The following is a 72,089-nucleotide window of genomic DNA, read 5'->3' on the forward strand; positions in this document are numbered from 1 at the left end:
AGGCCACACTGAGACAGGGGGCAGTGCTGGGACTAGAACAGATTTGGGACTCTGATGGAACCTTCAGCATGAGGATGAGGTGCATCCATCCGTACAACCTACGGTAACTCCCAGTGAGTCCAAACATTTTTTTTCCTAAGTGGAATCTTATTTTTGATGAAATAAAGATTTCCATTTAAAAACCCATGTTTTTGATATACATATTTGTAGACCTTGAGGAATAACTAATGGTTTAATGGTTCTGGCACATTATGACTTTGAGTACAAAAGATTTTGTGTGGAAGTAGAGGTTTTTTTGGTGCTCCTTTATTGTTTTGGTGGGTTAAGGACTAGGCAGCTTCTGGAGTTTATGAAAGTTAGGTAAATGAAATCTATTTAGAAAGTGTATGAGTGTGGATCTGCCTCATCCTGAAGACTCTGTGCCCATAGTTCTTTCTCTGTAGCTGCCTGCCTGACAATGTAGAATTAGGATCTGTTTCAAGGGGATGAACCATAAAGGAGACCAGCTTAAACAGAGCTCCTTTTCCTTTTTAGAATTCATCTCAGAAGTCCATGAGAACCCTCTTCCTTTCCCTTCCACATTTCTAGATCACGGACCTCCACATTTTTTCTGTGGTTACCTCTATAAATAAACACTTACAATGTGCTATAAATGTCCAAGAACACTTACAATGTGCTATAAATGTCACCTGCCACTGGAGGCAGTAGGCCTGTTGTAAACCCTGGGCTAAGGAAAAGCTGCAAACAGGCACCTGCTCTGTATAGTCCTGTGGTGACCTTGCTTTGATTAGTTCTGAGCTCCTGGCTATGTAAATTGGGTAATAAAGCTCTTCCATCTGCCCTTCCCACCAGCATGGCTGCCCTTCCTCTGGTGTAGTTTCTACTTTTTATGTTCATAGCATTCTGCTCATTCTGTCTGATCCTTGTTTTCTTTCTTTCTTTCTTTTTTTTTTTTTTTTGATTGTAGTATAGTCAGTTTACAATGTGTTAATTTCTGGTGTACAACATCATGTTTCAGTCATACATGTACATACACATATTCGTTCTCATATTCTTTTTCATTATAGGTTACTACAAGATGTTGAATATAGTTCCCTGTGCTCTACAGAAGAAACTTGTTATTTATCTGTTTTATATATAGTAGTTAGTATCTGCAAATCTTGAACTCACAATTTATCCCTTCTCATCCCCTTTTCCCCTGGTACTGGTCCTTGTCTTCTTGGCTGACTCCCACACATTTGATATTCAGGTCTGGTTTATAGTTTACTTACGTGAGCTCAGTGCCTGGCATGTAACAGATGTCCCCAGATGATTAAAACCACTTGAGCACTTGGGAACTCATTCCATTTTCATAAATTACATCTCCACGTTCTTTGTTTCACTTCAGATATCCACATATGATAGGCATCATTTTCCTTCCCAAGTGGTTCAGTGGATACCATGACCTCTGTTTTTGATTTCAGGTTTTTGCTTTAGCCAAGTGCTTTGAGCATCCGAGCCTCTGAGAGACAGTGGAGGAAAAATCAGGACATGCTTGAGAAAGAGGTAGCATTTGAGCTGGCCTTTTGTGGAGGAGTGAGACATGAATGGCTGGTGGCGAGAAAGGTAAAGCGCCCCAGGGGAGCTCTCAGTCCAGTGATGCCACAGTGGCAGGCAGGGAAGAACCCTCATGCCAGGATGCAGAGTTAAAACACCTTCTGGGATGTCCTCAGACCCAGGTTTGCTGACCCATAATGTTAAAGCCTTGTCTCTTGTGATAGCTGCTTCCACAAGTAACTTCATTTTGTTCGCTTGCTGTTACGTTTGAGGTTCTGCACACAATGGCTGAGTTTTGATGCTTGCCTTCTGAGGAAGTGCCTTAGTTACTGTTAGATTCACCCAGGCAAAACAGACATGTATTCATAGGTATGTGGCCATTGAGTCAAAGGTACCCTAACTAGTTCTTTTTCTAAAAAATGCAATCTTTGTGCAGTGGGAAATGATAAGCAATATATTAATTTTGAATAGAACGGAAGAAGTAACACTTGAAAAAAGAACAAAGAAGAAATAAATGTTAGTCACAGGTTAGGCTTGCCTGTCTTCTATTTAACCCATTTTTCCACTGGATTACTCAGTCTTACCAAGACTTCATTTCCTATGTGAATTAACTTTCCTGAATCAGAAGCTGAGCTGGTCATTAAGACTGTTAAGAACCTGGTGTTATAAGAACCCATGTGACTCATTCTTGGTGAGGCTTTGCCTTCTTGTTTAAGCTGAACTGCCTCCTCTTCAGAGTGATTCAGAATTCAGCTTTCTGGGGAATTAGCTCTTCCAGAGACAATGGTTAAGGTCAAGAACTGACCCACTCACTGAGTTCTAGAACAAGCCCGGCAACTTAAGAAGCTCAGTGTTTTGGACCAAATCTCTGGGCTCAATTTTCTTCTCCTTAGGCCAGGAACATTTATAATAGCTCTATCAAAAGGCTGTCATGAGGATTAAATAGATAATTTGTATAAAGTGCTTATCACAGCCCTTGACACATTGTAAACATTCAATAAACACCAGCCACATTATTTTTACTTAGACCTATTTCCTCTGCAGGGCAAGGAGGAATCTTTTTCAAGTTTCTGCAATTCCCAGGGGCACACTGACAAGTGTGTGGAGGGGCTGACGCATCTGTCCCCATGGTGATGACTGACCCTCCCAGTCAGCAGAGAGCAGCCAAGTTCTTAGGGAGAAGTAAGGTTGTCTTTATTATTCTCATTGCAGACACAAGGAAACTAAAGGTCAAAGATTTTACTGCCAATCATTTGTGCCTAGTATATTATATTCCACTCCACCAAGTCTTAGCAGGGGTAGGTACCGTATAGTTAGATCTACCAGATTTAGTGAACTCACATTCTCTGTAGTCTGTCCTGCAGCTCAGCTACAATAACATGACTTTCTTATGCGATGAGCATCCACGTTGCTGCTTTGGGTGGTTCTCTCCCTGGCTGGTGTGGAAGGCATGCTCTTGTCATCCTCATCACTCTTCTCTTTCATCAGAGCTCTCTGTCTTTCGTTATCCAAGAGCTTCGCCTCTATCCTGTAGTCTGTTTGATCTCTCTTCTAATGTATCATTAGCAGTTACTCTAGGTTTCTTTGAGATATAATTTATGATTTGGCCATTTTTACACCTTTGAAAGCTTTAAAACATATTTTAAAAAAAGCTAATAAATGCATACAATTATTTAATCAAATAAGAAAATGCTTAGAAACATATCATCCATGAAAAGTGCATGAGCTGTCATATCAAGGTCAAAATAAGTGACAGATATTTAATGTTACATGTTGTAGAAATTCTAATTTTTACTTCATAAATTTTAAGTAAACACTTGGAAAAGTACATAATGTTTATAAACAGTCACTACTGATCTGCATTATTGACTGGAGAGAGTGCATTAAATTCTTGCCTTAGGAAACCTGTTTAATTGTGTTTGTGTGTGTGTGTGTGTCTGGGTGTATATGAGAATGGGTATTATGTTTGTCACATGGCTAATAAGTGGTGGAACTTGGATTTTAATGCCCGTCTGGCTGACTGAATTCCACAGTCTTTCAAGCAACTAAATTCCTTCTCTCCTTCAACCCCTTCATAGACTTGCTCTTGACGTCCAAGGCTGGCTTTTAACAGGAAATTTCTTTTCAGGGACAGCTTCTTGGAGCAAGCTACAATTGACTGGTTTATTGCCTCAAATATGACATTAAGCAGTTCACTTATAGTATCTGAAGGCAAGTAAAAATAACCAAATACAACTCCCTGTAAACATTCTCAATTTCCTTGGGATCCTGAATTCTCGATTTTCCTCTATTCAATGAGAAAAATGTATTGTCCCCTTAGACCTTGCCATCTACTGAGTGTTTGTGCTGTCAGAGAATCTCTACAGACCAAAATAATTCTGTAGAATGATTTTGTCTTAGTCCACCTAAATGTATTATGCTGGAAATCACAGAAGTTTAAAAATGAGTTATTTAAGTCATTTTCCCTTTTCTCAAGGAGCTTACTTGTTTAGTTAGGGAAACCAGATGTATACATGTTATACTCAGTTATTGAGCACATACTATGTGACCAGCACTCTTGTAACTGGTACAGATAAGAGTGCCTCTAACTTCAGAAGGATCTTATAAAGTACCTGCTAGTATTATAATCTCAGTTTTACGTACTAGGAATCTGAGGTACAGAGATGTTAAGTCACTTGCCCAAGGTCGCATGGGTGGTAGAACTTAAACCTGAGAAGACTGATTATCAGAGCCCACACTCTTAACTCTGTGTGTTGTTTTGCTGCTTCCCCTTAAGCAAGGCCACTCTGTCTTCCAAAGTGAGTGCATACTAATTACTGTCTAATTAATGGTGCTGAAAATCTGATTTAGATGAGTTCAGAAGGTGGAAAGCTAAAATAATAAAATTCTCACTTGCAGAGGTTGATATGATGTAAGGGATTTCTACTCGTTATCTTCTTTAATTAATCTATTCCCAGATGAGAGCTATTCAAGTGAGAATCCCACAAGGACACTTAGAACATCCCATGTGGCTTTCTGAGAAAATAGGGAGTGATTCAGTGGTCTATCACTTGGAGAACCAGGAGGCTAGGCAACTTTAATTGAGTTTGGAACACATTAAATTGCCTGGGTGTGTGACTTCACTGTGCCCTGGATTCCTTCTTGGTAAAATGGACACCATTCCAGGATATAGAGAGAGTAGTTGAATCAATGAAAGAAGAAACATTAAAATTCTCTAATGGAAAATCTTAGAGATATATAAAGTGTATTATCAATACCCAAGCTTTCAATAGTTTGCCCTCTTTGAATCTGGTGTATTAATAGTCCTAAAAGCCTATTTGATTTCTGTGCTCAATTTGTGAATTTTCTGTTACAAATTCTACTTCCGTAATATATCTACTATCTTGACCCACCCTCCCCTCAACAGCGAGACCTTGTTATGCTAGAAAACTGAGATACAGCTGTATTATGTTCTCTTTATTCTTAACAGAAGCTTCTTTCAAGCCAGCTTAAACAGACAGAACAAAATTCATCTTCTCTGAGTCCCCATGTACATCAAATGCATCATTCTTCATATGAAAGTTTTCAATGAATTTAATTACAGACTCTATGGCACATAAGACCCGGTACTTTATGGTCTTTTCCACAGGAACTCTCCTTCAGCTGTATTGAACTTTCTCGTCACCTGAAACAGATCCCATGCATTTCTTTTTTTTTTTTTTTTTTTAACATTTTTTATTGATTTATAATCATTTTACAATGTTGTGTCAAATTCCAGTGCAGAGCACAATTTTTCAGTTATACATGAACATACATATATTCATTGTCACATTTTTTTCTCTGTGAGCTACCACAAGATCTTGTGTATATTTCCCTGTGCTTTAAAGTATAATCTTGTTTATTCTACAATTTAAAAATCCCATCTATCCCTTCCCACCCTCCAACCCCTTGGCAACCACAGTTTGTATTCTATGTCTACGAGTCTGTTTCTGTTTTGTATTTATGCTTTGTTTTTTTTGTTTTTGTTTTTTAGATTTCACATATGAGCGATCTCATACGGTATTTTTCTTTCTCTTTCTGGCCTACTTCACTTAGAATGACATTCTCTAGGAGCATCCATGTTGCTGCAAATGGTGTTATGTTGTCGGTTTTTATGGCTGAGTAGTACTCCATTGTATAAATATACCACATCTTCTTTATCCAGTCATCCGTTGATGGACATTTAGGCTGTTTCCATGTCTAGATTCCATGCATTTCATTCCATTTCCAGTCCCTGAAATTATATTACTCCATCTAGGCCCATTTAAAATGGAACTTTCTCCAGAAGATTTTTATCACTCCTCCAAATGAGCATGATCTTTCCTTCCTTTAAGCATGCATGACACAATTTATGTTTTACTGTTATGCTGCTTTTTATTTTCCTTCTGTTAGAGTAATTTGTAATCACCTTGTCCTCTCTTCTAGATACTGAACTCCTAATATCTTCCTCTCTCCTCTTTCCCATGGTACCTATCATGAACAGGCTCTCACCAAATGGCTGGTGAGATGCTCTTATTTTTCTTTTCTGATCAGTATGCTGAATTCTGTTTCTGGGACAGTTTTAAGGTTTAAGTTATTTGTTAGTATTTGCATCAAACAAAAATTTATGTATGAAACACAAATTCCTCATTTACTGTTTTAACCCAACAGAAAAAAGTTACATCTATAAAACTAATAAGGCTCCCTGGGACTTGAAGGATAAGAAAGAAATTGCAAAGAGGCTTGGAGTAATCAAAAAAGTGAGGACTTAAAGCTTAGAAATTGAAGGATAAGTTCCTAACACTATTGGGTGACTGTGAGCATCTCTTCTGAGAAAAGAATACCTGTTTTACCTGCAGTTGGTGAGAAGATTGAAAAGCGAAATCTTTGTGAATGGTTAATGCAACAGAAAGGTGTATTATTAATATAATAATGTACCCCTAAATTCTATTAAGTAAACTCAGTGCTTTCCTTATGCAGCAAAATTTACTCTTCTTTCAGTTTTGTCTTATTTAAAAAAATCAGCCACTTGAAGGCTGTATTATTTTAATGTTTTTGCTCAAGAAGAGAACTTTACAATAGCCTTCTTAGGTTCATTTCATGGCAGCTGTCCAATTTCTTAGTCCATTTTTGGATTAAGCTGTAGATCACGTAGAAGTATTTTCTGAAAACTAGGTTGGGGGCAGCAATAAACTGCATCTCATGGTGCAGGCTGATAAATGTGATTATTTTCTGTGCTGATCTGAATTGCTTTTGTCTTCCCAATTCTGTGGCACAGTTCAGAATCAGAACACAAAAGAATGCTTGAAATGCAGTTATTACTTGGGAAATAGAGTCGAACCTGACAAAGATTCTAGAAACAGGTAAATAAAAATATGACCAATATATGATCTCGTAAAATGTTTGTTATCTCATGGAGTCTTACTTTTTACATTTTTAAGTTGGAGATAATAATACAAATACCCACAACATAGCATGCTTGTGGGGCTAAATGAGATAGGATATAAAAATTAGGATGGAGATTGGACCATGGAATATATTTATATACTGTTTTAACTGCAGTATTAAATGGATTATGATAAATTCATATGATGGCATACCATATAGCATTTAAATAATACTGTAGAATAATGACATAAAAAATGTTTTAGTGAAAAAGCAGGTTAAAACATTAATCCAAAATTGATCATTTATGCTTGTGTGATTGGGTCCATGTTAACTCTGTATTGAAAATCTTCCTGAATCCTGCCCACAGCTTCAAGTGTATGGGTAGATTTAAAAAGAAGAATTTCAAGAAGCATCAACTTTGCATCCACAAACTAGAGACAGAGGAACTTGAAGATATATTCTGAACTTATCTGACTCCAGATCACCTTCCCACAGCCCCAGATCCACTGACAAGTGTTTGCATTTGGTGCTATTCCCTGCAACGTACACGACTGTGGTTAAGATGGAAAGTTGTCCACCACAAACTTGTTCCCCTTCCTCCACATTGTAGAATTACTATTCGGAGGTGTCTACCAATTTGGGGACACAGCTCTGCAAACCTACTCCCACCTCCATGTGCAGACAAGTGCAAATATGAGCAAAAGTAATGTGTCAACTTCCAGAGATGACCCATAAACACCTGTGCTTCTTTATGATTTTTTTCTCTTTTGGCTGTCCACAATGGACAGAGTGACCTTGGAAACCACATGTTCAAGATAGCAGAACTTCTGACAGCCTAGGCTGTCGAATGATTGCTTGGAGAGGAACCATTTCACTGACTTTTCCAGTAGCTTCGGACCAGCGCAAAGGTCTGCTGTGTTTGAGCTGGTATTTACCTTAGGGTTTAGTTGTTATAGCAGTCTGCCTACCGTAGCTAATACACTGGAATTTGATAATTTACCTTTCTGATATTTTCTAAGTCCTGAACACAGTCTCGTATTTTATTTCCTGTTATGAAAGAAGGGAAAAAATAATATTCCAATCTCATGCTGAGCATTACTGAGACAGTTTTCTAGCTATATTTGGTTATCCCTGACTTTTACTGGCTGCTCCCACAGAGGTTACTCAGGCAATTCTCTGGACTTGTTTTCATTTTATAAGCTCTTCTGATTGAAGTTCTTAAACATATATTTAAAGTGGTTTCATGATAGATACAAATATAAATCTTTTCTAAGTAATTTTCCATCTTTCTCATTAAAAAAATTATATTGGGATGTGGAAGAATAGAAATTAATCAAAAGGATAAAGTAAGAAATGACCTTGAGTACAGAGTTTATGTCTTTCATCAACCTTCCCTGTTAGCTTTAGTGAGATATTTAATTTTACAAGGAGCTGTACAGTGCACTAAAGTGGAATGCATAATTTAAGTTCCCTAAGAAATTCTTCTAGCATTTTTGTTTTGTTTTGTTTTAGTACCTGGCAGACAGCCAAGACTTGAAATAAGAATCATAGATTCTGAACAATATTAAGGAGGAAATTTAGGAATGTGCTATATTCTTACATTTTAAATTCAGTTTTTTAAATAAAGCAGGGAAATAAGAATACCTCACCTTTTTCACTGAAAGGAAATGGGCACTGTGATCCTTTGACGGTGAGCCATGAATCATTTATGGGGTCCTTGGAGATACTGGGTTATTTGCCAAGCTATTTCTCTGGGCTTAATACTCCACTGCAACTTTCACTCTTATAACCTTTTGGGTTATTTGACATCTTCCTAATTTCTTTATCTTCCCCCCAAATGTTTATCCACCCCCCACCTTTCCCTGCTGAAATGAATTTGTTGTCTTGTTTGGTTGATTTTGCCAAATGACTCCTCCTCATACAACCTGATGACTTTTCTTCGATCCTTTCTCTTCTTGACCACTCGGAAACATTCAGCACTTAAAAAAAAAATTCTTTTCTTTCCTTGTATTTTCTGACATTTCCTGCATTTTGTTCTTTCATCTTGATTCTAGGCATTCAGGAGCCCCTCTCTACTCTAGAGCTTAAAATAAGCCAAGTGCTATGAGTGAATGTGAGTCCTGGGGACAAATAAAGAAAGGAAATTTCTTCCAGTCCCTTCATCACTGACTAACAGAAACTAAGCATTATTGAACGATTAGTTTCTCATGAAAGAATCCATTTATATGGGGGCACCTTAGTACAGTTTAATATTGATTTTATTTAAAACTCCATTTATACTATATATGTCTGCTACAGGAGTGAAAAACTCTCCTGTTTTCCTGCCAAGGGAAAATTTGTTTTCTCAAAAACGCCTCAAAAAAATTTCTCAAAAATTCCCTTCTCAAAGAGGTACTATTTTTGGAACCCTACTCCACTGCAGACACTGGGCTCAGTGTTGCCGTCGGTGGTGGGCAGAGGAATGGGAGGAGACAGAGGTAGTGATATTAATGAACTTTGTTCCATGTTTTCAGAAAGCATACCATCTATTAAGAAGGATAGTATGATTATTCCAATACCCAAACACAACACAGAATTTCGACAAGTGACCTAACAGAGCATCTAAGTGTTATTTCTCAGGGGAGGGAAAGTTCATGTTTAATTGTGATAGAAGTTTTCGGAAAATAGTAGCATCTGACAGTGGCCTACTTGGATGTATAAGCAAAGCAGTATGATGGCATTTGATTCTGAATTGAATATATGAGAAAAAAATTCAGGGATATCTGTGATTAACGATGGGCCAAAATTGGAAGTAAAGTAAAGGAGAGGGATCAAATCAATGAAGTAGGTCCTAGGGAGTTCTACACAGCAATGTTTTCAACATCCAGCTTAGACATCATTACCTCTGGGGAGCCCTCCTTGATATTCTTTTCCCATCTTCCTAATCATCGTTACTCTGTGTCACTTCTATACCTTATATACATGTCTGCTGATACATTTGCCACACTAAGTGATAATTTATTTGCTGATATGTCTCTCAAGTAGATGGAGAGTTTGTTGAGACAGAAGCAATATCTCCTCTCTATTTCTGGAAGCAGAGTGAGTGCCTACAGCACAGGAAGGAGGAAGTCAGTAAATACACATGGAATTCAATTAAACTTAATCAACAAATCTTTTGTCTAAACTAAGTCTTTTCCTAGCGTGCTGTCTAGTTAAATGTGATCACATGCCTGGTGAAGTTATTGAAAAGCCCCAATTAGAACTTTAAAATATATCTTTGGTTTTAGTGTAAACTTTAACTGTAGGCTTGATGCATAAATAAATCAACTGTATTGAATTAAAAAAAAGTTTAATAATGGGCTGTAATTTTACCAAGGACATAAGTGGGTAGCTGGAAACCAGTTCATAACAGATAACCAGAAATATGGAATCTTCCCAAAGACTAAAAGTTGCAGAATGACTCACCTAGAAACTATATAATTATTTCAGCTATTAAAATTTTTTATCTAAAGCAATTTCTATTTAAAGAGCAATGTATGAAAGAGAGACATTTGTGTGCCTGGATGAAATGGATGCATAGTTCCTCTAATTTACATCATTTTAGATCATATGATTTAGATCTGTTTAGCTCAGAACAGAAAGGGTTGTGTGATTAAAAAAAACTAAAGGTTATAAGAATTAATCACTTTTAAAAACCTCAATTTCATGTTTGATGACTCAAAGCTTCTTAAAGTAAATTTTAGGATAAATAATTAAGAAATTGAATTTGCAGTTAGACCATGGTGTCCCTCCCTGTCTTGGCCCTTGCTAGCTGTTTGGCCCTGTACAAATTACTGAACCACTCTGAAGGTCAGTTAACACATCTGTAAAACTGTTGCAATATATATACTGCAGGATTGCCTTTGGAATTAAATAGGATTATATGTGTGAAACACCTAGTCTCTAGTCCATGTGTTATCCTATACTCAGAAAATGGTATGGTAATCCAAAAGATGCTTAGGAATCAATGATGCTGGACAAGATACGACAAGAAACAGGTTATATTTTTATCCAACATTAAGAAGGAAAAACTGAGGGTAATGTGAGAGACATGTAGGATCATTCTAGTAATTGAATGGTGGCAATCCAATGTATGTCACTGTATTAAGTTTTAATTTATGCCTTGAAGACTTCTCTATTCTTCTCCATGACTTGTGAAGGGGTTATTCTAACTGAATACCAAATCCAGAGGCAGGTGCTGTGACCCATAAGCACAGCTTTTAAAGGCAATGACATTTTATTGATGACAGCTCTGAAAACTACAACAAGAGTGAACAAATGGTTTTATTTTTATAAAGTTGCAGGCTAACAAAATATCCTGGTTTGGCCAAGACTGAGGGTATTCCTGGGCTATTATAAAGCACCCAAAACTTTGAGGTGGTGGGAGTGGGAGGGTGGGCATGCATGGAAAGGGAAATCTGGCTCCAAGGCTGTATACATAGTTTCCTACTTTTTGGTAATCAGCATCTTTAACAGTGTGTGTGTATTTCCTTTGGCTGTAACAGCAATACACCTTATTGATTTATTGTTGTCTGCTCTATTATGTGTTTTACTTCTTAAAGTTTTTTTACTGTTTGTCTTCCCAAATAGCTTCATGAGATAAGGTAGAGATGTTTATCTGTTTTGTGTGCTACACAAAGACTACAGAGATGTGTACTAAGGAGAAGATTAAAATCGTTCACCCAAAACCCATTACTTGCAACTCACCAACAAACCAGAACAATTACCAATGCTATTATTTCATATTTTTTTCTGGCTATTTTTCTAAGTGTATTTGTTAATTTTTGTAAATGTATATATGTGAGTATATATTTTTTGTTGTGTATTTTAATAATATATACAATTTTAAATTCCATAATTATTATTATTTTACATAGTCCATATTCATTTATATCTACCTGATTGTTTATCTGTTTTATTTCTCCTTATTTCAACCTGTAATAATGTGTTAGGTTCTGAGATCCTTTTCCTTCTGTTTGAGTATTTCTCTTTAGCAGATTTATTTTAGTGCAGGTTGGTGGAAAATTTTCTCTCCATCTAAAGACATGACTACCTCATCTTCATTTTTAAATGACATTTTCACTGAGTATAGAATTTTGTCTATTTCTTTCTCTTTCAGAATTTTAAATATATATATCTTTTTTTGTTTCTATTATTTCCACCAAGATGTCACCAGTTTTATATTCTCCTTCGTTGTTAATGCATCCTTATTTCTCTAGCTAGTTTTAAATGTTTCTCTTTCCTGTGTTTTTCACCAGTTTATTATCATGTGCTCAAGTGCAGTTTTCTTTGCATATACTTTTGTCTAAAATCTTGCAGAGATACTTGAATCTGCGGGTTAGTATCTTTCATCAATGTTGGAGAAAAATTTTGGTCACTCTCTCTTCTTCCCCGTTCCTTCTCTCCTGTCTTTCTGGGCCTCTAGTTTACAATATTCATCTAGCCTAATTTCAGATTTAGAAATTGTCAATGGGAGGACTTCCATTTACTTTTTCCCTATAGATTACAATTCTCTAGTAAATTCTCCACAATTGTATCTATTTTGTCCTATTTTAAAATCCTTATGAAGTTATTAAATTATCTTCATCATGTGTATGTCTGTTTCTATTGGTTTTTTGTCTCCATGGATTCCAGTTGTATAGTCTTTTCTTTTGGCATATCTATTAATTTTTGACTGAATGACAAAGGTTGTATAATGAAATTATTTAGAGGTTATTTTTCCTCTAGAATGGGCTCATTCTTCTTTTAACTTAAGTAGATAGTGATAGATTATTACTGTAATTCAACCAGGGACTGTCCTAATTTGGCCTTTCAGAGTTTTTAACTGAGAGCCTGGAGTAGTCTGTGTAGAGAGTTTGAGGGATTTGGGGCTGATCAAATTGAAAGGTACGACCATGAAAGTTAGTAACACACAACAGCCTTTATTCAGTGGTACCTGGACAGGATGGCAGGAGATGGGAAGTCCCTCACTCTATGAGACCATCCAGAGACTTAGAGCATGGAGGCCGCCATCCAGAAAGGGAGGAGGTTAAGGGAACTTCTAGGGGACAGAAGAATCAGAAAGGAGGCTTAGCAGCAGGGTGGGGAGTATCTGGGTCAGGGAGCTCCAAAGGATAGCAATGGTTTGGAATCTTATGACTAGTAACAGTCCTGGGAGGTTTTAATGGGGTATGCAAGCAGGCAGGCTCTAAATGGCTAAAAATCTGCATATTTGAGCTATTTTCAAAATAATTGGATCTGGAAAAATGTGAGTTTGGAGCAGTTAGGCTTTTGATCTAATGGATCTCAGGCTGTAGTGAAGAAATCAACAACCCAGAGGCCAATGCACAGAGGCCAGCTCTGGCTCATTAATATAATAGTCTGCAAGTTCCTTTCCTGGTTGGTATATCTTGTACTTTCATTTTTGTCTTTCAAGAGCACTGCATAAAGGTCACTTTTCAGAGTTTCTTCTCTCTTGGGAGTCATAGTTTCTCTAGCTACTGTTGCCTCAAGCAGCTGACTTCTGTTTTTTCAATCTGGCTTTAAAAATTGATCTAGGAGGGAGAAGTGGTCTGCTATCTACCAGTTCATCCTTCCTAAAGCTGTCTTTCATTTAACTGGTGGGTTTAGTATGTATGTATTTATTGTGATTCCTGATATGTTTACATATATTTGTAAAATTTTTTTTTCATTTTCTTCTATATTAGTAATGAGTGGTGATAAGGCTTCTGTATTTTTGATTGTTTTCTTTTGCAGGTAAACATTTCTTACTCTTTAACAGCTTTAAAACTTTTCTATTTATTCTTGAGACTTGATATTTCACTAAATATACACAAAAGTATATTTGTATGATTTATACTGTTTTGTATTGTGCCTTTTAAATCTGAAGACTTACATTTTCCTTCAATTAGAATCATTATTTCTTCAAATTATATTGCCTTTCCCATTTCCTCTACTCGTTTTCTGGAACTCATTTTAAAGTTATGTTAGAAATTACACCTGTTCTTCATGTATGTGACTTCTTTCTCACATATTCTCCCTCTTTAAGGTTCAGTATTATGTTTTTATTATTTTTCCAAGAATGCCTTCCAAATTCATTATTCCTTCCCTGAATTGTTACATCCTCCTTATTACCTTGAACATTTCACATATACTTATTGCAAAGTTCTGTTATCTCTATTTCCACAGTGTGAATCCATCCATTTGTTAACCCCATAGGCTGTTTCTTGGTGTTTTGCTTTTTCTGACTAACATTGAAGATATCTCATACAATTTCCATATATGCTTGGTCATTAGAAGCCTCCCTATTGAAAGATCTCACAGATGACTCCGCCCAAGTTCCATGGGGTTCCCCACTGTTAACCAAATCTTAGGCTAGGTTCTTGACTCCCGAGTTTTGTAAATATTCAGTTAATATCAACTTAGGACAAAGCTAGGTTTATAATTTATGGTGGCTGATTCTTTTTCTAGTCATAGCCTGAAATAAGTGACTTGCTTCTTTTCTGTGATCCTGAGAAATGGGCAGGTATTTTCCAGTTCAGTTCATGTACATTGCTGGATCCCTATGACATGTGGGGTCTCTAGCCCCAGGTCTAGCTTCCATGTGGAAATCAAAGCTCTGGTCCCTAATGTGTGTTTCAGAGTCCAGTTTACCATGAGCTCCATAGCTTCAAGTAGGGGTCACTACTACATCTAAGTGTTTCTTCTTTATTCCTGGGAGTTAGAAAATTCATCCTTTTTGATGTGAGCAATAGAAAATTCTAGTTTTGATGGTTTGAAATTGGAAGGGAAGCTCTTACATCTATTTATGCTGCAATTTTGTCCATACCTTTCTTTTAAAGGACATTAAAACATTGTCATCAACTCCATTGCTAAAATTTAAGATTTAACTTCTTTTAAGAAGTTAGTTTGACAAGTGCACAAAATTCTTGAGGATGTTCATTGCAATAAAGGAAAACCATGAAGACCCTAAATCCTCTATAAGAGGATATCTCTAAATAAACAGTGTACAAAAATATAATGGAGTATTAGAGAGCCAGTAGATATATTGTTAATTAATATTTATTTTCATATGAAATTATGATTAAGATGAAACGATAATATCAAATACTTGTATAGAGTTTGCTTTGTGCCAGATCCCATGCTAAGTGATTCATATGTATATATGTATGTGTGTGTATATATATATATATGTATCTATATGTGTGTGTATGTATGTGTGTGAGTGAATTCATTTAATCCTCAAGACAGCCCTATGATACCTGTAGTATTATTTTTCTCCCATTTTATGGATGAAGAGACTGCTGCAGAAACTTAAATAACTTGCCTAAGATAACAAAGAGTTAATAATGACATATTGGTGTAAAATATGGAAATGGACACACATGTTTACAAAATATCCTGCTTGATTGAAGAACACACGGGGAAACATATTCTTGGTCACTTCCGTGGAGGTAACTGGTGGCTGGGGAACAGTAGTGGGAGGGAGACTGCAAAGGTTTGGTCCATGTGAATAGAATACCTATTTTAAAATTAAATAAATGGAGAAGTTACCTGGGCCTGGGCCTGGTATTTATATGAGTACAGAGGCATAGTGAGGATTTCAGACAGAGGAAACACATGGAGGCAAATGGTCTGGGGCATAGGTGGAGAAGAGTGAGACTTGTGGCTGACCAGAATGTAGAAGACGTGAAGTGGACCACCATTTATTTATTTTTTAGACCACCGTTGCTCATTGTTTATATGTAACAGATTTGTCATGTGGACACAATACCATTGTGGTAACAGGTTTTTTTTTCACAAGTTCTGATTTACTTATTTTCCTAATTTTATGTCCTCCTTTCATTCCCTTTCTCTGAAGTTTATTTACACATTTCAGAGGAAACCAGATGCTACAATTAAATAAAATTATTCTGGTGAAAAATATTTCCCTTCTATTACTTGTGTCTTTAAAGAATAGCAAGGCATTATTCTTTTCCTTCCAAATTCTTTGTAGATTATTTTTGTTTTCTTGTTAAAATTCTCACTCTTAATTGGTTCCCAAGATACTTCCAGAAGTTCATTTTGTCTCATTAAATCTCCTGTCCTGGATGAGGAACTTGGACATACTTTGTCTCAAAGTGAAGCTTCTCTGCTATGCAAGTTTACACAGGGAGCAGAGCCAATAATCACCATAGGGAATACGTGAGAACTTGGGATAACCTTGAGGACACCAAGAGATTATTTCCCAGGGATAGAAAGTAAGCATTCTAGCAATTTTAATGTATTGTGTAGAGGCAGTTAGAAAAGAGAAAGAGAAGAAAAGTAAAAACAACAACAACAAAAAAACCCCTCTATCTATTTAAGAATCAAAATCTGAATGCTGAAACTGGCTGAGTCCTTGATTAGCCGTGTGATGATATGGTACTTCCCCTTCTGCAGTATGTACTCTTCCAGGATGGGTGCATCTTTTGCATCAAAATAAGAGGTTTTAGACTGTATTGAATTATGTTATATTAGAACAATTCTATTCTAATTTGAAGGGTGCCTTTGAGAGTGTGAAGTAGAGTCAGCTACCGTATTCTAAGAGCATTGCTGGGTCACCAGACAAGCCTTTGTTAAGAACATTCTGGTTCTCTCTGGGCATCTAATTCTGGAAATCTGACTTCAGAGCTGTGTTCTAACTACCATGATATACAGCCAGATTTCTGGTGGTGGATGAGAGAGTACTGAGACAGGGAAAGGGGTGTGGAAGGTGTGATTTTCAGCTCTCATGCTTCAAGAATAGCAGTGGACTATTTGTTCATCTTCACATCAACACGAGTATTAATTACTGTAGTTTTAAAACAAATTTTAATATCCATCGGAGTGTGTTCTCATACTTGTTCTTCAAACTGTCTTGGCGATTCTCGACTGTTTAAATTTTCATATTCACCTAAAAAATCAGCCTGTCAATTTCTATAAAGAAACTTTTCTTTGTTTTCAATCCTAATTCTTGTAATTTAACTTTCACTATGGAAATGCAGGCACTACTTCTTAATATAGGAACATGGACAACACCTCTTAAAGGAGATGGGAAGATTTCATTCTCCCTAACAGACTGGTAGAGCAATGAAAGGAATAATATTAGGTAAACACAAGCCTTTGAGGTTTTGAACTTGCATTTAATTCATTATTTTCATGTGTATTAGCATAATCTTTTATGTTAGCTTTGTAGCAGCTGGTTTTATGTCAAAGTCCAATTTTTAAATTGTTATTTATCAGCTCACTCATGTGAGCCCAGCTCTTTGTATCAGGGACTTTTAAAACTCAAACCGAAAATTCAAGCAAAACTATGCCTGAAGGTCCATATTTTTATAACAAGGCATCTATTCTAATTTCTGTTTTAAAATGACTGAATTAAGGTAAAGGAAGATCAAATAACTCGTCCAAGATCACATAGCTGATGAATAAGTTGGAGCTAAAATGGAAATTTAGACTATCCAACTCTGCAGTCTGATGATTTTTACCATCACATTTTGCTTCTTCCAAGCTTTTCAGACTGTTTCCTTGACCTTGTCATTCCTTCCAACGTGAATAGACTCTCCCCTGTTTTTACCTGGTGAGATTCTGTCTACTCGTAAACTTGCAGCACTAAGACTATCTCACCCCAGAAATTGCTACTGACAACCCAGGTCAGGTAGTCTCTCCTCACTGCATTCTCAGAACTCTTTGTATCTCTCTCACATATGTACTTCATTCTGCTATGTATTTATACAAGTGACTTTTTCCCAACAAGACTGAACATTTTGGTGGCAGGAACTGGTTATTATAAATTCAGTATTCATGATACCATGTCCTGCGTAAGAGAACTGCTTACTGCATGTTAAATCAATGAATGAATTAATGAATTCTGTGAGTAGAGAAAATATCTTAATATATCCATGCATTTATGATTATGGGGGAGATTGACAGAGAATGTTAACTAGAAAAAAATTCCAGATAGTTGCTCCTCTTAAATGAGAAGAAAATTAGTATAATTAACAAGAAAATTCTGTGACACTTATTGCCAATACATTTGTGATTTCCATTAGTGACAATTGTCCCTCCCAGGGTGCTCTGCTGGGGCCAGGATAACTATCTCCATGCTCTGGGGACACTGTGTTCTTTATGGCCTTACAAACAGAAACATGGGCTATGTTGTAAGTCTTATCAGAGTTTGAATCAATGCTTTTACCTTCTCCTTAAGATAAGCCAGAAGTTTCATTCTTTGAAGGAAAATGAGAATGTGGCTTGTTTATTGGGAGAACATAGGTCATCTGAAAAGGTAAATAGTTTTCAAATTAAAGATGCTATCTTGTGTATTGGAGAAAACAGGAACGCGAAGGCTGCCCAGAGTTGCAGGAAGAGCGTGCCTCTCTCTGGCTGGGGGCTACTGCTGCCTCATCTTGGGAACTATGGCAGATCACTTAATCTTTTAGGGCCTCAGTCTTTCAGCATCCAAATGGGGAAGATAATTTTTTGTGTGTCATGGTAAGGATTATAAATGAGATAATGTATATGGATGTGCTCTGTGAGCTCTACAGCATCGCACAATTGTGAGGCAATCTTCATATTGGAAACAGCCACTGATGTGGTTGACAAATGACTGAACTAGGTATTTAAAGATCTGAAGCTGAGATCTACAAAATTAAAAGCTGACTTTCTCTGGCCCAAGCAGTGGAGGATGGGGAGGGGGCCTGTGGCTCCTCTTGCTTGGCCTCTCCCCATCCCTGAGTCTCCATAGAATCAAGTTTTTAAGTCACCGTCTTATCTCATTTGATCCTCACTGCTTACTTATGTTTATTGTTAATCCTGGTTTAGAGCTCACAAACCTGAAACTTGTATGTCTTGCCCGAGGTCACGCATTCAATAAGCAGTTGAGTTAAAACCTCTGCACAGGTCATCTGATTCCAAATTATATGTTTCTAGGAGAGAATGATGACTCTGTTCACTCTGTGACAACAACAGCCAGGGAATAATAAACGTATGCATTTACAAAAACTGACTCGAGGCTTTTAAAAAGGAGAATTCATGTGATTATGAAAGTGTAAATCCTCTTATGTTTGTAAACTTGTAAACACTGAGGAGGATGAATTATTTAAGAGACAGAGACAACTTGTCATCGATCATTGCAGAGTCAGGAAGACAGTGTTTGCTGGTAGGATTTATGACTTTGTTGTCTCCTTTTACATTATCCCTTTGGAACATCCAGGTATGCTGAATTTATATGACCTATATCCACGCAGTTTCATGAATGTAAACAAAACATGTTCTAGAGGAAAAATTCCGTATTACAGATACCTATAAGCAAATCTCCGAGTATTCTTAGATTTCTCATTGAAACTTCAGACTGGAGGAAACCTTAAAAACCTTTTAATTCAATACCTGTCTGACACTTCAACCCTCTCTTTGAAAACATTGGGTTGTGTTCACTCTACCTCTGTTTGCGTCCCTCCATAGTCAAGGGGCTATAAATCTGTGGCAGAGGCACGGAGCTGTAAAGCCCTGGGGACTGGAATCAGAGACAGGAGCTAAAATTCCACTTCTGTCCCTTATGTTGCCATTGAGCTGGCAAAAATTGTACTGATGTGCAATCCTATTAATGTAGGTTTGCAAAGGTTATTAATAGAGTAGATAATGTGGTAGCAGGGTTTACGTAGCTCCCTTAGACACAGAAGCCCCTTTAGATCCTTGGCTTGTCGCTTAATAACTGTGTTCATGCTTTCATTTATTCATTCATTGTTCACCCACAGGTACTGACCGAGTGCCTGCTGTGTGTCAGGCAGTGTGCTGGGAGCTGTGGACTCTATGTTACATGAGTCATGGCACTTGCCTGCACAGAGATTGAGGGCAAAATAGTGATGATATGATAAGATAATGGACATGAAGTTGCTTTTAAGATGGAAAAGTCTGCTAGGAGTTTAGGTATTATGTCTCAGAGTAGGACATTAGTTGTGATACCATTAAAATATGGTTTCATGGCAAATGAAATTTTGGTTTAAATAACTGATGGGAATCGGTCTGGGGAAAACAGACAGCTCTGTGGGACTGTGGGAGACAGAGACACGGTAGGACCATTGATCTGCCTTCTCAGGGAAGCATTGTGGGAGGTGGAGAGAGTCCTGAGTTGCAACACACTTTTGGAAGGCTGTGGAGTATGAGGAGTGAAGACGGTGTAAACCGAAGACTGTACACTGTGAGATGTGATCCAATCTCTCAATCATCCAGATTTTCCCGAATGTTACCAAACTCATGAAGTACTGAGTATGATTAGACTTCTTACAGAGGACTATGAAAGGACTGTGCTTTGAGTCTAGGTTTTATACGTGACAGAATTAGCACTCTCTGAAGTGAAGGCAGAGAGGAGTATGTAAGAGGAAGTAAGACATGGAAACTTGGGGAGGACTTTGAATTGACACAGGTCTGGAACTGGTATTTGGACTTTATTTAACCAGATCTTTGTATCAGTCCACTTTTGCTGAATAATTTGTGCAAGCAATCTAGCCTATATTTCACGTTATGTGTGGGTCCACTTCAGCTCTGTACCACAGAGTTTCATTTGTCATCCAAGTGAAGGAGCAGCCCATGTCTGGGATATGCTGTTCTCATGGCAAAAGAAAAACAATAGCATCAGAATTATATCATGGCTCTTATAGCTGCTGCAAGGAAATATTACTTCTACTTTCATTGGTCAAATGAATCACATAGCCAGGCCCGACGTCAGTGTAGCAGAAAGACTGATCTTTTTAACAGAAAGGGGAAATGAATACTTTAGAACTATAATGAAGATTCCAAAATATCTAGGGGCAGGGAGACACCAGCCAACATCAAGATTACATGAATGCATGAACAAGGTAGTTCATGGAAAGCTGTGATTTATTCAGCCCTCAAACTGGAAAAGATGGTGGAGTGGTGAGGTGATAGAAAATGGAGTAGCAATAAAAGATGCAGATGGAAAAACAAAGGTTGGAACCAAGTTTTTAATAAGTTTTGAGTACCACGGGGAGAAATGTGCACTTTATTTTTAGGCAAGTAGTTATTTATTTTTATGCAGATCACTAATAATTGTAGCACTGTATTCTGGTGGCAGCGTGAAGGATGAATGACAGAGACGAGATATGTAGGTAGAAAAATCAGTTGTATATGGATAGAGAAGTTCAAGAGAGTGACAACAGTGATAGGGCAATGTAAGCGGGAAAGAAAGGAATAAGCAGAAGTTTCAGGGATATATTTGGCAGGACATAGCCTCAGGTTTGTTGTCATTGAGCGGGGAAAAATTTTCCTATTGCAAAATCCTATTAACATAAGATTTACAAAGGATACTAATAAAGTAAATGATATGGTAGCTGGGTTTACGTAGCTTCCTTAGAAGCAAAAGCCTCCTTAAAAGCATATTAATGGTCTCATTCAGTAATGGCGATCTTGACGAGCAAGGTAGACTTATAGGAAGGGTAGAGACTCTTCCCCAGAACATAGGGTTATGCTGTTTTATTGTCTTATACAGACCTCATGGGAGAACATATAGACTCACCCATATCTGAACATTCTGCATTGACCAGTGGCCCCCTCATTTCTCAATTAGGAGAGGAAAAGCTTCCATCCTTACTGTCAGCGTGACTCATATCAATCTTCATGTGTCTTGGTTGTGGTCAAATATTCTTTCTCACTTCCCCTGCTCTAGAACAAGCATTGCTCGTATTCCTTCATACTAACTCTCCTTCACATTCATTGGGCTAGGACCTGACTTTCTATTTGCCAAGAATCCATAGATTTTACAATTATCATAAATACTGCTTGTTTAAACATTGTTTATATCTAAGCACCTAAGTTAAAAAATGTTTCTCTGATATCCCTACAGCTAGAGGAACTCCTAGGAGTTTCTTGTTGAGATCAGGGAGATTCCTCTGTCCTTACTGAGTTCTCTTCTGCACACAGAGTCCCCTCACCTCATCCGTTTCTATTTTACACACTGAATTACAGTCTTGTTGCAGTAATTATAATACAAATAGTATTTTAATCACACAGCACTTTTATTCATCAATTAAATCAGATCCCTTAAGGCTTTTTATTACCCAATAGTTCATTTTTCTAATTTCAGTTGAGTTGTGTTATCTCCTCCTGGAATATCTTTGCAGGCATCTTGTTCTCTGTCTGTTTCTTGTATGTTGGTATTTCTCAAGATACTTAGTACCCTCCCCATCCATTGTTTGCTCTAGTTCATCACCTACTTATATTTGTTGAGAAAAACTGGAATTTTCTCTCCAATTCTCATCAGAATACAAATAGACTTGCTCTTTCATTTTATTTGATGAACAAAGAAACTAGTTTTGGTTTCTAGCACCTAGGGAAATGGGAAGATTTTTGTGAGGTAAAGAAGCAACTGCGTCTTGTCATGTACTATCATAGTCCTGTCTTCTGCTTGATGTATCATTTCTTCTCCCTGCTTTTTCCAAGCTTAGTTGGAAATTCTTATGCTCATTTATGACATAGTCCCTGAGGGCTAAAATCTGTGCATGTATGTGTGTGTTGCCTGTCTCTTTGTTTTTTGGTGCTGCCTGTGGCTCACCCAGCAGAAATATCACTACCTACACTCCACTGACTGGTATTTGGATGAGTGACTCCAGTTCCAGAGCTTGACAGCCCCCCCAATTCAGCAGATACAAAAAACTGAATTTTGCAGAATATTTGACTTTCCAAGTTCGAAAACTCAGACTTACATGCTTCTTGGCTAACAGAGAGCCAAGGTTGATTTTTTTAGGGACTTTATTCCAGAAATGTTGCCTGAGATAGCTAAAAATGAGTCCAAGGAGCCATTTACAGCTGAACTAACAGTTAGATATAATTTGGGAACATCTTTCCTGAAACAATATTTGATTATTATTATATGTACTGAACATTGTTATATGTGTACATATTGTTATATGTTTAACAAACGTGTTCGTACATATAACACATCGTTCTTTTTAAACAAGGTTAGGATTTGGTGCAGTCACAAGGGATTGTTAACTCATATAATCTGAAAGGAAAGCAAAATAATACTACTTGAGAGCTAATCTTCATTCCCAGCAATGGTGACTTCTTCGTCTCCAGCATTTATATGCCTATCGGACTCCATATATATTATCAGACCACTGCTGAACTTTTTCTTTGAATTCTCATAGAACATTCAGACTCAACACATCTAAGTTAATTCATCATATTTTCTCCCAGTTCTCATTCTATGTTACACATCTGAGTGAACGCTACCACCATTCACTGTCTCTTAAGTCAGGAACATGGGTGTAATCATTAATGCCTTCTTCTTTCTCACTTCTTCACATTTTCCAAGCTCAATCCATATTTTCTCCAAACTTTTGAATTCATATTCTTTTCACCTACTGGTGGAACCTCAGGGAAGTTCATCTGAATTTGCCCCTATTAATTTAATACTTGACAGTCTGTTTTTAATTTACAATTATGTTCAATTTTGCAATATTTTATATTGAATATGCTGGTCCTTTCTCCCCAAATAGATAAAACATTTTTTCAAAAGTAATATTATATTCCATACCTTCTGGTATCCCCTCTAGTTAATTTTGGTGCTAGGGCTATAAATAAATAGACTAGGAGTTGAAGTTCCTTTTAAGGGGTTTGTGGCATTTTTCTTCTTCATACATCACCCCGTGTCCTGACTCTCTAGGCTGAAATTAGCCCTTTGGTTAATTGCACTTGTGTAACGCTAAAGCAGTCTACTGTAGTACTGCCATGCTTTAAGGGCCGGAAAAAACTTCAAGTAAGATCAGAAGCAGCCAAGCTTAACTTCCACTGAGGCTGCTGCCACTCCTATGAGTATAATGTCTCTCTATTCATCAAAAGACATTTTTTTATCCCTACTTAATGTACTTACCATATAGTTTTATTAGAATGAATAGCTCTCTCCTTGTAAATGGTTTGGTTGGAAATTCAATTTCTTTCAGGGCCAGTGGGAGAGGTTGAAGGGCTATAAATATTCCTCCTCTAAACTGTTTATAAGTAAAATGGCATTGCTGCAAAGGCTCGACAAATGTCCTGCTGTAGCCTAAATTATGTTCAAATTCATGCAATTTTCTTTCTTTCTTTGATGAAAATAGATTGCATCGTGTCTCTCAGCCATGAGTTATGTGCCTTCATGGTAGCAACGTCTATAAGAAAGGATAGGTCACCAGGGAATCGACTCTCTTAGTCTTTCTCCTAAAGTTGGGAAACAGAACTTTCTGCTTCCTTCATTGTTTTTTCTAGTGCTGGAATGAGGGGAAATGTGCCTCTGATTTGTGTGACTTCCGGTAAGGCTCGTCACCACCATGTTAGTCTTATTTTTCTTGTGTTAAAGGAAAACATTCTCTTCCATGCATTCTTCACATGATTGATGTAGATGCAGATTTCACCCTATTTTCAAAATTAACACTTAATCTATTCCATTAGATAACAGTTTCATGGAATTTTTCTAGATGGCATACATGCAGAGAACACAAAGAGGTTATATAATGCTCTTGCATATGCATTATCTTGTGTGATTTTTCTTCTCAGAATGACTGGAGAAAAATAGGCAAATTCTTGTTTTCTTCATTTGAAACGTGAGGTGCAGTAAGGAAGAGATGAAAACTGCAAGGTACTGAGTATTTACCATAAACCAGCCATTATGAGGTGCTAATTGCATACACTGGATAGTCACAAGCTAATTCCATCACATCCACTCTTGGCTGGGTTTAATTCTACTCAAGGGAGGCTTTCTCCTTATATTTCTATCATCCCCAGAAGTGTCCAAGATTTGGACACTTAATTTGATCGGGTGTCATCAGGAGGTAGATTGACCTTACATAAGAGCTGATTAATGTGGGTGGCAGCAACTCTGAAAAGCACATTTTCATCCCAAATACCCATAAGTAATAGTCTGACTCAGGGAGAGATTAGTGGTGTTCTTTTGCTGGCAGCAAGAGGGAGAACTAGGTGTTACATCAATATAAAATAGGATGGTAAAGTGGGACTCTTATTTCATTTTGGGCTATAAGTGTCCCACAGACTGAGAGTAATCAAAGCAAAGATGATAGATCCCTTGGCCCATGAAATGCCTCACATCTGAGTCTTCAATTTTGAGATCTTAATATCTACTGAAAGGTAAATTCAAGTATTAAAATCTACCTCTTAAGCCTGGAAAAGTTGAAAAGGGAGACTTTTTTTGATGAGAAGGCTTTTTTGGGGGGAGAAAGTTGTTGATACACAGTGTATGTCTGTCACCCACTGCCTTACCCATACAGGAGGGAAGAGCATGAGAAACACTCAGAATAAGTGACCTATGTCCTTAGAGTTTTAAGGTGAAGTTACCAAGGCAAAGCTTGTGCCCCAAAATTTGTCTCTAGAGGAAAGTTTGGCAGAAGCAACTACATCAAAGGATGAAATGCAGAGAGCTAAGTGGAATGAACTGTGTATTTTCCCAGGAGGGAGCTGGTCTGGGCCATCTTAGGTCCTTCCAGGAGAACTGCCCCATGGAGCAAATAATTCCTAAAGAGAGAGAGGACCAGCAGCTGTCCAGAGACTAAGGGAGGAATTAGAACTAAGCAGTGAGCCTGGAGACAGTGTATGCATGAAGGGAGCTGCAGTTGGAAGTTTCCTGTAGGTGCAACTATGAGAAACTCATAAATGTTCTTCACGTTTCCTTAAGAGAGAGAACTAGCTTCAAACATCCAACACATCACTGCTGCCCAGGGAGGCTGTGCCCACCCCCCTTGTAATATTATTTATTTATCTAATATCTAATATTATTTCTCTTGTTCTCTACTCTGGAGAGTTTGAAATTACTGCCAGCCAGGATGGGGAGGTGCCGGAGAGCTGGAAGCAAGCACATTCAGGCCCTTTTCCCTCTACTGCAGGGGTGGGAAGAAGCTTTATGTTGGGTAAGAGGAGGGAGGCAGATAATTCTGACACTGGAATGAGTATTTCACTTTCTAAGTCAAGACTCTTGTGTGGAAAATGCCTGGAGGAATGTTAATTATCTGATAGTGATCTGACAAAAAATATGGGACTTCCTCAAAATGTCACCAGCACATTTGCACAGGCTGGGTTTGAGCAAACAAATGAGGAAAAAAAGGAGAGCTATTTTCTGCCAGCTCTCCTTTTCCCAAAGGATCTATTTGAGCCTCTGTATCCTCTTTAGTTCCTGTGGTTCTTCTCTTTCTACTCCTGTCTGCAGACTAGAATAATTTACCAGACTCGGAAACTAAATATTTGCATTGCAAGTACCATATATGAAAAAATATAAGGTGATCTTCTATCCATTTTTTTCTCCTGAGATGATTAAAACTCTTAATATGGTTTTCTCATTTTTATGTCCAAAAAGAGGTACTAGGGTTCAGGAACTTCTCCTAGTGATGAAAGCGATGACTAACTTAGTTTACCCGTGTGGACATTTTACAACCCAAGATCAATGGCAATTTAGCCCACTGTGAAGACAAAGGCATTGCTTTTCAGAAGTAAATTCAAAGATCCTCTGTGTTAGAGAGGAATTTGGAGGTCTCTGATGCTTTCAATTTTTTAAATCAACTTTATCGAAAAATATTTTTCCAGTTTTATTGAGATATAATTACATATTTTATAGTAGTTTTAGGTTCACAAAATAATGATTTGATTTATGTATATACTGTGAAATGACTACTGCAGTAAGTTTAGTCAATATTCATCACTTCACATAGTTACAAATATCTTTTCTTGTGTTGAGAACTTTTCTTTAATTGAAGTATATTTGATTTACAATGTTGTGTTAGTTTCTGGTGTACAGGAAAGTGATTCAATTATGTGTATATATATATATTCTTTTTCATACTCTTTTTTGGGGTTGAGAACTTTTAAGTTCTACTCTCTGAGCAGCTTTCTAATATAGGATACAATATTGTTCAGGTTAGCTACTAGGCTGTATGTTACATCCTTAGAACTTATTTACCTTAAAACTTGAAGTTTGTACCTTTGGACCACCTTCACCCATTTTACCAAACCCCTACTCTTCACCTCTGGCAAGTCTGTTCTCTGTATCTATGAGTATAGGTTAAAAAAAAAAAAAGATTTGACACAGTATTTGTCTTTCTCTGTCTCCTTTCACTTTGAGTAAGGATTCTCTTTACAGCATCTTTGAGAACAGTCATCTGGGCTATGCCTGTTCATTCACACTGAGGAAGTCTCACTGCCTCCCTTGAGGCTTCCCATTTACTTGAAAATAAAGCACCTAGATTTGGTGACTCTGAAACTGCTGTAACAAGGAAGAGTCCTGATGTATGAGTCTGTCTCCCTCAGTGATCAAGTTGCTATTAGGCTATGTGTCTACTTATTTCATTAATCTTTCCTTTAGGTTTTGGTAAATTTGGTAAGTTTTGAAATACAGAAGGAGCTTACAGATTTCCGGAGGGAAGGAAGACACACTCTGGAAGAACTAATGGACATTTGTCCAGAAAATGTTACCAAGCACTTTTTATGTGCCGTGCACTTTGTTGGGTGCCAAGGATATGGTGCCCCTGACATGCTCACAGTCACTGATGTGAAAAGAGCTAAGTGAAACAGAGGGTTGTAGGTTTTATGAGACACTGCTTCCACCATGTTAGCCTGGACCCAGTGTGAGTGGCTCTGAATTTTGGTGGAAAGTATTTTTCGTGTATTACTGAAAGTTTAAGTGCAAAAAATGACTAAATAGATTTGCTACTCATTTAATTTCTCTTCTAATGCAATTCCTGTATGATAAGAAAACCTGATAAAACAGTCTGGCCTATAATTTTGAGTCATAATTCTATTCGTCTGGATCAGAGGCCTATAGAGGAGGAATGTGTAATCTCTAATGTAAAATCAATGTAGAACATAGCTAATCAGTATTTCTAAGTGTCAAAACAGGTAAAATCTTTGGTTAATTACATGAAAGAATAATAACAGTAATATATCACCCTGTTACTTTAACTAGAGAGACTAAAATAACTGTGGCTCTGATTTTCACAGCAGGCAGGATATAGAGATGTTTTAGACTGTTTAGTTATGTGAATGTACAGATTGAACAGTAAAAATTCAATTTTGGTATTTGAGTAACATCAGCCTCATTAAATGAGTTGGGAAGTGTTCCCTTTTGTAGTGGATTGAATGGTGGCCCCCCCAAAAGATATGTCCATATCCTGATATCTAGAGACTGTGAATGTTATTTTATTTAGAAAAAGGGCATTTTCAGATGTACTTAATGTTAAGGATCTTGAAATGAGATTATCCTGGTTAATCTGGGTAGGCTCCATTCCAATGACAAGTTCTCTTATACTAGGAAACAGAGAGAAGATGAAGAGGAAAAGGCAATATGAAGCCAGAGATTACAGTGATATGGTCATAAACCAAACGGGCAGTTCTATTTACAAAATACTGCTGAAGTTTAGCTTTGATTGACTTAAGTTACATCTTCTTGGGTCACGTTTATCTTGACATTGATTGACTTGGTTCTATGTCATAGTCATCTTTTCCTGCCTTTGTCTTTCTTCCTGGTCTATGAAAGATGATCACTTCTTAGCGTTAGGGCTAATGTGTTTTAAAAGAAGGGCTAGTAGCAATCTATCTTTGTCTATAATTGCTTGAAGTTCAGTCTAAAGGTGTAGGCTTTCTAATCCAGTTCCCCCAAGTTCCAAGACTACATTTCTGTTACTCTTGAGATTGTCATGTGTGTTCTTTACTCACTACTGGAACAAACTTTACAACACAGAATCCCAGCAGTGATGTCTCCTTTCAAGTCCCTCCCAAATGTATTCTGCTTTACAGATAGTCTGTGACAGGTTAGAAGGCAAAGCATATCCCCCAGGTTGATGAGGTTTTTTTCCTGTTTTCGTGTTTCTCACTACATATGCTCCATTATTCATTTATTCACTTACTCATTTAAAAACCATTCATTAAACTCTGTGATATTTTGTATGGTATTATTCTAGCAGCTGGAAATAAAGATATGAATAATGTAGTCCCTGATTTCAAGCCAAGGAGGAGAGGGTATAAATACTTAATTGCTGAACATTGTGAAAAATACTATTAAGCTTGTAAATATAGTCGTCTATGGTAGCATTGAAAGGAGACACACTGCGCTCACACTCGGTCTTAGTCTTGCCAACTGAGCGATGGCTTTGCTATCTGTGCTTTGTATCAACCAGTTGAATGCTCTCTGACCATTTTAGTCAAGTGCAGTGACATAGGTATGCATCTCATGTAAGTTTGAACAGAATGATAATAATAACGATAATGAAAATGGTGTCTACTCAAAAAGTATGTGTAATGAATGAGTGAATTTTACAGATGAAAAATCTAAGGCTTAGAGAGTTAAATAGCTTGCATAAGTTCATGCCTAGTAAGTGCCAAAGCTGAAATACATAACTGAGGTTGTCTATTTTCAGAGTATGAGCTCCCGATTACTCTATGTTTTGCATACTTAGTCGAGCCAGTATATAGAGAAAAACATATTCTGACAGTACTTACAACCCTAAATTGCTTTAAAACCTAGAACACTTTAATTACAATCAGGCAGAAACATTCAGTTTTCAGGTATTGTACGTGTCATATTATTGTAGAGAAAATTTGTACTTTTCATTGTGATACCTAATTAATGAAAAATCATAGAGGGAAATGTAAAATATTTTAATAAAAATTCATTTTATTTATTTGGGAGAAAGTTTGAGATATGATGATGTAAGAAATAGAAGATAGTTTATTTAAAAAGTATGGGTGGTAGGGAGAAACAGCAGATCTGGGTTTTTGCTCTAAAAAGCTATCTTTCTGATGTGTTTTTTGGAGAGAGAGGAATACATAAAGTGATACCTGATGAAGAACCAGTCTTTGTTTTTAGCTCAAAATTAGACCAAAGATTTTTCTTCATGTCCTAGTTGGCTGAATGGATGCCTAATTGCACTGTCTAGGACTTCCAGTATTATGTTGAACAGAAGTGACAAGAGTGGGCACCCTTGTCTTGTTCCTGATCTTAGAGGTCAAAGGATACAAACTTTCAGTTATAAGAGGAATAAATTCTGAAAACCTAATGTATAGCATGGAGACTATAGTTAACAATATTGTATACTTGAAATTTGCTAAGAGAAGAAAAGAGGTGAGGATGTGAGGTGATGGATGGGTTAATTAACTTGATTGTGATAATCATTTCACAGTATATGTATATCAAATCATGATGTTGTGCACTCTAAATATGTTATAATTGTAGTTGTCAATCATTCCTTAATAAAGCTGGAAAAATAAAAATTCAAAAAATGTAAAAACAAAAGATAGCCAAAAGACAGGAAACAAACAAAATGAACAAAAACTCTGGAAATCAGGGAGACACTGGGAATTGTTATTAGAGGAAAAAATGATAATAGTAAAAACAAAGTGTGATGGTTAGTTTTATGCCAACTTGACTGGATCACAGAATGCTCAGATATCTGCTTAGACGTTTTCAGTGGGTATGTCTATGAGGATGTTTCTGGGAGACATTAGCATTTGAATTGGTAGACTGAGTAAAGTAGATGGCCCTCTCCACCATGAGTGGATTTCATCCAGATTGCTGAGGGCTGAAATAGACCAAAAAGACAGCAGGAGGTTGAATTTGCCCTCTACCTATTTATTTGAGCTGGAACATTGATTTCCTGTCCTCAGCACTCCTGATCCTCAGGCCTTCAGACTTGAACTGGGATCTGTGCCACCTGCTGTCTAGAGCTCAGGCCTTCCAACCGCACTATAGGCCTTTCTGGGCCTCCAGCTTGCAGACAGCTGATTGTAGCACTTCTCAGTCTCCATAACTGCATGAGCCAATACCAATACCTTATGATAAATTTTTTATGTCTATACCTGTATCTGTATCTTTCTATCCTATTGGTTCTGTTTCTCTGGAACACCCTGACTAATACACAAAGGCTATTTGCAAAGCTTTTCATTGTTCACAATGACTTTTTGTATGTACCATTTAATTCTCACATTGGCCCTGCATTAGTTTTCTAGTGCTACATAACTAATTAGACAAATTATTACAAACTTAGTGGCTTAAAACAACACTCATCATTTCTCTCATAGTTCTGTAGGTCACAAGTCCAACACAGAGTGGTTGGATTTTCTGTTCGGCATCTTACCATGATAAAATCAAGGTATTACCTGGTGCTGCAGATCTCATCTGGGGCTCAGGATCCTTTTCCACGCTCACTGGTTGTCGTGCTTTCCACCTGGCCCCTCTACAAGCCAGCGATGGCCAGTTGAATCCTCCTCATGAATCAGATCGCTATGTCTTCCTCTTCTGCTTTTGAGGGCTCACGTCATTACACCTGGCCCACCTGAATGGTTCAGGGTAATTTGCCTATTGTAAGGTCAACTAATTAGTAACTTTAGTTACAGCTACAAAGTCCCATTTGTCAGGTAATGCAGCATAACCATGGGAGTGACATCAAGGCACAGAGATCATGGGGACCAAAATTCTGTGGACAGGCCTTGTGTGATAAGAATTTTCATAATACACATTTTAAAGATAAGAATTCCAAGGCATAGGAAGGTTAAATAACTTACTCCAGGTCACATGCCTAAGTGAGAGAATCAGCTCTAAGTACCTAGTACTTTACTCTTCCTCCCAGTTTGCAGTCTCTCTGCATGTGGGAACGAATGAAATAACCTGTTTGCTAAAAGCTTAGGTACTACACTGATGTATCTAACCATACACTTAGCACTCTTAAGTGACTGGAAAAAAAAAAGGATTCTTAGTTTACAACAGAGATATGGTGGAGTTTTTAAAGGCAACTTTGGTGCTTGAAAATGAAGTAGAATGTTTTGGGTAACATGCACTGAGACAGAAAGCAGGTTTTGGTGTGTGTGGGAGGGTCGCTGGAGGTGAGCGACAAGCCTGCAGGCTCACATTAGTACATCTGTGTGGTTGTTTCTTGGGTAATAATACCAAGCCCTCTTCCCTGGTGGGTAAATCATAGATTGCTCTATGCTGGGAGCTAGAAATGCTAGTTTTCTAGATGAGTAATTTTTTCAAAAGGATTAGAGTACCCTAACACGATGAGAAGATTTTATCTGGAGGTATGATTTTCTTCCCAATTTGACCTCACCCTTCCTCAGAAGTGACTTGCTGGCCTTGCACATGAGAGTCACGCAATTAAACTCAATTGAGTCATGACAAATTCCAAAGTAAGACAGCCAATTAAATGACAATAAATACATTAAGTAAGGTCTCATTCTGCCTGACTTCAAATGTGCAACGTGAGTGTAAGACAGTACATGAGTACCAGTGCAACTCTCTGAAACAGGATTTTGATGCTGCTAATTGTGGGACCAAATATGTATAATAAAGTAATTTATGGAAGGAAAAGATAGCTTCAAGTGCTGGAGCACTCTATTAGGACCAGTTATCTAGTAGAATTTTTATACCTGGTCAATTATTTATATTAAATTTTCTCTGTTATATCAAGAGATGCAGTTTTTCACTCTTGATTAATTCTTTCTCCCTTTCACTTTCTCTCAGTATACATATATATATATATATATATATATATATATACACACACACACTGAGTACCTGGTGGCATATCCTTGTCTGTTAAATTACTTTAGAAACATAGAATGGTTATTTTTAGAGGTGAAATTTCCTTGTTTCGTGTTTGAATAAAGTACAGTAGGCTCATACTGAAATATTAATATTTGGTGATCACTTTCTGTTGTATATCCAGATTTGTTTCATAAATGAAAAGGCAAAAAATTTTAGGAAATAAAACGGTTTCCAAATCCTGAGGTTCAGAAGGATTTTGTATATTTAAGAAACACTAAGTTGGCATCAAGGTTTCCTAGTGTGAGCCAATAGTTTATTGCTTCATTGTCTAAAAGAGGGATCACATTTCAGCTAAATTACATTAGAATAAGTTTATAAAGATAATCATAAATCACTATTATGTAACGATTACCTCATGAGCTTGCTTGAAATTTCCAAACTCCTTGATTTGACATTCAAATGAATGACTGGCTTGACCTTTTCCCACTTTTCGAAGTCCTTTTTCCCACTATTCTTTTCTCTTTTAGTCCAAAACAACATGTGGCTGCCTGCCTCCCCATCTGTCCTCACTTCAAAGCATACTTTACACTGTGCAAGCTTTGAGTTCCATGAAATCTGGAAACATCCTGCAGAGACTGCAGAACGGTAGGAACATTAATTTCTCTGCAGTTTCCTAGTTGATGAACAAAACTGCTTGTTAAAATGAGGAAAACAATTGGGGAATGGAGAATTCATTTCAATGGTATAAAATATATCAAACTATCACATCACATAGTAAATCTCTCATGGCTCAGCTTTAAGATATCAGTTTGGTCCTGGCATGGAAATATCTAGACCTCGACCTCCCTGGAGATGAATATGTGGCATAACTTAGCCATCCACTCAAAGACAACATAGCACCCACTGTCATCACCTACCCTCTTCTATGACTTTTTGGTATCTTTGCTGAAGGCTAGATCTATCTTTGCTCAAAATAAATTAGTAGTGTTCTAGGGATGTCACTGTTTTATTTATTCATTTATTTGTTAGCTGGTTGGTTGTTTCTTTATTTTTACTCAGTAGCCTGGCAATGAAGTTAGTAATTTGAGGTCTCTCTGGTATGGTGATGGGAATGCATTATTGAGGAAAGCACAGTGTTTCTCCCCAGATTCTTTGATCATCATGATGATGGATTGGCTAACAAATATAATTGTGTCCAGGGTTAGGGATTTTGCCCTGAATTAATAGGTAACATCTCCAAAGGGTTTTTATTTATTTATTTTAAAATTATATATATATATATATTTTTTTTTTAATTGAAATATAGTCAGTTTACAATGTTGTGTCAATTTCTGGTGTACAGCATAATGTTTCAGTCATACATGAAAATACATATATTTGTTTTCATATTCTTTTTCATCATAAGTTACTACAAGATATTGAATATAGTTTCCTGTGCTATACAGTATGAACTTGTTGTTTATCTATTTTATGTATATTAGTTAGTATCTGCAAATCTTGAACTTACAATTTGTCCCTTCCCACCCTCTTTACGCCCTGGTAACCATAGTTTGTTTTCTATGTCTGTGAGTATGTTTCTGTTTTATAAATAAGTTTGTCTTTTTTTTTGACTCCACATGTAAGTAATATCATATGGTATTTTTCTTTCTCTTTATGGCTTACTTCACTTAGAACAACAATCTACAGGTCCATCCATGTTGCTGGAAATGGCATTATTTTATTATTTTTTATGGCTGAGTAGTATTCCATTGTATAAATATACTACAACTTCTTTATCCAGTTGTCTTTTGGTGGACATTTAGGCTGTTTCCATGTCTTGGCTATTGTAAATAATGTTGCTATGAACATTGGGGTGCATGTATCTTTTCAAATTAATGCTTTTGTTTTCTTCAGATATATACCACAAATGGAATTGCTGGATCAAATGGTAGTTCTACTCTTAGTTTTTTGAGGAACCTCTATAGTGTTTTCCATAGTGGCTGTACCAATTTACATTCCCACCAACAGTGTACAAAGGTTTCCTTTTCTCCATATCCTTGGCAACATGTGTTATATGTGGTCTTTGATGAGAGCCATTCTGACAGTTGTGAGATGATATTTCATCAGGTTTTGATATGCATTTCTCTAATGATTAACAGTGTTGAGCATCTTTTCATGTGTCTGTTCACCTGAATATATTCTTTGGGAAAATGGTCTATTCAGGTCTTCTGCCCATTTTTTAATCAAGGTTTTTTTTTTTATATTGAGTTGTATGAGCTGTTTATATATTTTGGATATTAACCCCTTATTGGTCATAACATTTTCAAATATTTTCTTCCATTCAGTCTTTTTGTTTTATCAATGATTTCCTTTTGCTGTGCAAAAGCTTTTAAGCTTAATTAGGTTCCATTTGTTTATTTTTTCTTTTGTTTTCTTTGCGTTAGGAGACAGATACAAAAAATATTTCTACAATTTATGTCAAAGATTGTTCTGCCTATGTTTTCTTCTAGGAGTTTTTATGTTTTCTGGTCTTCTCTTTAGATCTTTAATCCATTTTGAGTTTATTTTTTGTATATGGTCTGAGAAAACATACTAATTTCCTTCTTTTACATGTAGCTTTCCAGTTTTCCCAGCACCATTATAGAAAAGACTGTTTTAACTCCATCATATATCTTTGCCCCCTCTGTTGTAAATTAATTGAAAATAAGTGCTTGGGTTTATTTCTGAGCTCTCTAATCTGTTGCATTGATCTATGTGTCTATTTTTGTTCCAGCACCATAATGATTTGATTACTGTAACTTTGTAGTATAGTCTGAAGTCAGGGAGATTTACACCTTCAGGTCTGTTCCTTCTCAAGATTGCTTTGACTACTGGTAGACTTTTGTGTTTCCATACAAATTTTAGAACTATTTGTTCTATTTCTGTGAAAAATGCCATAGTATTTTGATAGGGATTGCACTGAATCTGTAGATCATCTTGGGTAATATGATCATTTTCATATTATTAATTCTTCCAATCCACAGACATTGTTTCTCTTCCTATATGTTTGTGTTGTCTTCAATTTATTTCATCAGTGTCTTATAATTTTCTGAGTGTAGGTCCTTTACCTCCTTAGATTTATTCCTAGGTATTTATTCTTTTTGATACAATGCTAAATGAGATTTTTTTTGAAAAATGTCTCCTTCTGATTATTGTTAATGTATAGAAATGTAATAGATTTCTGTACATTAATTTTGAATCCTGAAAATCTACTGAATTTGTTGATGAGCTCTAGTAGTTTTTCGGTGATACCTTTAGGATTTTTCTATGTATAGTATCATATTGTTTACAAACAGTGATGCCACATGCTTTTATAAGTGACTCCCTTTCTCTTTATGGTTAGAGGAAAATCAGACCTCTCTCTCCAATTTCCTTGACAATCAATTTTTCTCCTTTGTACTCTTTAGAATCAGAGAAGTGTTTACATTTTCATAAAAGCACTATGTTGTCTCTTCCACACCTTTGCTTGTTCAGCAACAGCTACTTAGATTGCCCTTGTCTGTCTTCCTGCCTGACCAACTTATAGTCAATATCAGTGTAAACTGAGATCTAATTTTCCCTAAAATGTGTCCTGATTACATAGATAATGATGAGTATACTTCTCCTGCTCTTGTACTTAGTGCTATCATAACATTTATTTGTTATATTGAAATTATTGCTTTTGCTCCCCCCCTCATTAGACTGAAGTTCCTAGAACATAAGGGGCATTGCTTATCTTGAAATTGGAATGACTAACACAATATGGAATCAGATCAGAGACTCTTTAAAGTTTTGATCTGAACTAAACTGCGTATAAGCTCTTTCCTTTCTTGCCCAGAGCAAAACAAAAACAAAAACAAAAACAAAAACAAAAACAAAAACAAAAACAAAAAACCCTTCCTTTTTTTCCCTCAAATACTGGGAGCTACTCCCAGACTTCGCTAGTCTCTCAAGCATCAGTTCAAACTTACCCAGGCAAAAATTATGTTTTTTGAACACAGGAGTGGAAAGAAACCTCAGGGGTCAAGTTCAGTGTCTTTCACTATTTGATTTTAAAGCCATCTTGACACAGGGCATATGATCCTGGATTTGTGTGAGAGTTACTGGGTTCAAGATCTGAAATCACCAGAATTTATCAAGTACAGTGCTTGGCCCACAGGAAGTATTTTTTTGTAGATACTCATTCTATTGAGGGGAATAGAAATATGATTTGGTAAACCATTTATCTACCCTGAGGTTTTTCTGTCATTGTCATGTAACTCAAATTATATCACAAGGTCAAAATAAAATTTTCAAATATTAAACTCCTTAACACAAACACTCTGAAGCCAAAAAGCTGGAGTGCTATTCCAGACCAACTCTCCTCTTGGTGCATTGGGGTTCAGACCACATTTTTGTCTTTTATTATCCATTCTTAGTAACCATGTGAAACACTCTTTGCAGGTCTCATTCCAGGGTCTTTGGAATGCAGCTTCTGTCATTCTCAATCTGTTTCTCACCTTTTCAAAATCAAATTAATGACCTCCTTCCAGGAATGGTTATAAATGAATATCTTGACCTCATAAAACATACCTAACTACTGGTGCTGTAATTTTGGTGCTCAGACAAACATCTCCTTTTGTATAATGCTCATTAGCCTGATTTATTTCTGTCTGTGTGTGTAGTACACAATACAAGGTACCATTTGGATAAAATGTGAGTGACTATCTGGAAACTAAAAAGTAATTAAGGAAAATATTTGGGGTTCTGTAATTAAGGTATCATAGGTTAGAGGAGGGAGAAGGGGAATTAGTTTGGATGGGTGGTATGGGGTCGGTAGCACTTGAGCAAGGTCTTAAAGGATGTGTGGGAGAAGGAAATACTTGACTAGAACTCCATGGGCTGAAGAGTTGAGAGTATCTTCAGTGAATGTCAAGTAGACTGATAGGGATGAATTTGTGAAAAGGAAGTCAGGGAAAGGATACTGTGGTAAGAGATGAAGCTAGAAGTCTTTTTGGGGTCACCCAAAATGTGGAGAGTTTTGAATTCCTGTATTAGTAAGAAGAGCCAGTTCAATTGCTCTAAATAAGGCTGAGTTATGTACCAGGAACAGCGGTGACACTTTAGCAATGGTTGGCAGTAGTCAGAAAGTCTTTATGTGATTTTTCCCTTTCTGAGGTTCTTGCAGATTTAGAGCACAATGATATCCTTGGATAAATTTCAAAGAAGCAGTGACTCTGTGCCTGACATCTGGAAGCCACAGAGGGTCTGAGGTGATAAGAGTGAGGTGAACCAAACCCCAAAGCCATGGAAAATCGATGGCTGTAAGTAATTGCAGCCCTGAGCTGCAGATTGTTCTAGTAGCTGCTGCATTGATTTCAGCTCCAGCTTAAATGCTGCAGCAGGCAAAACGAGTGCTCACTCTTGAGTGTTTAAGGCTCTATAGATTTTCCTGGAGCATTGCTCATTTGGGAATTCCATTAGGTCATGACCTGTTTGAAATGTCTGTTTCATGCTTATGTTATATCTTCCAGGAGACAATGTGGTTTTCAAGGGCAGAGGCCTCAGCTTAGATATTCTAGTATGTTCCAGAGGGTTAAGCACATCATCAGTTGAACAATCCTTGATAAACCGAATTAAATGTCAACTTAAGTTGTGATTATTATTAAAGCATTATTGCTGTGGTGTCAAAAGATATCTTAACTGAAAAAATTAATCCCCCTTTTGTAACATAATGATTGCTTCACTTTTCCAAGTTCTTTTCTAGTTTTTGGGCATTTTCATATCCATCTTGATATAGTTGCAATATATTAATTCGTTTGTCTAACAAATATTAACTGAGTACTTATTAAGTATGAAGCACTGATGATCAGATACATATAAGATGCAATTAGTAGAAATCTATGATGTTGAGGGTTTTATCCTCTTGGTGTTATATCAAAAGATTTTGCATATTTCATAATTTTCATAATAACTCATCAAGGTAACAAATCTGGTACCTTCCTTTGCTCACAAGCAGATGTGGTGTTTAGATAGCTAGAAACAAGTGCGCTCACATCATGCTATATAATAAAGCTTGAATTCACAACCACCCTAATCAGTTCAGAGAAGTCAGGCAGTCTGGTCCATAGTGGGTGGTGATGGTGGCTAACATTCATCTCATAGAAACCACAGTGCTTAATTGAGGAGCCATTTCTTACTGTAAGAAAATATTCAATATCAAAGATTTACATAAAAGCTAACTTCAGACTAATAATTAGTGCCCACATCTTGGAATTATCAGAATCTGAGAAAATAAGTCAAGAGGATTTTAACTAATGTGGAAATGAGAGCAAACTCAGCTCTTCATCCTACCTAACCTTTACCCCAAATAATCACTCTTACTGAATAAAGATGTTTTTACTTAAGTAGGTGCCCTTCCTCCTGTGTTGGAGTGTCTGAGTTACCCCCAAACCAGCTGAGCAGGATGCAACTGGAGAATGCTGTTATATTCACTGCTACTAATCCTTGCCCTTGGATCCTGGTGACCAAGATGAGCATCTGGGAAGAAACATCCAAAGTTAGTTCAGCTTCCTCTTGTTTGTGGAAGTGCTGTTATCTTTCCCTAGTTAATACACAGGCATGATTAAGCACCAATGCCCTGGGCAGTCACATTCCCAATAATGGTCATGTCACTGTCCAAATCAAGATTTACTTTCCTCTGGACCCTGACAGGGTTGGTTCTCCTAAGACAAAGGAGCATTAAGGTATTCAAAAAGTCTGATCACAGTACAGAGAATATAGCTGAGAAGAGGAAGCATAGCACTCAGGCAAGGGGATGGGAAAATGTAGCATCACTCAGCCATCTCTGTACCTAACACTAAAAATCAGTCAGCCAGTTTCATGGATGACATATTGGACAAAAGTAACACCTTGCATAGTTAAAATTCAATAGCCTAAGAAGTTTTGTTTAGCTTTATTTTTCATATTGTATACAAAAGATTAGGCATTTGTTTCAATATTCAAAGTATAAAATTAGGATATTGAATACATTTTTATAAAACACACCTGGGGCTGCCCAGTTTTTGTTTTTTGTTTTTTTTGGTAGGTGGGAAGTAATTAGGTTTATTTATTTATTTTTAGAGGAAGTACTGGGGATTGAACCCAGGACCTCATGCATACTAAGCACTTGAGTTATACCCTCTCCTCCTGCCCAGGTATTTTTATATAAGTCCCTAAAAGGCCTATGTCCCTGCATTTAAATCTTTAAGTTAAGCATGCTTATAAGATTCTTGTGATTAAGAATTTGAAACTAAATCCACTATATGCACATTTTTGTTTCATTGCAAAGTAAATTGTATACATACGTATTTTTTTTCATTCCAGAGGGTGTATATATATATATATATATATATACAGTTTTATTTTCACTATTTTATTTGTTATATACTTTCCTAGGTTAAGGAATTCCTACCAGCTATTATTAGAGCTAGATTCCTAGCTAGCTAGTCTTAGATGTAGGTAGATTAACAGACACTTAAGACATCGGAGCCTAGAGTTTAGATTCTTATACTAAAAGTTAGTAACAGCAGGTGAAAAAGTCTCATTACAGAAGGCATTTTAACTACTCTTATTTTTTGCCTATATATTCAGAGTATTAAAAATAATTTGTCTAAGCCCTTTGATTACACATTCTATTTCTTCTCATAATATAGCATAAACTCCTGTATTTTTAAAGATTGAATATATATATATGTCAGATTGACATATGTCAGATTGAGTGACAGTTGCATTCAATCATTTAAATGGGTGCACACTGAGGGAAGCTCAGCACACTTTGATGCATTAGAGCATTTTCTTATGGTGGAAAGAATTAGTTTCAGATATGTTGATAATTATAAAATTAGTTTTATCTGATTAAAAATTGTACATACATTGTGGAATATCTTGAGGATACTATACAGATGAAAGGATTAAAGGTTTAATCTCCTAATGCACCATTGGGGTTGTTTTCTCAAGCAGTATTTTTATTCAGTCACCCAATAAATGCTTGCCTCATACCTACAGTGGATCAGAGTCTGTGAAGACAATTGAAATGCTAAGAAGAAAGGAAAGACAGGGTCTGCCTTCAAGATTTTAGTTGCCAAGTACTCAAATACCTTCAGGCAGAGTGCTCTAGGAGCCAGAAGGCTGGAGAGGAAAACTCATGGGGCTGAAAGGTGGCAGGTGAATAGGAATGGCTCACTCACAGAAACACAGAATGCTGGGGGGTTCAGGGAAAAAATAAACACTCTCACTGAGAGTTCTGGGAAAGTTTCATAGAGGAGGAGGCATTCGTATGAACTTGAAAGATTGCATAGTATTTCTACGCATGAAGATGTGAGATTCTAGGTAGAGGGGAGGCCATGAGAAGAGACAGAGGCAGAAGATGTCCAGGAAATGGTGACAAAGCCCATTTTGTTTTGGAAAGAAATAAGCAGGAAGGGTGGGCAAGGACCAGATCTCACCATAATGAGGATATTAAATTGTGTTTAAACATAGAGGCAGCTATCAAAATGTTTGAACAAGGAGGTTATATGGTTTTAAGTGTGCTGGGAAGATATGTCTTTATTCATACTTACGTATAGATTAATATTCTAACAATCCAAGCTATTTGACTTTTTCTACAGTAGTCTCTTAGCGGCAGTATGGGGAGAAATCAAACTTTAAACAATGATAACTTTACTGTACTTAACTGCTATTAAATAATATCTAATATTCATAGTTCTTAAACATATGCCAGTATCATTCTAGTGTAATTGTCCCTGGGTCAGAATCTTGATTTATATGAAGATGTCTTAATAAGTAAATTTTTACTTTATTGAGATTGCAGTGGAGGTTTTTAATAATGTGTTTTCATTCTACCTGTGGACTTTGGTGTGTTTTTATAGAATTTTATATAAATAATAAATTATAATTAATAGTAAAAAGCATGATTGTGTATGCAACATTTAATCAATCTTATCTTCTAAGTTCTCCAGTGGTCATCGATAAGGGGGTTGTGATTATATTTTAAGACAGTATTGATTTTTGTAAAAATCAGTTATTCATTTTCCTAATTATCATAGCTTTATTATAAATAGGTGTGCTTTTTCAATATCTCTTTTCCACTTAAAAATTAGTTTTACACATAGTGCCTCATTTTTAAAATCAGCAGTTCCATGAATAGACTTTTCTGATTTATTTGTATTGATGAGGGACCTTTTTGTGATATCAATTCATATATCCCTTAGAGCAAACGAAATTTGTGATTGTAGTTTCAAATGGAAGTAAGTGTACATTTATTCCATGGATATATAAATGACTGAGCTTTGAGAAATCACTTTGTTCATGCCTGGGCATTTGCTTTATGTAGGGAGGCATGGTGAGCAAGTGAAATTACTCACTAACACCATTGTGAGCCATATTTTCTAAAGCAACTGAAATCATTAGACCTACGAATCAACTTATTTTCCTGGGGGCTGGGTCTCAAGGCTAGTAAAAGACATACATATGAAATTGTATCATAAATTCAGGCTCAAGCGTGTTTGCCAAGTACCCACAGTTATCAGTATGTGGAACTTGCACTAAGAAGCCCTGTGAGAATCCTAGATAAGCACTAACCCTGCAGTTTGACCCACGTAAAACTGGGTACCATGTTGCTATATGCTGAATGATGCAAAAAGGATTCTTTCTTGAGTAAAATCTTGAAGTGTGACTTCTCATGCAAGATTTGGCCAGCCACATCTTTTTCCAGCAGATATTTATTGAGTGCCTACAATGTGCTAAGCATCACATGCTTCTGCTGCATGTCGTGAGGATGAACATAGGACTAGAATTCAAAAAGGTTGTTACTGGACCCGATGGGGAAAATAGACATATGGGTCACTTTAAGGGGAGCAGTAAAGAAGACGGTGCACATAGCTCTTGGGGGGGGGGGTCATATTTTCTGTTGCAACAAAGCAATTTGCTGATCTTGAGACAAAATTATCCAAGGACCTGTTCACCCTTTGATCATGCCTAAATTACCATCATTTGATCTAAACCCTTTTCGTGTGTTTTTTTTTTTCCATAGGTTAGAACTATTCTTCCTCATCCATAATGTGGGCCTCCGAAAGTTTTTATTTTTTAGTGAAATTGTCCCTTTGTCCAAAATACATTCAACTAAAAGAGACTGCCCAAATCCAACCGGAATAGGGACTCAAAGATCCTAGTTTGTCATCTGGGATGATTCTTTAAACCTCTGTAGCTGTGGAACATTCATCTTCTTCCATGCAAATTAAGTAGCACAGAATGCCACTTAGAGAGAGAGGAATGAAGTATCTCTTTCTTGGGTCTTAGCTGTAGACCTGCCATTGGGTCAGTGAGGCATGCCTGTATCTATCCCGAGAGCTCTAAATAATACATTCCTTTAATGTCAGCTTAAGAGCTAGATCCTATACAAAAAGCAGATCCCTGTAGGTGTGGGAGATGGAGAGGTAAGGTGGTGTATGTTATTGTTTGTACTATAGACTCATGTGATCTTAAAGCTGGACTACTCTTCAAAGAGCTCCTAATTTAGCCCGACTTTGTAGGTGAGGACATTGAAGCACAGAGAGAGGAAACATTTTGGCCAGGCTAGGCCATTAGTCAGTTATTAGTGGCAGAGTCAGAGTTAGAATCTTAGCTCTGCAAGTTTCCGTATGTGTGTCCTGTGAATAAAACGTCTGAAAATGATACTGCAATCCCTGCACCTCTACAAGCAGTTTCATGACAAGTGTTGTGCATCTTGTTGCACACATTCATGGATTATGCCTTATGCAAATACAGGTCAGCATTCTCTATCTCTTTTTCTGTGAAGTGTGAATTATCTAGAAGCACCGTTTCCATTTGTGTGAGTTGTTTGTATCACTTTGTCTCCATATAAGTTATTCCGTGAATAGGAGAGTCGTTATCTTTTTCACTTCCTTGTACAAGCTGCTTAATCAGCGGTTCTGCTCTAGCTCAGCAGGACCTTCACCGTTGCTCAGTAACCTTTATCCCGTCCCGGAGGAGAAAGGGTCATTCTTCCTCAAGGTCCCTACGCAATCCCTTTCTCATTGTTTACGAACAAATCTCTTTTTTTTCACACAAAAAACCTGAAACTGCTAAGGGATAAATTCCATCTACCTCCCTCACACCTTAAGTATTAATCATGTTTTCTATTCTCTCTTGTTGTGAAATAACCCGAGTGTCTCTTTCCTAAGGCTACAATGTACCACTTTGTTCTCTTCACCAGGCACACCCACATCTTTCTTGGTCCTGATGTATTGATTGGCCCCTTCCTAATGTCTCCTTTTCTCCCATTAACTGTACTGGTCTCTACATAGAAAAATAGCTAAGACTTCCTCATTCTGTGAAAACCTGCCTTAAGCTTTCTTTCCCTTAAGTTGTTCTGTTAAATTGACATCCTTTCTCCACTTTACCTCTGCACTTACTGCTGATATTTCCCTCCCTTGCATTTATTTCTTAAATGTTCTGCTTGGTTTTTGCCTTTTCTAATCTGCTCAATCCTCTCTTAAATGTTCCCAGGATTTTCTGATTGCTGAATCCAGCAGTCTTATTACATTTCTTTTTTAAACTCTCTGCAGCTTTTGAAATTATTGACTACCCCTTTCCTCAACAGCTTAGTAACACCACACCCTTGCCCCCCCAAACCCCAGCCTCTCTTGGCAATCTGATCATGCCTTCTAAGCACATCTGACTAGTGCTCGGGTTTCTACTCATTGATTAAATATAGGCACTTTCCAAGGTTACAATCTTGACCTTTGTCTGTTTGCTACATCAGTCAGGCTAGCATAAAGGTTAAGAGTGTGGTTGGGAGTAGAATATGCTGGCCACTTATTCAGCAGCGTGTCCTTCACTAGTTATTTAACCTCTCTATAACTTAACTTCCATTAACTGTAAAATGAGATGGAAAATAATTGCTCATTTATTTTTACTGAACACTTGCTATGCGCCAGGAGCTGTTATAAACACTTTGCATCATAGCGCTAGGGGTTATTATCCCCATTTTACAGATAAGCACACTGAAACACAGAGAAGTTAAATAATTTGTGCCCAATGGCACAGATAGTTAACAGCTGAGCAAGGGTTTGGATATCAGTAGTCCATTTCCAGATGTTAATTGCTACATTATTCTGCTCCTCAGTGATATTCTTTACTCAGGATTCATATGCAATTAAAACAACTAATGCATGTAAGACTCTTAGCATAGTTACTGACATATATTAAATGCCTACCTAATATTAACTGTTAATATTTCTCTTATTGTTAATAATTTTTCCTTGGAATGTCATAGTTGGACCTTATATTCACTCCTCTTCAGTTGGACACCCAAATATATATCTCTAACCCATGTTTGTCTCCTGAAACACCTAACTGTGTATCTTTTTCCAGTTACAAGTCATGGATCTAGAATCATTGTATATAAAATTGAATAGGTCCCATTGCTTATCTTCCCTTCAACCTATGATTCTTATCTCAGTGAGTAATACCACCGTATTTCTGGGCCTGTGAGCTTAAACCTTGGAGTCATCATTTTAGTCCACCTTGCACTTCATTATCTATATTCAACATGCAGACTGTTCCTGCTTATTATAACTCAGAAATATTTTTTCAATTTTCCTGTTTTATACTAGTGTTGATTTCTCTGAGGGTTCCTCATATCTTAGCTAAATTGTTACAGTATCTTCCTAAAATATCCTTGTCTTTCTAATGTGACTAGTACTAGACAAACAGAGTTATCTTTCCAAATCTTTGAGTAGTAAACATTATTTTAAACATGTGAATCTCTTTGTTCAAACCAAACCCTAAGTGGAAGCCTTATATGCAATGAGATATAAAGCAGAGCTACTCAAATTGAATCAGGGATATGATATTTGGAAGTAAGTGCACCCTTATTTTCTTCTGTCCTTGTTTACTCTGAATTGCCTCTTGAGTGGTCTCTGTAAAACCTAGAAAGAATGGTTTGCAGATTTTGTTTTAAAACAGACTTAATCATAATGTTCTTCTGTATAAATTTTTTGTTGATACGATGTTCAAGATCCTTTACAGTTTTGTCCAAAGTATATTTTCAGTCTTGTCCACTGCCACTTGCCCCTCATAGTCACATTTGCTCTTGAACATTCTTTGCAGATTCCATTCACTCTCACATATCCATTCCTTTTCCTTATTGGGTTGGACTTTTCGAAATTCTCTCTTCATGCTCTGTCTCATTTAGCGTAATTCATTTTTAAAGACTTGGCTTAAATGTCACTTCCTTTATATAACCTTTATAGACTATCACAGTTAAAATTTAACTCTCTCCTTTGTACTCTATAGATTTTGGGTTTGACTTATATTAAAGATTGAATCACTAACTTATTTTATTAGAATTACTCATGTGTATATATTTTATTAGAGTTACTTTTCTGCTCTTTTTTCTTCTCTCTGTCAAGATATCCTGAGTTCCTGTGGTTCAGGGAATGCATCTCTTTAAAGCACTGTACCTTTGATGCAGGAAAACGGATGTGGGGCGTGAGGAGGGCCGTGTCCCAGGCTTCGGTTGAGCCCCTGGGATGTGCCTCGCCAGGTGTGGGTCTTTGGCTTTGTGCAGGAAAGAATTCAAGTGCGAGCCACTATTGAATAAAGGTCGATTTATTTAGAGAGATACATACTGCATAGAGAGTAAGGCAAGAGAAAGGCAAGGAAAGAGGTGTGGGAATTGGGAGCTCAGGTTAAAGTAAAAGTAGGCACACACTCCATAGACAGACTGCAGGCCATCTCTGAGGGAGGCAGCGGAAAGGCCGCTAGGTGTGGTGTTGTCAGTTTTTATGGGCTCTGTAGCTTCACATGCCTACAGATGGGACCGTTCCAGCTGCCCTGGGGAAGGGACTGAGATTACCAGGAATTGGGCCACCACCCAATCTTTGGCCTTTTGCGGTCAGCCGCGGGGCTGTCATGGCACCTGCGGGCATGTTATTGATCAGGCTGTTACAATGAGCATATAATGAAGCTCAAGGTCTACCAGAAGTCAAACCTCCTCCTAATCCTTAATCTTAAAGCCAACTAGGAGTTGAAACTTCCACCATTTTGGTGAATCTTCCACCATTTTGGTGTTAAATTGCTGTCATTCCTTGAGTGGCTGTGCCCTGCCATCTTCCATCCTGTCTCACCTTTAACACCTACCTAACATCCAAAGGCTTGAATTATAGTTGTCTACCGAACTGAAGTAACTTGACCCATTTTTCATAAGCATTTGGGCTTTTAGCAACAGGCATTGCTCTTTCTTTCCTTGCCTTTTTGACTCTTTTGTCTGTGACCTGACAGCTCTTGCTTCAAATTCCTTATTATTAGGTGTCATTGGCAGTGTTCATACCCCAGATATCCTGACACATGATCATTTTCTTATTTAAGCTGTTTTTATTGTCATTACTGATTTTTACTCTTTTATTCATCCATCCAAGCATCCACAGTTTCCTCCTCAGTTTGCTCATTCTTAGAAGATCTATACCATCCCTTTTCTTTACATAGTCTTCTCTAACCACACCTCAGGACTTATCCTTTTTGCAAATACTTACAGTACCACAGTATCTGCTTATCTTTCAAATCCACTTATACTGTCTTGTGTTCCTTTTTATTACACACATTTGCATTATTTCCCAAACTGGAAGCTAAATCCTTTTAGAATAAAGACCACAAGTTTGTGCTCTCTTTTGTATCTCTCATAGAACGTAATTCACAGTTACAAGTTGTGACTTTCATTTCTTGCGTTGTATCCCCTCTTCTCAGATGAGGGCCTGACGTGGAAATGAGCTTATATTTACAGTCAATGACTCTCCAATCCCACGTGATTTCTTGCCATTAAAAATAGGTTAAAAATTCCTCCATTGGGAAGAACTTTATTAAAGATCAACATACTCTTTACTACCCTGCCCCCCAGTACCCCTCGCCTCCATTTTATGTTCTTTGTCAAAGTATTCTGCCCTGTCTACTGGTGACCTCCTAGTAATAAATTCAGCACCATCACAGGAGGACAGCTCAGTGCAGGGTTCTGTCTATGCTATCTAACCACAAATACTGCATTGTAAGTCTCTCTAAAGAAACTCTCAAATGCTGCTTTAGAGAAGTATTCCCAAATTACATGTCATAGATATTATGCTAAAAGGTTTTCACAGTCAAATACATTTTGCAAGCTCTATCCTAAACACAGATAAAAATATTACTTTTCTGTAGTGCAGCTTAGAAGCAGCATTATGCTAATGCACACTGAATATACCAATGGGAAAAAAACTGCAATATTTAAAAAAATAATTTGACCATGGGATGCTATTTTTTCAGAACTTCTATTTTGGACTAGAGTTAAGAAAAACACTTTGGGAAAAACTGCGTCAAGAATTCAACCCTGTACCACATCACAAATCTTAACAGCTGTTTTATTTGATAGATGAGGGTATGGAAGTCCAGAGAAAATATAGTTCACTTTCTTAAGATCATATCATGAGCTATCAGCATAATTGTGGTTAGAACACCTGTTTTATTCTGTTTCTCATATCACTATGGTACCTCCATCCCTCCCAATTTTATACCTGGTTCTTCTACTTCCCTGAGGCAGACTGAGTTGTGAAGTTCTCATGGTAAAATCATATGAAATGCTTATGATTCTCTTGCTTGAGAGTTATAGGTCATTTCTTCTTGACAACAGTTTCAAATACATCAAAATATGCTCCTTTCTATACTACAAAATGAAGTGTACAATGAAGTTCCCAGAATAGTATAATTGCCTGAAGCAAACCATAGTGCTCTCATGGTATCCAGGGGCATTGGTTTCAGGACACCCTGCAGATGCCAAAATCCATGGATGCTCAAATCTTTTATATAAAATGGTGTAGTATTTTCATATATAATCTAGCCACATCTTCCCATATACTTTAAACCACTGCTAGATTGCTTATAAAACCTAATGAAATGCAAATGCTATATAAATAGCTGTCAGTGCATGGCAAATTTAAGTTTTGCTTTACTGGAACTTTCCGGATTTTTTTTTTTTCTGAATATTTTTGATCAGCGGTTCTTTGAATCTCCAGGTGTGGAATCCATAAAAAAGGAGGGCCAACTGTAGACCTTTGCAGCCTTAGGTTACGTATTTATTACAGACCCATTGTTTTATATCTCCGGTTGACTATTGGCTTTGGGAAATCCGTCAAAAGCAGAAAAATTTACATATTTGTTTTAAGGTTTAACAAAGACCTAAAGAATTTAGTCTAACAGGTATACTTGCAATAAAGTTAATGCAGAAACATTAGCTTTTACTGTGTTTTGCTATCAATTCAAAGAATTCAAGTCTTTTATTTACACCAGACTTAAGATCCTTTTCAGTGATAAACCTTTATTAGCCTTTACTCATTTTCCAGAGTGGAGAGTTGAAGAAACACTTGTCCTGTTCCTCTCCACTAGTTTCAATTTGAAAACTATTAAAAATTTTATTAACTGCCTATCTTACCTCTATAATATTTTTTCTATCTTTATTTAGCTAAGTGTCATTTGATTTTTTTTCTATAATAATATGTTATAACCTTATTTATAGAGAGAATAAAGCAATTATTTATAAGTTTTTTCTGTCATGGTAACTGAATTTTTAGTTATTGTTCAATAAGAATTTCGTAATGGCATCTAAATTTGGGGAATTGTTCTTAAATATAGGAAAACGTCTATCATATATCTTTCATATATAAGTTATAGTATTTGAAAGGATTTTCTGTAGACTGGTTTCAACTCTGTGAATTCCAAACCTCGTCTCTCTCCCATTAGCTACCTAAATCTGATACCAGGTGCCATAGGACACATTCCTACTGGTGTACCATCTCTGCTCTACACTGTCATGTTAAGACCTGGGGTCAGTTGCATAGTTGGTGACAGTGGTATCCCTCGAAGACATTTCTATATATAACAGCTACCAATGACTTATTTATATAAGGAAGTGATTGCAAACCACAGTAATACTTTTTTTTTTTTAAACCAAACTAAATGTATCCCATATTCAACTATCCTTTGGCTAGGTACCAAAAATGCCTGTGGGTACTCTAGCTGACAGGAAGGAAGTTGTGAAGGAGATAAAATAAAGTGGAAAATCAATGGCCTTAGCGTTCTGCTGCTAAAATACATTTATTCTGCAAATTTTATAAAATCACATAGCTGGGTGAATACTTTGTTTGCCTCTTTCAGAGCCTAGAGGGACCCGTGCAAGTGGTAGCTCAGAAAGAGTAAACTTCATGGCAGATCTGCTTCTGAGCAGGAAGTCTGGTCATCGCGGAAAACAAAAATCTTTGAGGGCATTATTTGGAACTTGAGCAATAAGTCAGGTTTTAGCTGAAGTAGAGCTGTGTACCTATTTTTAAATCAGAAATGCTCTCTAATGATCTCCTCTTGTAGAAAGACAATTTAAGATGGGAATTCTTTCCTGAAGCTTTAAATGCTTAGAATAACAACAATCACTATTTACTGACTACTTATGTTTGCCAACACTTAACATATGTGATTTCTAATCTCTCAGACATTATAGATTGGGAGAGCAAAAACTTGCAGCGGTAAGCCTCACGGGTGTTACCTTTGCTCTCTAAAAACTCCTGTGAGAGAGAAAAGACTCATAGAATGAGGCTCATGCATTTATAACAGACTTGCTTCATTTGAATTTCAAAAGTAAGCTGGGTTCTCAAAGCTAGGTAGATAAATCAATTTCTAGAGATTAAACAGTGATTCAGAATAAGATGTGTTAAAATTTAGCTGGCAGTAGAATTGAGATGCAGTTCTGTTTTTCTTTGAGGGTAGGCCAGATACTAGCTGTGATGGCTTTGTTGTGTGTGATTAATATTGCATATGCTTATGCTTTTCTGCCTCTTTGCAGAAAAGTGTGAGGACAATCAAAGCCTTCTATTTGCCTAACTCTCAGCCCCTGACCTTACAAGAACAGCCCTCTTCCAGTCTTTCAGAGTATAGTGTCATCTGTTTTGTAGTCCTCCTTAATACTTGCACTTGATTTTCAATTTGAAGCCTGTTGGAATAATGTTTCTGTTCCTTTATATCTAAATAAAACATACATTTCAACCATTCAAGTTGTCTTCTGATTAACTTAATGACCTTGTTCATCACACAAAAGAATCATAGGCTAAGGAAGCCAACATCTGCTTCACTAATCATCAGATAAGCTGACATATACTGATGTTTCAGTTTTTCAGTCAGGTCTTTTAGAAATAAATAATTCCATATAAATTTAAAAGTGAGTAGAAACTAACACCTTGAAGAAGCAAAACTGTTCATGTTTAAGTGATTTTATAGAATCATTACATGTTACCTTAACAAACAATAGACTTGGAACCTTAACTAGTTTCCTTGACTAGAGAGATCGTTATATTAATTATACTTTCCTGTATATGTGAGTACTCTGGTAGCTGGATGTGCTTTTATGGGGGTGAGCAGGGGGCTAGTGCAGTAATTACTTGACTTCCGCATTTTTATGATTGTTTTCCTTAATCTCAGCTACTATTTCTCCTTGTGTGGGCCCCCAAAAGACTACTGACGACTGTGTTTGTTAAATGAGTCAACTTGATGTCACATGAAGCATTTACTCTACTAGGATTTCACTGTGAAGATAATGTCACAATTCCACAAAGAACTCAGGAGCACGGACTCTGCCATGGTTTGCCCCAGTGCAGAGGAGCCCTTTGCTGACTTATGGCCATGCTCTGGATGATTAAGATTGCCAGACGTTGGAGGCCTTGCTGGTTAGTACTTGGGGAATGCTGGAGCTGCATGTTTGAGGGAGAAATAGTCTTTGCAGTCCCCAACATTCTTGCTCTTTCATGACCCTGTTTTTCCCACATAATCTTCCTTCTGCTGGGAACGCTCTTGAGCTTCAGACTTATTAGAGCCAAGCTGACTTACCCATTAGGACTCAGCTTTAACGTCTCCCCCTCTAACTCCTCCCAGGAATGGTTTTTCTTGTTGCATATTAAACTTGTCAGTGTTAAAACTTACCATAGTGTATACATCCCTTCTTCACTGAAGAGTGAACCCTTTGAGGGCAGAAATCATATTTTGTTAATTTTTACATCTCTGCCTCTTGGTGTAATGCCTGTCACATAAAGGCCCTCGATTAATACCCATTAAATGAACTATTCATTCATTTATTTATTCATGCAACAAATACAACTTAAGAAATGTTGTTGGAAGCAAATAAACCACATTGGCAGTTCCCTGGAACAGCTGGAGGATTAGATTTAGGGTCTATTGTTATTCACTAGGCAGGCTGAGCTCGGCTCTGCTTTAATCACAGGTCTTCTCTAGCTGCTTACCTTAAAAGCTGGCTTTATAGTCACACAGCTGCCTGTGTCCATGGCAACTGAGATTCGTGAATACAGGTTCTGAAACGTACTCTTTCTAGAAAGTCAGGGCCTCTGTTAAAACTGTAGTTACGTCTGTAGCCTTCCTAGGCAGGTATTATCTCAGACCTGCGCAGGTGACTGTTTTAACTAAGCAGTAGTGACTTTGCACAACGTGATGTCTACAGTGTTTCCTCTTAGAGCGTCGTGAGCCGGTGATGGATGATCTAGTATGCTGAGGTCACAGGATCACATCAGTTGCTGAGATGGATACCTGCAATGAAGGTATATCCTATAGCATTTGTGTGTCTGGTAGCATCATGGTCTCAGCGTAACAGAGGTAACAGCTCCGTCTGTTGCTTTCCACGGAGGTCTGGAGGTGAGAGTAGCAGCGTCTGTTTCATGTCCCTTGATGAAGGAATTCTATGTGGGAACGCTTCCTGTGTGGCGCTGCAGAATCCAGGGATAGGAAATACCCCTTGAGATGAGAAAGCATTGCCTGGATAGAAGTTAGGAATATGTTATTAGCTCTTTAGATCTATATTATTGGGCAGGTGAGTTTAATCTGCCCTCAACCAGAGGATCTCCTTTTCTATGGAGACCAGGAACTAGAGAGAATTGTGTAGATTTTGGAATATTTGTTACATCCTCATGATGGTTAATATGCAGTCATTTATCTTTTCCTCCAGTGAGCTTATGGTAACATCCTTACCATGTGAGGAGGGCTTGGCTTTGTCTTTAGGTGCAGAGAGGAAGTGGTGAGCTGAGGAGAACGGGTATGTTCTTTAGCTTTTCTTGCAGGGAGAGAGCAATCTGGCTTGAGTAGGTGGTTGCAGCTCTAAAGATGTAGTTTTCTGAGTCCATGAGGCCTTAAACCTTTAGTTTTTGCATCATGGAGAAAACCCATGGATCACAAGAAATGGGTTAGGGTGGGCAGGGAGGCCAGGGTGCCTAAAAGACTCAGAATAGTAATGCAGTGTTTGTGTACCAACTGGAAGAAAATTAGTTCAGTATTTGACAATCAGTCGGCTGTACCAGTGTATATTGACTGTCAGCCTGTATTGGTTTGCTAGGGTGGCCATAACAAGGTAGCACAAGTAGGTGGCTTAGAACAGCAGGAATTTGTCATCTCACAGTGCTGAAGGCCAAAAGTTCAAAATCCAGGTGTCAGCAGGGCCATGCTCCCCATGAGGCGCTAGGGAAGGATCTGTTCCAGGCCTCTCTCCTAGCTTCCGGTAATCGCTTGGCTTGTGGCAGCATAACTTCAGTCTTTGCATAGTGTTCTCCCGTGGGCATGTCTCTCTCTTCACATGGCATTCCTTTTATAAGGATACCAGTCATATTGGTTTAGGGGTCCACCCTAGTCCAGTATGGCCTCATTTTAACTAATAACACACGCAACAACCTATGGCAAAATAAGGTCACATTCTTAGGTACTAGAGGTCAGAACTTCAACATAATTAATTTTGAAGCAACACAATTCAGCCCTAGCTGTGAAATTTTCTTAGATGTATTTCCTGGTGTACATGCTCAAGAATCCCTCTGCAGTAGATACCTAAGCATGAATCACTGGATCAGTCACGATGAATACCAAAGAACTTGGGAATTGGTTTGAAGCCCGGATGCTTCAGTCAGAGATCTGTGAGTTCGTTTCCTGATTTGGAGCAGCTGCTCTGTAGATGAGTAAAGCCTTGTCTTTACTGAAGAAGTCCACTGGAAAAAAGTGAGGAAACCTACATCTGAAGATGAATCCTGTAGAGTATTGAGAGCTGGATAACTCATAAGGTAACGTTTGGTAACTGACCACCAAAGGGTCGCTGTGTCCTCAACTCGTGTTGGCTAAGGGTGCTTCTGCTTCGGAAAACAGAATCAAGGAACACACGCTCTGGCTTCATTCTTCTCCTTCCTTTTTGTAATGGCTTCTTCTTCTAATGGCTTTCTTAGTGGCTTTCTGTTCTGAAGTGTCTCCAATTATCACAATTGATTTTGGAAAGTTATTTTTAACAATGCAGAATGCACTTATTTTTATGGGAAAGAAGAAACAAAAGAAATGCTTACATGGTGAGTCCTCTAAGTAAGGTGTATCCTAGACTTTTCCTCACATCATTTCTTAAGAGAAGATGATTTTATCCGCATTCTTCCAAACAAGAAAATTAAAACTTACAAAAATCAAATAACTTCCCCCAAAGCACACAGTAAGTAACTGAGATTTTAATTGTGGTCTTTTCCACTTCAAACTTTGACAATTACATCACTGATTCTTTAAAATATTTATGTAGTGCAGATTCATTTGTTAAGTGGAAGGTAACAGTTTTGTGATTAACACAAGTTATGCTAAGATATCATAAGAAGGAAATACACAAAAGCGAATCAATCCTTTATCAAGCCCCTACTGTGTAATAGGTGCTTTTGATCTGTAATTTCTTTGGATGTTTTTAAAAATTCAGTATTTCTAATTCATTCTTATGATGAAAAAAATAAGATTTGGAGAGATGCAATGATTCGCTCAATATCAAGTTAGAAAATGGTAGGGTGGCTTGAACCATATCTCTGTGAAGTGCCATATTCATCCCTTCGTTCCATTTTTCTCCTGTTCATAATTTATTAGTAGATAAATTTAATGAAACTGGGACCACAAATTATTTTTATATCCTGCTCAGAGTGAATGTGAAATAAATATCTACTGCAATTTTGAATGAAAAAGTTTGCATATTTTGTTATTAGAGCAGTTTAAGATAAGAATGGAAGATTTCAGGATTTCAGAAGACATCTTAGCTGTGGTTTGCAGTTTATGGTAACATTAAATTTATGCTACACATAATCAACTGTGGATCCTATTTCAGAAAAATATACCCAGCTCTCCAAAGTCAGATATTTTGATTTCAAGGTGAAAAGCATGTCATTTTGTAGCAATTTTCCATATCCCCTCATAAAGGGATGCCTTATCACACAGTGTAGACATGAGGAACCACAGAGTGCAAATAGAAGAGAGTCAGCCTGGGAAATTTAAACCGCTATTGTTTTAATCTGGGTAAAAAGTCAATTCTGTTTTTTGTGAATTTTACATTTCATAAGTTCTGTCCTCTTAAAAGAACTTTACATGTAACTTTATATGACCATCCTACAGACAAAAAAAAAAAACAAAACCCTCTTTATTTGCTGTTCTCTTGCTTAATTTAGCTTTGCTCAGTGCCTTCTGAAAAGAGGAAAATTGGCCACTGGGCTGAGATTGGTGAGAGGGAGGAACTTCTAGGCAGTTTACAGAGTGCCTGCCCCTGAATACCCAGTGAGAAATAAACCTCTTTTTCATACATTTTGTTCAGACATCCAATCCCTCTTGCCAAAGAAAACCTGTTAGGAGTTTTTGGTAACAAGTTACCAGAGATATCCTGTGGGGCATAAGGCAGGATTTTATGAATGTCTTTACAGAGCTAAGTCCTAAAGAATGTGCAGGTACCCACGAGACAAACAAGAGAGGAGGCAGCCCTCCAGGCAGGAAATAACATATACAGGATGTTGAAATATGAAATAACATAGTTATTCAATAGTCAGATGAATACTTCAGTATCCCTTCCTTTGAGTACATTCTCTTCCTTCCTCTCTCTACTTAGAGGGCAGCCTACCTGCTCATATTGCCAATAACTGGATAATTTTAGTACCTGTAAGAATTTTATTCCAGTGATCCAGGAAGCTTATACTTTCATCAAATTTGTGGATAGAGGCTGTATTTTTACACAGTTCTGCTTAAATCTGAAGAGTGGTGGTATTGCATATGACCTTAGCACCCGCACCCATCTTCTTCCATGGGAAATAGTTTCCCAAAGTCTGTGTGGACTATATAGGTATTGGGAGATGACACACTTCCTCTGTCTCAGTGAAAGCCTTGGTTGGAGATCATGTGTTATTATACAAGATCAATGTCCTAATTAGTCTCCTGCTTTAGACTTACAAATTCTACTGAATACTTTCTGCAAGGCATTTTCTGAGAATGACCAAGAGGGAAAATGAGGCTGTATTTTCAGGTTGGGTCCTGCAGCATAGGCCTTCTGATGATGATGACAGAGACAGCCATCCCACGGCCTGTCACTGAGAAGGATGAGTCTGCAGAGAACTCTGCTCAAAGCATTTCCTGTGTGGTGGTGTTGTCCCTTCCTGGCAAAAGCCAGCAGCCTTTTTAGCAGACCTACCTATTGTCCGAAATGCTTTTCAGCCTCCTGGACAAATTAGATTCCCTCCACTTTCTATAACGGCAGATGCATGAATAAAAACAAACTCAGCTAGCTTTCCAGCATGATAAAATATCTGGAGACACAAACCCCAAGGAGTTTATGCAAATGAAACTACAAAAATACTGAAATACAAAGTGAGCTAATGTGTTGTAAGAATTTAAAAGGTCATCTAGATGGTTAAGGCTAGATCCCAGAATTTAAATTGAGTATCCATAGAATTCAATTAAATCCAACAAATATTAACTCAGTGTCTAGTCTTGTTGGGACATGTTAGCAGGGAGGTGGGGTATGAGAGGCAGGGTAGAATGGGAGGGGAATGAGACATAAACCCTGCCTTCAGGAAACTCTCAGCCTAGGCTCCAAGGGTGTGGGGAGACAAGAAAAATGACTATGATAAAGCATGGGGGCAGAAAACCATAATGATGAAATGCCAGGTGCTGGGGTCAGACTGCCTGGATTTGAAGCCTGGCTGCATCACTTACAGCTGAGTGATGTTGGGCAGAGTGAATCTCCAAGCCTCAGTCTCATCATCTATAAACCTGGGTTTCATGTACTAACTACTTAATAGTGTTATTTTGAAAACTAAATACCATAACCTTATTAGCACTCACTCCAGCACTAACTACATAATGCCTAGTAGGGAGCTGTTATGAAATCTCAGAAGGGGAGTCAAAAAGCAAGTAGGAAAGGTTGACCCCATTGGAGAGATGACAAAAGACTTCAAGGAATAAATAACATTTGGAAAAAAAGGGCGGGATATCAACTGATGGAAATGGGAAGTGAGGCACTTAGCATATGTTTATAGTAGTTGTCTGTTGGGCTTATAGTCTCTGAGGTCACTGCTCATGCCCGTCACATTCGTCACCATATCCCCAGGTCCCAGCACCAGAAAGGGATTCATTTATGAATGAAGAATTAATGAATTCATGAGTAGGTGAATAAAAGAGATGCCATGAGCTGGGGAGGCAAAATGTGTGCCTAAGTTACTGTGTATAAGTAATTCTGCTGGTGAACCCTTTGCAGGTGAGGCTGGAATGTCAAGTTGGAGCCGGACCATGCAGAGCTTTGAGTACATGGTAAAGAGTCACATCTACAGGCAGTGAAATCATTGTGCTTGTATTTCTTTTCCTATAAATTCTGAAGAAAATTTAAAAAGCTGAGCTGTACTGCAGAGTCAGCTGAAATGTAATGAACTCATCGTTCATTTTCCTGCCATCAGTTATGTGCAAATTAGACATTTTTTTCTGCCTATAAATTGCTTAATCTAAGTTTGTGCTGCAAAAAAAAAAAAAAACAAACCAAAAAACATACACTAAGGGCTTTTGAAGCTGCTGTTAAAGCTAACGATGAAGTTGATAGATTCTGTTAGGGTTATTTTCTAGAGCAGACAAAGTCTGTAGTCACCAAACCTGAAATGGCTGTTAGATAAAAACATTGCAGGGCTTCGCTGGTCCCAGGTACTTGGATGTCAGGATTCTTTATAACCCCTGATTCTCTCTGTTCAAACATGTCATGGGCTTCTTGTGAGGTAGGCCAGTCCGAGGAAATATGATGGTCATTTATCGGCCTTTGTTTGGTCAGCCTTCAACTCTTCATATTTATGAGGGCTTTTACACGCATTTTCCAAATACAGCATATCAGTTAATTCTCTGGACAGGTTTGTTCCGTGGATTATATAGTTGTTACAGAGGAGGATCTGGAGCTCACTCAGGTCATCTGACCCCCAGACCCAGGCTGTTGTTTTGAAACCATACGACTTCCATGGACTGTCAGTGTTCTTCTGAACTTTCCAGAATTCTTCCTGCAGGTATTGCTTGTGTGTGATGCTTCATCTTCAAGCTACAGAATGGTTTTCTGCTTTTATGGTGTCTCCTTGATTGATGTTTTATACAACTATTCTTATTTTGATCTCTTTCTATTTTAAAATCTGATTATCATTTCTTATCTTAATCCAGAAAAGCACCAGAGAAAATAATCCAGTAATCCATTTGATTCCCTTTTATAATGCCTCTCAATCTGCTAATAGTGGCAGGCCCAGCCAAAACTTATGAGTAAGACTCCAAGGGAGACATCGAAAGACATTCATCTGGGTTTTTCTGTGGAAGGATGAGGAGAAAGCAGGTAGATGCATGCCCGATACCTCACTAACAAGTGTGTTCCTACCGGAAGCTGAAAGAGGGACAGGGTTGTGAAGTAGAAAATATATGGGCTTGGGAGTGAAACATACCTGGGGGAACTGGTTCAGACAATCTCAAGCTATCAAAACTTGATCTTGACCTTGAGCTAAGACGCTGAGCCTCAGTTTTCTCATTTGTAATATGGGTTTAGTAATAGTTAAATGATAGTCACTTATTTGAATTCATTTATGAGTCCATAGATTGTTACGGAAATGACAGGCCAGCCAAGAAACAAGCACCACTCGGAGGGTTGGAGTACTCAGATTTATTACGCCGGCGGTCTCAGAGGGGCTTCTGCTTTGAAGCTCTGAGCACCTCCAAGACGTGCACATGAGGTTTTATAGGGTTATTTACAAGTATGGGGCTATTAGCCAATAAGGTTGAAACAACAAAAAGCAAGGAATCAGTACACTGGAGCTTATCAATTTGGAACAGATCACGTTACTGACACTTGTTGAGCTTGGATTTACGAGTTAGCTTGTTAGCCCAGTAAACTGACACTAAACTTCAGATTTATGAGTTAGCCCAGCAGAACTTAGATCAGTAAACCGACACTTATCACACTTAGATTTGTGACTTAGCTCGTTAGCCCAGCTGGGCTTTTCCTTCACAGATATTTATCAATTACCTAGTATGAGACAGGCATTGTGCTAGTTACTGGGGATGGATCCATGGATAAAAATGAAATAAGACGTGATTTTAGAGTCTAGAGGAGAAGACAGAAACTGTACAGATAATTGTGCAATCATATAATTACAATTGGGATAAAGCTTATGGAGGAATGAGACAAGATGTTTTGGGAGTGTTCTAGTACAGTCTGAGGGATCATGAAGCCCCAACGTTGAGATACAAATGACGAATAAGATGAGTTGCCTTATAGGACTGTTGTGAGGATCATGGGTTATACTTACTGAAGAGTCTAGCCTAGCACCTAGGACATAATAGTCATCAATAGTCATAGTGAGAACAGTGGTGTTGGACTAGGTGGCTGCCCACTTCAGGTATTTTGAGATACTCCAAGGAGGGCTTCCCCATCATCCCTCTTTCCCCAGCTCTGATCCCTCTTCTAGAGCACCAAGTCCTGTTTCCCAGGATTCAATGGCAACTCCTCAGTGATTCATTCTAAGTCATGCTGTGTTCCTGATTGATGTAACATCAGCCCTAAGAGTTACTCATAGGAATGAGTTATTCTAATCCATGTTAGGTTACTAATAATTGATAAAAACATCCCATCCGGAAAGCAACTTTTATTAAGGCAAAAAAAAAAAAAAAGTAAGATCGATCTCTGAGGACGGAAGAGAGTCTACACAGTGTGGGTGTGTGAGGAGAATGTCAAATAGAGCAGTCGGGAGCTCTCATACTCATGTTAATAGAAAGAGATCAGGATGTTTGAAAACATGCTGATTTCCTGAAGAAGTCTATCCAGGAAGCCTGCAGGAAGTCTATTTTCTAATGTCAAAAGTGTTTCCTGTCACATTCACAATCCATCGAATCTTTTAATTAATTATAATAATGTTGGCCCCTCATGTTTCCTGGAGTTTCTGACTGACAGAGCCCTTCTGCCATCTTGATCCCCTTTGATCATCTCCCCAGACCTGGAGATGGCTGACTGTGCATCTGTCAGTAAGAGGAGATTGTTTCTGTGTTGCTGGGACTTTCTGTGGCCTTCTAAAGACTGAGGCAAAACTGTACCCATCTTTACACCTTCTACCTATGTAGTCTTTTTGAGTACCTGTTAATTCTTGGTCCTGAGTTAGAAGCTGTGGGCAAAGAATAAATCAAAATAGTTTCTACTTTCAAGGAGCTCACAGTCTAGTGTTTTGATGGAGCAAAGCAGCAGGAGGTGTGAGAGCACAGATGAAGGAATGATTAACTTGTAGGTGTATTGGGAAAGGGCCTCAGAGAGAGGGATGTATCTGGATAATGCATGAAATGAGGTCTGCCTACCAGAGATGGGCATGATGGCCATTCTAGGCAGTGAATTACCTGTGAATATACAAAGCAGAGTGAAAAAGCATAACTTTGCCAGATGATGTGGTCCAAACATATTTAAGAATCATTGGTTTAAGTAAACATATTCTATTTTGAGGCTTATTGAATGATGGAGAGGGGGAGAGGAAGGAGTAAGACAGGGAATGGAGGCAAGGAAGTAAGGAAGAGGAAGGAAGGAAGGAAGGTGAGGGATAGGGCAGAAGTTGCTGAGTCATAATTGCTCTCTCTGGTATTAAAGAGATGAATGTGACATCATATACCGTAGACTCATGGGTTCACAGGTTAGAGTAAAGATACCCAAATCTCATTAGCTTCATGCACTTGACCAAACTGTCACCCTCATCTCCCTTGTCCACATAGGTGAGTTGGCCTCATAGCAAATTTATATCACTGAGAATTCTTTCCCTGTCTTCCTAATTCTAAACGCCAATGACTTTGGAACTTGATAACCTGAGGCACCCCAGCCTTTCCATTTATTTGTGCATGACCTTGAACAAGCTTCTTAACCTCTCTGAGCCTCAATTTTTTAGATAACATAGGGACATGGTTCCTCTCTTGTATTTCTGCTGAAAGGCTCAGATATACCTTATATAAATATCTGATTATGATCCCTGATTTTTAGGAGGCACTCAGTGAATCGATGTTTTTGTTATTATTATTTCTGTCATTTTTGTTTTCAATAGTAATACTTATAGTATTAATTTTATCTCATTTTATTTTTCTACACTAGACTGTAAAATCTGTGGAGAAATATGTTGGACCTTATCCTTCCATAGGCACCTGACTGGTCCTGGTGCTTAGTAAATATTTGGTGATTGACTGATAGAAAAATCTGTGGTGATTAAAAGTGTAGAGTTGAGAGAGTAAGTTCCTGTCCACATATTTGATGTTAATTTTATTTAATGTTTCATGTGCTGTATAGAATTTACCGGAACTTCACAATATGGGAAAACAGATAAAGTTCAATAATAAAAGGGATGAGCAATCTCTGAACATTTCAGAGAGTCTTTAATGCTATATACACTGCCCCAAAATGGATAGTGGGTTATGTGTCTAAGGAGGGACAGGATGTGGGGAAATCCTTTGACTCATGCTGTCTAGTGTCTCTTGTATGTAATTATTTGTTTTGAGCAAGGCATCCTTCTCATCGAATTAACGCTGTCTGAATAGAAGGCACATGGGAAGATTCTCAAAAGTGAATGCGAGTGGGAATCACATGGAGAAGCTTAACAGATTGCAGGGTTCCAGCTTCAGAGATCTTGATTCAGAACTTCAATCCTGTTTTGTTCAAGATTGAATCCAGACGCTGAGGTCCCACCTAGGACACACCCCATCTTGGGCTCGGCCCCAGGCTGAGACATGGAAGTGCTTGTGCTCATACAAGGGCCACCACTTCAGCCAATACTGTCACCTAATGATGTAGCCTTTTGAGCCAACAGATGACTGTCCTTTCTAATGGCCCTGTGAGCAGGGCCGTAATTCAGGAATTTGCTCATTGTGTGCCCTGTTGACTGATTATCCACATCTACTGTGTACATACTTGGACATACTTAGTTTTTATATCAGTTGAAATCCCAGGTCTGCAGCCACTTATCTGAGTGGCTGCACATGATAAACTTACATGCTGCTGCTGTCGCCACCGCCACCTGCACACTGAGGGCTGTCACCGCTGGTAATTACAGGTGCAGAGGCTGCTTTGTCTCTTGATGTCTGCCACATCCCCAGAGTATGACGGAGGCTTTAAAGTATCCCCTGGAGGTGTATTAGCTCCTTACTATGATATGGAATCCTTGGCTCAGAGAGATTAAGTAGCATGCTCAAGGTCACAGTGTTGGCAAGCAGGAGAGCTGTGATCTAAATCCAGTTCTGTCTGGTTCCAAAACCCCTGCTCCTTCCCCTGAAATTAAGGGGAGGAAAATTATGTCTTTTCCTTATTTGTACAAGATTAGTATTTAATTGTAACATTTTAAATCTCTAGATGAGAGAAGATCCACTTTTACTTTATCAAAGTGAGAATTTAGATTGATTTTTCACATTTATTATTTTAGATTCTTCTTGTACTTTCAGTGCAGAGATTTGATGTGAGGTTGAGTGACTCAAGGGGGTGCCAGGAAAAGGGGCATAACCATCTTCGGGCAGAGCCTTGGCTAAGGTCTCCAAATGCAGATGTTTGAATACAAGAGATGAAATACAACCTTCTGAAGTCCTCATCTCACTATTAATTGTTAAACCAAAGAAATACTATTTGCTGCACGTATTTCTAGAGACCTTAGAAATGGAACAGCATCACCAGCAGCCCCTCTGCAGAGGACAACCTGATAGTCCAGCGAGAGTGGGACAGACCAGAAGCTGTTCACTCTCAAAAACAATCCGACTGCATTGCAGAGTCCGAGGAACCAGCGTGTGGAAAACAACAGCCACGAGTGTGAGCCAGGGCTCTGCTAGCAAAGTGGTGAAGTGCAGCTGCGCTTCGAGACATACAGAGATGGCGTGTGCACGGAGATAATGCAGAGAGGACATTTGCATTTTTTTTTATAAGATGAGCAGAAAACAACTCCTCCCTAAAAAGAGGTTTAGATGAAAGCTTCCTGACAGTTGAAAACAAAATGGCAAACATAATTTCCTACATTGGGGAAACCAGGACCTGAGCTGTGCACCAAGGAACGACCTTACGGAGAAAACACATCTAGAAGTCACTCAACAATGGGTGCTGCACAGAGTAAGATGCACGGGTGGTGAGCACATGTGCAGTGAGATTTAGGGATGCCTTGAGGGCCAGGCTTCTGGACTCACCATCAAGGTTATTTCTCAGGTTGCACATTTAGTGTTTCGGCTATTTCATTTAGGAGGCTATTCCAGGTAGGAAGCTATTCCAGCTAGGGGCCGAATCGGGAGGCTGTTCCAGTTAGGGGGCTATTCCATTAGAAAAGCTATTCCAGTTGAGGGGCCACCCCAGTAATCAAGGCAAGAAATGGTGGTGGTTGTATGAGGACAGTTATAACAGGTAGATGCAGCAGGTATATAGATCCAAAGTAGGCCTGGCAAGATTGACTAATGGGTTAGATGTTGACTCGGCCATCTGGGGGTGGGGCTTGGGGAGGAATAAAAGGAACAATGAAGAATTCTTCCTGCCCAGCCTTTTACATTATGTAGGAATATGTGCAACTTTAGAAGTCCAACTTTCTATTGTTGGACAGCTGATTTGTAGGCCGAATTTCCATATATTGAGCTTAAACCTGTCTCCCTGAAACTTCTCTCACTGATCTGAGACTTAGCTTTTGAAATTACAGAGTGTAAGTCTACCGCTTCCTCCTTCCAAATGTTTAAAGGCAGAGATTATAAACCCCCTGTTCTCCTGCACACACACTGTGAGTTTGCTCTCCTCCAAGCGAGATGTGCTCTGTGTATTCACGTGATCCTTTCATACATGGAGTTATTTGACTTTACTTCTGAAACAAATTTGCTTATGTGAATTAGAATTTCTTAGAGGCTCATCCTTTCCATCCTCTGGATGACATTAGAGGTGGGATCAGTGAGATCTGGAATCCCTAATCACTGTTTAAGAAATGTGCTGTGCACTGGAATCACTGGGTAAATTTAAAAAATTCTGACATCTGTGTCCCATCTCGAGAGTCTGATTTAGTTGGTATGGGGCCAAGTCCAGACACCCAGAGTTTCAAAGTCTCCCCAACTGATTCAAATATTCATCAAAATTTGTAAACTTCTCCTATTTTGATCCTTGTTGTTCTAAATGTGTTTCTTAGACCAACAGCTTTGGCATCCCCTAGGGCTTGATAGAAATGTAAGGATCTCAGCCCTCACCAGCCTCCGTCCTACTGAGTCAGAATCTTCATCTTAACCTAGTCCTCAGGTGATGTCTTTGCACATTAAAGTTTGAGAAACATCTGTTTAAGTCAATGGTCCTAAACCTTGGGTGCACATTGGAATCACAGTGGGGACTTAAAAAAATACAGATCCCCAGTTCTATACCAAGATATTTGGATGTAATTGTTCTGGAATATATGCCTGAACATTAGGACTTAAAAAAACTCCCAAGATGATTCACATGTGCAGCCCAAAGAGAATCACTGCGTTAGATCTTCCCTGTGGCAGTAATTTACCTAGTGGCCTTGTATAAGGTGCTTATTTTCCCTCCAAGTTTTCTCTTGTTAGAAAACAAAGCTCAGCTCTGCCACAATGGACTGAAAAGAGAATATTAAATGTCTAAAATATTTTCTATTAAGGACAGTTTTACAACTATCTAATTAGGAGTTAAGCTACTAAAGAGATCCCAACATTGAAATATAAGGCTGATGAGGAAAAATGGAACCTGGGAAAGACCTTTACCAGAGAAGTGAAGATTGGAAGTTGGTTACAGAGTTTCAGTTCCCAGCAAGGCAATTTAGTAGGAAACATTGAACAGCTCTTCTCCTTTGCCACGGGAGGCACAGCCAAGGCTGCAAGCATGAGTGATGTAATCATGGTACCCGGGATCATTTCCTGATGATTACTGAGCCGGTCAGTCCTGTGCTGTCATCCTTGGAGCAGCTTATGCCAAGCACTGCAAGGGTGAGAAGGACTCTTCCCATGACAACTAGTTTCTTTAAGGAAGAGAGGCTTGGTGGCTCAGATCCTGCAAGCTATGGAGGCTGATGGGTGGGGCAGAGATTAGTTATTATTTGTAAAGACATATAATCTTGGGGATGTTGAGAGTGTCCTCTGAGGGCCCTGCGAAGATAATCTATTATTTTACATCTGTATGGTCGGGACATAGAAGGTTGTTTTCTTGGACTCACTTGAAGATCTGAGCAAAGAACAGATTGCCCCTGTGGAGTTATAAAAGAACAATTTACATCTGTACAGACCTTTACTTACAAAATCCAATATTTCATTTGCTCTGCTTGTATATTCCATGAAGGTGGTACTATTCCTTCCTATGTACAAGCAAATCAAGAGAGGATTCAAGTCAACTTGGCCTCTGCCACTAGGAAGGTGGTCCTGAGAGTGAAGGGGGTAAGGCTGTTAATGGGTATGGAGTTTCTTTTTGGAGTAATGACAATATTTTGGAATTAGATAGTAGTCATGGTTGTACAGTCTTGTGATTATACTAAAAGCCACTGAACTGTATACTTTAAAAGCCACTGGATTGTATGTGTAGATTCATATACTGAAGTTTACAGTATTATGAATGATGTAACAGTAAACCAATAGTTGGAGACTTAAATACCACACTTTCAATAATAGGCAGAAGAACTAAGCAGAAGGTCAACAGGGAAGTGGAAGACTTGAGAAACATTATAAACCAAACAGATATCCATAGACGCCTTCACCCTACAACAGAATATACATTCTTCAAGACAGATAATATAGTTGGCCGTTAGACAGGACTTAATTATTTCAAATGATTTAATTACATTGTGTGTTCTGCAGCCACAATGGAATGGAACTAGAAATCAATCATAGAAGGAAACTAGCAAAGAAGTTTACAAATATGTGTATATTAAACAATATACTCCCAAATGGATCAAAGAGGAAATCATAAAGGAAACGAGAAAATATTTTGAGATGAATAAAAACAAAACTCAACAAACCAAAGCATAATGGGGTGCAGCTAAAGAAGTACTAAGAGGGAAATTTATAGTTATCAATGCCTATATTTTAAAAAAGTCCCAAATTAGTAACTTAACCTTACACCCTAAGACACTAGAAAAATAAGAGCAAGTCAAATCTAAAGCAAGTTCAATGAAGGAAATAATAAATATTAGAGTAGAAGTTAATAAATAAAGAATAGAAAAAATAAACATGAAATTAAATGAAAAAAAAGTTGCTTCTTTGAAAAGAATAACAAAATCAATAAACCTATAGCCAGACTGAAGTGTTTTAGCAAAAGGGATCTTTCCAAGAACTCGGAAATAAATCAGGCCATATAGGCAGTCCAATGCCACTGATTCCATGTGGATTAATTCTGTTTTATAAATGAAAGTTTGCATTATGTCCTAGTTACAGTGAGATGTGGGGTATTAGACATCTCTGAGCTCATTCTTTACTTGAGGAAAAAGAAAAAATTATCACTTAAATCCAACTGTGGTCTAAATTCAGGGCACACAGTTTGAAAAATGTACTCTGAGAAGAGGTCATATAAAAATGCACACTGATTCCAAGGAGAACCATTCTGTTCCAGGACGGAAGGATAATAGAGCAACAGGGTGACCTCCCAGAGGGTAAACAGCTTACAGGGTAGGCAGAGGAAGCAGGGTTCAGCTGGGGCAGATCAGGAGCAGCCAACTGCATTTGTTGATACATTTCTAGGGTTGCAGGTTGGTGAGAGTAGGTCCTGTGCTGTCAAAGGTATGAACAGAAAATGACTTTCAAATCACATAGCTATGGGCATAAATCCTAGCCCTGGAACTTACTAATAGATGACCTCAGGCAGATTAATTTTTCCAAGACTCAATATTTTTAGTTCTAAAAGGTAGATGTAATTCCTGTCTTACAAGGTTGTTCTGATGATGCATTGGGATCATATAAAAGTGTCTTTTATAGCATTTGGCACCAAGAAGATGTTTAATAGATGATAGATGTTGGCGGTATTTTTCTATTGTCACTGTTGCATTAGTACAAGAGTTCCAAGGAAATAAAAGTTCAATGGCTAATTTAATCAGAATTTTCACAAGCATACCCTAGCAGAGATGTGATTTATTGACTGGGGAGAGCTCAATATATAATTGTCAGAATCATTCATTACACAAGAGTCATTTCCACAACCCAGATATTTTCCTATGTGAAATTCCCTTGTATCATCAAGCTTTTAAACTGGTTCTGCCATATAAAGTAGTGGCTTTAAAAGCATAACAGAATGAGCCCAAAGCATCATTCTATTTAGCCATGTATGTTGAGAATAAAAGTTACTTATAAAAATTCTATCTTTGAATCAGTTTTCCTTTATGCCAAGCAAATGGTGTTTTCTAGTCTGGCAGTGGTCAGGCTTCACCTTTGCGTACTGGCTTTCCTCCTAAATTTAGGAACATGCACTCAACAACTGTTATATGTGCCTAATCCTTGTCTTTTGTTAGATAAAAATGGAGTAAGTATACATTTATATTAAGGATAGTTACTTGCAAGGTCCATCTTCATTCTTTTTTTATAGATGGAGAAATAGCTTAGGTGTCTTGTTCAAGGTCATGTAGCAGGAGTCAAGCCCAGGTCTGCTTGATTCCAAGGCCCTTTATATTGCTTCTCTACCCTCTATTCCTTACATCTACAGACAGAAATAAGACCTATGACAAGACTTCCAGTCAGGGTAGGTTAAATGAAATAAGCTCTGCCAAAGAATCATTTATAAGCAGCTTGGATGGGGAGTAACTGCCCAGGGAGGATGCAGAAATGCACGCAGAGGAAGTATATTTCCATGTTACTCCTGTAAGTCGGATTCTTAAGTTCTTCATTCATTCATTCACTCATGTTGTCATTCACTTAATGATTGAATACCTGCTTTGTGCTGGACACTGTGTTCTGTGCCAAGTAGGAAGCCAGCAATGCGTAAGGCGTAAAAATAAATGCAGCTGTGCTCAGCTTGTGACGCTCTGCTTGATTTTCACCATGGAAATAATTTCCTCCTCCTCTGAAGCACCACACACTTTCCCCCAACTTCTGTGGTACCCAGTCCTCTTGGCAATGGCATACCAGAAACAGTACAGAGCCTCCTGCCACACCGTCACATCTCTCTGCCTCTGAGAAGTCTTTCCTGCCCACATCCCCACTGCAGCCCACATTTACCTCACCCTCTCCTGAAGTCCTGCAGCCCTGATAACAGACCCTTCCCTAGAACCTGGACTTAAAGGATATGTGCAAACTTGTTAAATAGAAGGGGGTTTGCAATCAGACTGCTTGGGTTCAGGTTCATCTTGGCTGCTTGATAGCCATGTAAACTTTGGTACATAATTCCTTACAATCTCAGTTTTCTCATCTGTACAATAGGAATAGTGGCTGTATTTACCCATAGGGTTGTCCTAATTGAATGTGTTGATACATATGAATTTCTTAAAACTGTGTCTTATCATACTTCCTCTTTCTCCAGGAATCTTCACTGAATCCTTTTTGCTCATATAATCAAATCCAGAATAAATCTGGTGGCCAAAATCCCCACTCTTCATTATTATTATTATTATTATTGTTGTTGTTGTTGTTGTTGTTATTGTTATTGTTATTATTTTACTTTTCCTAAGCTCTCAGCACTGAGACCCACCAGACTAATTATTGTTCCCTAAACACATCCTGAGCTTTCTTTCATGAACCATTGTTCAGCCTTCTCCTTCACTTAAGCTACCCTTCCATTTGCTCTGCACCGTACACCCTATTAATCATCCCCAATCCAACTCGTGTCATTCCTTCCTTGTAGCTTCCCCTGAGGCTTCTGTCAGAGTCAACCCTTTCCCTTCCTGCTTGCCAGATGTAATTCCATCTGCCCTTTATCGGAGTTACTTGGGTAGATAATTGCCCATCCTTCTCCTCAAGGTCATGGAATGTGTTTCTCAAGGTCAGGGAATGTGTTTATTAGTATTTATTGAATGAAATAAAGTTAAATCCACCTTTAAATAACTTAACTTGAATAGAAATACAGAATATCATACGAGAATATTATGAAAAACTATATGGAACCAAACTGGATAACCTAGAGGAGATGGACAAGTTTCTGGAAACATACTGTCCACCAAGGCTAAATCAAGAAGAATCTGAACACTTGAACAATCCAATCACTAGAAAGGAAATAGAAATAGCAATTAAAAACCTCCCTACAAATAAAAGTCCAGGACCGGACGGCTTCACCGGGGAATTCTACCAAACATACAAAGAAGAACTCATACCAGTCCTTCTCAAACTCTTCCAAACAATTGAAAAGGAGGGAATACTCCCAAACTCATTCTATGAAGCCACCATCACCCTGATACCAAAACCAGGCAAAGACACTACAAAAAAAGAGAATTATAGGCCAATATCACTGATGAACATAGACGCCAAAATCCTCACCAAAATTTTAGCAAATAGAATCCAACAACACATAAAAAAGATTATACATCATGACCAAGTGGGGTTCATCCCAGGGACACAAGGCTGGTTCAACATATGCAAATCAATCAATGTAATACATCACATCAACAAGAGAAAGAACAAAAACCACATGATCATCTCAATCGATGCAGAAAAAGCATTTGATAAAATTTAACACCCATGTATGATAAAAGCTCTCGCCAAAGTGGGTATAGAGGGAACATATCTCAACATAATAAAAGCTATATATGACAAACCTACAGCCAGCATAGTACTCAATGGTGAAAAACTCAAAAGCTTCCCACTAAAATCTGGGATAAGACAAGGATGCCCACTATCACCACTCCTATTCAACATAGTCCTAAAGTCCTAGCCACAGCAGTCAGGCAAGAGAAAGAAATAAAAGGGATCCAAATTGGAAAAGAAGAGGTAAAAGTGTCATTATATGCTGATGACATGTTACTATATATAGAAAACCCTAAAAGGTCCACACAAAAGCTACTAGAGCTGATTGGAGAATTCAGCAAGGTAGCAGGTTACAAAATTAACATTCAAAAATCAGTTGCATTTCTTTACACTAACGATAAATCAACAGAAGAAGAAAGTAAAGAAACAATCCCCTTTAAAATAGCACCCAAAGTAATAAAATACCTGGGAATAAATCTAACCAAGGAGATGAAAGAATTATACACAGAAAACTATAAACCATTGATGAAGGAAATTAAAGAAGACTTTAAAAAATGGAAAGATATTCCATGCTGTTGGATTGGAAGAATCAATATTGTTAAAATGGTCACACTGCCCAAGGCAATCTACAGATTTAATGCAATCCCTATCCAATTACCCAGGACATATTTCACAGAACTAGAACAAATCATAATAAAATTTATATGGAACCATCAAAGACCTAAAATTGCCAAAGCATTACTGAAGAGAAAGAAAGAGGCTGGAGGAATAACTCTCCCAGACTTCAGACAATGCTATAGAGCTACAGTCATCAAGACAGCATGGTATTGGTACCAAAACAGACATATAGACCAATGGAACAGAATAGAGAGCCCAGAAATGAACCTGCAAACTTTTGGTCAACTCATCTTCAACAAAGGAGGCAAGAATATACAATGGAATAAAGACAGTCTCTTCAGCAAATGGTGTTGGGAAAACTGGACAGCAGCATATAAAACAATGAAGCTAGAACACTCCCTTACACCATATACAAAAATCAACTCAAAATGGATTAAAGACTTAAACATAAGACAAGATACAATAAACCTCCTAGAGGAAAACATAGGCAAAACATTATCTGACATACATTTCAAAAATTTTCTCCTAGAAGAAATAAAAGCAAGAAGAAACAAATGGGACCTAATGAAACTTACAAGCTTTTGCACAGCAAAGGAAACCAGAAGTAAAACAAGAAGACAACCTACGGAATGGGAGAAAATTTTTGCAAGTGAAACTGACAAAGGCTTGATCTCCAGAATATATAAGCAGCTCACACGGCTCAATAAGAAAAAAATAAACAACCCAATCCAAAAATGGGCAGAAGACCTAAACAAGCAATTCTCCAAGGAAGACATACAAATGATCAAAAAGCACATGAAAAAATGCTCAATATCACTAATTATCAGAGAAATGCAAATCAAAACTACAATGAGGTATCACCTCACACCAGTCAGAATGGCCATCATTCAAAAATCTACAAATGACAAATGCTGGAGAGGCTGTGGAGAAAGGGGAACCCTCCTACACTGCTGGTGGGAATGCAGTTTGGTGCAGCCACTATGGAAAACAGTGTGGAGATTCCTCAAAAGACTAGGAATAGACTTACCATATGACCCAGGAATCCCACTCCTGGGCTTGTATCCAGAAGGAAATCTACTTCAGGATGACACCTGCACCCCAATGTTCATAGCAGCACTATTTACAATAGCCAAAACATGGTAACAGCCTAAATGTCCATCAACAGGTGACTGGATAAAGAAGAGGTGGTATATTTATACAATGGAATACTACTCAGCCATAAAAACCGACAACATAATGCCATTTGCAGCAACATGGATGCTCCTGGAGAATGTCATTCTAAGTGAAATAAGCCAGAAAGAGAAAGAAAAATACCATATGAGATTGCTCATATGTGGAATCTAAAAAACAAAAACAAAAACAAACAAACAAAAACAAAGCGTAAATAAAGGACAGAAATAGACTCACAGACAGAGAATACAGACTTGTGGTTACCAGGGGGGTGGAGGGTGGGAAGGGATAGACTGGGATTTCAAAATTGTAGAATAGATAAACAAGATTACACTGTATAGCACAGGGAAATATACACAAAATGTTATGATAACTCACAGAGAAAAAAATGTGACAATGAGTGTGTATATGTCGATGAATGACTGAAAAATTGTGCTGAACACTGGAATTTGATGCAACATTGTAAAATGATTATAAATCAATAAAAAATGTTAAAAAAATAACTTAACTTGAAAACACATAACTCATTAAAAGGGAACACTTGATTTGGGGTTTATCCTTTATATAATCTACTTTCTCTATGATTCCCAGGATAATGGAGCTAGTATGGCAGAGAATTTTCTGGTTTATTTATTCTGTCATTTGTGGTCTACCTACTCGTATAACCATTTATCTGTCAGGGCAGCAGATATTTGAGGAAAACTTTAGTCCATGTGCTAAGCTTGAGACTTGCTTCTTGAGTCAGACAGGGGCCTTGCTCAAACACTGTTCTGAAGAGTTTAAAGAATCAGCACTCACAGTAGTGCAGGCAAACATCTGAATTATTCATCCACACACTAGAAGGAACCAAAGATGTGGGAGAAGGTCAGGTGAAAAG

The sequence above is a fragment of the Camelus dromedarius genome, chromosome 15, assembly GCF_036321535.1.
Source record: "Camelus dromedarius isolate mCamDro1 chromosome 15, mCamDro1.pat, whole genome shotgun sequence".
Classification (NCBI taxonomy): Eukaryota; Metazoa; Chordata; class Mammalia; order Artiodactyla; family Camelidae; genus Camelus; species Camelus dromedarius.